Below are 72,089 nucleotides of genomic sequence, written 5' to 3' on the forward strand. Positions count from 1 at the left end.
TCTTCCAAGGGGCATTAAAACCATCTTGTTAAGCTACTGTGACCTCCAAGTCTCTTTCAAGGGGCATTAAAACTGTCTGGTTAAACCGCTCTGAGCTCCACAGCTCTTCCAAGGGGCATTGACAATGTCTTTTTATTCCATTGTAACCTTCTGCACTCTTCCACGTGCATTGATATTGCCTTTTTATTCCTCTGCGACGTTCACGACTCTTCCAAGGGGCATTAAAACCGTCTTGTTAAGCTACTGTGACCTCCAAGTTTAGTACACAGGGCATTGATATTTTTAATCCACTGTAACCTCCACCACTCTTCCAAGGGGGATTGATATTGTCTTTTTATTCCACTGTAACTTCCACCAATCTTCCAAGGGGCATGGATATTGTCTTTTTATTCCACTGCGACCTCCACCACTCTTGTAAGATGCATTGATATTGTCTTTTAAATCCACAACGATCTCCACCACTCTTCCAAGGGGTATTAAAACATTTTTGTTAAGCTACTGTGACCTCCACGTCTATTCTATGGTACATTAAAACTTTCTGGTTAAACCACTGTGAACTCCCCAGCTCTTCCAAGGGGCATTGATATTGTCTTTTTATTCCACTCTAACCTCCACCACTCTTCCGAGGGGCATTAATAATGTTTTTTTATTCCACTGTGACCTCCACGTCTCTTCCAAGGGGTATTGATATTGTATTTTTATTTAATTGGAACCTCCACCACTCTTTCAAGGGGCATTAAAATTGTCTTTTTATTCCACTGTAACCTCCACCATTCTTCCAAGGGACATCGATATTGTCTCTTTATTCCACTGTAACCTCCACCACTCTTCCAAGGGGCATTGATATTGTCTTTTTATTCCACTGTAACCTCCACCACTCTTCCAAGGTCATTGATATTGTCTTTTTAATTAACTGGGACCTCTACCACTCCTCCAAGGGGCTTTAAAACAGTCTCGATAAGTTTCTGTGACCTCCACTTCTCTTCCAAGGGACATTAAAACCACATTGTTAAACCACTCTGAACTACACAGCTCTTCCAAGAGGCATTGATATTGTCTTTTTTTTCAATTGCAACCTTCAACACTCTTCCAAGGGGCATTGATATTGTCTTTTTTTTCCACTGCGACCTCCACCACTCTTCCAAGGGGATTTGATAGTCTTTTTAATCCACTGCGACCTCTACCACTCTTCCAAGGGGCATTAAAATGGTCTTGTTAAGCTACAGTGACCTCCACAACCCTTCCACGGGGCATTGATATTGTCTTTTTATTCCACTGTGACCTCTACCACTCTTCCAAGGGGCATTGATATTGTCTTTTTAATCCACTGCGACCTCCACCACTCTTCTAAGGGAAATTGATATAGTCCTTTTTTTCCACTTTAACCTCCACCACTCTTCTAAGGGGCATTGATATTTTCTTTTTATTCCACTGCGACCTCCACCACTCTTCCAAGGGGCTTTGATAATGACTTTTTAATCCACTGCGACCTCCACCACTCTTCCAAGGGGCATTAACACCGTCTTGCTAAGCTACTGTGACCTCCACGTCTCTTCCAAGTGGCATTAAAACCGTCAATTTAAACCACTCTGAACTCCACAGCTCTTGCAAGAGTCATTGATATTGTCTTTTTATTCCACTGTAACCTCCACCACTCTTCCAAGGGGCATTGATTTTGTCCTTTTAATCCACTGCGACCTCCATCTCTCTACAAAGAAGCATTAAAACAGTCTTGTTAAGCTACTGTGACCTCCTCGTCTCTTCCAAGGGCCATTAAAACCGTCTGGTTAAACACTCTGAACTCCACAGCTCTTACAAGAGCATTGATATTGTCTTTTTATTCGCCCATAACATCCACCACTATTCCAAGCGGCATTGATATTGTCTTTTTATTCCACTGCGACCTCCACCACTCTTCCAAGGGTCATTGATATTGTCTTTTTAGTCAACTGCGACCTCCACCTCTTTTCCAAGGGGTATTAAAACCGTCTTGTGAAACTACTGTGATCTTCACATCCCTTCCACGGGGCATTGATATTGTCTTTTTATAACACTGCGACCTCCACCACTCTTCCAAGGGGCATTGATATTGTCTTTTTAATCCACTGCGACCTCCACCACTCTTCCAAGGAGCATTGATATTGTCTTTTTAATCCACTGTGACCTCCACGTCTCTTCAAAGGGGCATTAAAACCGTCAATTGAAACCACTCTGAGCTCAACAGCTCTTCCAAGGAGCACTGGTATTGTCTTTTTATTCCACTCTAACTTCCACCACTCTTCCAAGGGGCATTGACATTGTCTATTTATTCCACTGCGACCTCCACAACTCTTCCAAGGGGCATTAAGACCATCTTGTTAAGCTACAGTGACCTCCACAACTCTTCCATGGGGCATTGATATTGTCTTTTTATTCCACTGTAACCTCCACCACTCTTCCAAGGGGCATTGATTTTGTCTTTTTTTTCCATTGCGACCTCTACCACTCTTCCAATGGGCATTGATATTGTCTTATTAATCCACTGCAACCTCCACCACTCTTCCAAGGGGCATTAAAACAGTCTTGTTAAGCTACTGTGACCTCCACGTCAATTCCACGGGGCATTGATATTGTCTTTTTATTCCACTGCGACCTCCACCACTCTTCCAAGGGGCATTGATATTGTCTTTTTAATCCACTGCGAACTCCACCACTCTTCCAAGGGGCATTAAAACCGTCTTGTTATGCTACTCTGACGTCGACTTCTCCTCCAAGGGGCATTAAAACCATCTGGTTAAACAACTCTGAACTCCACAGCTCTTCCAAGGGGCATTTGTATTGTCTTTTTATTCCACTCTAGCCTCCACCACTCTTCCAAGGGGCATTAACATTGTCTTTTTATTCCACTGCGACCTCCACCACTCTTCCAAGGGGCATTAAAACCATATTGTTAAGATACAGTGACCTCCACATTTCTTCCACGGGGCATTGATATTGTCTTTTTATTCCACTGTAACCTCCACCAATCTTCCAAGGGGCCTTGATATTGTTTTTTTATTCCACTGCGACCTCCACCACTCTTCCAAGGGGCATTAAAACCGTCTTGCTAAGTTACTGTGACCTCCACGTCTCTTCCAAGCAGCGTTAAAATCGTCTGGTTTTACCACTCTGAACTCTACAGCTCTTCCAAGGGGCACTGTTATTGTCTTTTTATTCCACTGTAACCTCCACCACTCTTCCAAGGGGCATTGATATTGTCTTTTTATTCCACTGCGACCTCCTCCAGTCCTCCAAGAGGCATTAAAACCGTCTTGTTAAGCTACTGTGACCTCCACGTCTCTTCCACGGGGCATTGAAATTGTCTTTTTATTCCACTGTAACCTCCACCACTCGTCCAAGGGGCATTGATATTGTCTTTTTATTCCACTGCGACCTCCACCACTCTTCCAAGGGGCATTGATAATGTATTTTTATTCTACTGCGAGCTCCACCACTCTTCCAAGGCTCATTGATATTGTCTTTTTAATCCACTGTAACCTCCACCACTCTTCTAAGGGGCATTGATATTTTCTTTTTATTCCACTGCGACCTCCACCACTCTTCCATGGGGCATCGATAATGTTTTTTTAATCCACTGCGACCTCCACCACTCTTCCAAGGGGCACTAAAACCGTCTTGTTTAGCTACTGTGACCTCCAAGTTTCTTCCAAGGGGCAATAAAAACGTCTGGTTAAACCGCTCTGAGCTCCACAGCTCTTCCAAGGGGTATTGACAAGGTCTTTTTATTCCATTGTAACCTCCACCACTCTTCCAAGGGGCATTGATATTGTCTTTTTATTCCACTGTGACCTCCACCTCTCTTCCAAGGGGCATTAAAACCATCTTGTTAAGCTACTGTGACCTCCAAGTCTCTTCCACGAGGCATTGATATTGTCTTTTTATTCCACTGCGACCTCCACATCTCTTCCAAGTGGAATTGATATTGTCTTTTTATTCCACTGCGACCTCCACCACTCTTCCAAGGGGCATTAAAACAGTTTTGATAAGCTACTGTGACCTCCACGTCTCTTCCAAGGAGCATTAAAACCGTCTGGTTAAATCACTCTGAACTCCACAGCTCTTGCACGGGGAATTGATATTGTCTTTTTATTCCACTGTAACGTCCACCACTCTTCCAAGGGGCATTTATTTTGTCTTTTTAATCCACTGCGACCTCCATCACTCTTCCAAGGGGCATTAAAACCATCTTGTTAAGCTACTGTGACCTCCAAGTCTCTTTCAAGGGGCATTAAAACTGTCTGGTTAAACCGCTCTGAGCTCCACAGCTCTTCCAAGGGGCATTGACAATGTCTTTTTATTCCATTGTAACCTTCTGCACTCTTCCACGTGCATTGATATTGCCTTTTTATTCCTCTGCGACGTTCACGACTCTTCCAAGGGGCATTAAAACCGTCTTGTTAAGCTACTGTGACCTCCAAGTTTAGTACACAGGGCATTGATATTTTTAATCCACTGTAACCTCCACCACTCTTCCAAGGGGGATTGATATTGTCTTTTTATTCCACTGTAACTTCCACCAATCTTCCAAGGGGCATGGATATTGTCTTTTTATTCCACTGCGACCTCCACCACTCTTGTAAGATGCATTGATATTGTCTTTTAAATCCACAACGATCTCCACCACTCTTCCAAGGGGTATTAAAACATTTTTGTTAAGCTACTGTGACCTCCACGTCTATTCTATGGTACATTAAAACTTTCTGGTTAAACCACTGTGAACTCCCCAGCTCTTCCAAGGGGCATTGATATTGTCTTTTTATTCCACTCTAACCTCCACCACTCTTCCGAGGGGCATTAATAATGTTTTTTTATTCCACTGTGACCTCCACGTCTCTTCCAAGGGGTATTGATATTGTATTTTTATTTAATTGGAACCTCCACCACTCTTTCAAGGGGCATTAAAATTGTCTTTTTATTCCACTGTAACCTCCACCATTCTTCCAAGGGACATTGATATTGTCTCTTTATTCCACTGTAACCTCCACCACTCTTCCAAGGGGCATTGATATTGTCTTTTTATTCCACTGTAACCTCCACCACTCTTCCAAGGTCATTGATATTGTCTTTTTAATTAACTGGGACCTCTACCACTCCTCCAAGGGGCTTTAAAACAGTCTCGATAAGTTTCTGTGACCTCCACTTCTCTTCCAAGGGACATTAAAACCACATTGTTAAACCACTCTGAACTACACAGCTCTTCCAAGAGGCATTGATATTGTCTTTTTTTTCAATTGTAACCTTCAACACTCTTCCAAGGGGCATTGATATTGTCTTTTTTTTCCACTGCGACCTCCACCACTCTTCCAAGGGGATTTGATAGTCTTTTTAATCCACTGCGACCTCTACCACTCTTCCAAGGGGCATTAAAATGGTCTTGTTAAGCTACAGTGACCTCCACAACCCTTCCACGGGGCATTGATATTGTCTTTTTATTCCACTGTGACCTCTACCACTCTTCCAAGGGGCATTGATATTGTCTTTTTAATCCACTGCGACCTCCACCACTCTTCTAAGGGAAATTGATATAGTCCTTTTTTTCCACTTTAACCTCCACCACTCTTCTAAGGGGCATTGATATTTTCTTTTTATTCCACTGCGACCTCCACCACTCTTCCAAGGGGCTTTGATAATGACTTTTTAATCCACTGCGACCTCCACCACTCTTCCAAGGGGCATTAACACCGTCTTGCTAAGCTACTGTGACCTCCACGTCTCTTCCAAGTGGCATTAAAACCGTCAATTTAAACCACTCTGAACTCCACAGCTCTTGCAAGAGTCATTGATATTGTCTTTTTATTCCACTGTAACCTCCACCACTCTTCCAAGGGGCATTGATTTTGTCCTTTTAATCCACTGCGACCTCCATCTCTCTACAAAGAAGCATTAAAACAGTCTTGTTAAGCTACTGTGACCTCCTCGTCTCTTCCAAGGGCCATTAAAACCGTCTGGTTAAACACTCTGAACTCCACAGCTCTTACAAGAGCATTGATATTGTCTTTTTATTCGCCCATAACATCCACCACTATTCCAAGCGGCATTGATATTGTCTTTTTATTCCACTGCGACCTCCACCACTCTTCCAAGGGTCATTGATATTGTCTTTTTAGTCAACTGCGACCTCCACCTCTTTTCCAAGGGGTATTAAAACCGTCTTGTGAAACTACTGTGATCTTCACATCCCTTCCACGGGGCATTGATATTGTCTTTTTATAACACTGCGACCTCCACCACTCTTCCAAGGGGCATTGATATTGTCTTTTTAATCCACTGCGACCTCCACCACTCTTCCAAGGAGCATTGATATTGTCTTTTTAATCCACTGTGACCTCCACGTCTCTTCAAAGGGGCATTAAAACCGTCAATTGAAACCACTCTGAGCTCAACAGCTCTTCCAAGGAGCACTGGTATTGTCTTTTTATTCCACTCTAACTTCCACCACTCTTCCAAGGGGCATTGACATTGTCTATTTATTCCACTGCGACCTCCACAACTCTTCCAAGGGGCATTAAGACCATCTTGTTAAGCTACAGTGACCTCCACAACTCTTCCATGGGGCATTGATATTGTCTTTTTATTCCACTGTAACCTCCACCACTCTTCCAAGGGGCATTGATTTTGTCTTTTTTTTCCATTGCGACCTCTACCACTCTTCCAATGGGCATTGATATTGTCTTATTAATCCACTGCAACCTCCACCACTCTTCCAAGGGGCATTAAAACAGTCTTGTTAAGCTACTGTGACCTCCACGTCAATTCCACGGGGCATTGATATTGTCTTTTTATTCCACTGCGACCTCCACCACTCTTCCAAGGGGCATTGATATTGTCTTTTTAATCCACTGCGAACTCCACCACTCTTCCAAGGGGCATTAAAACCGTCTTGTTATGCTACTCTGACGTCGACTTCTCCTCCAAGGGGCATTAAAACCATCTGGTTAAACAACTCTGAACTCCACAGCTCTTCCAAGGGGCATTTGTATTGTCTTTTTATTCCACTCTAGCCTCCACCACTCTTCCAAGGGGCATTAACATTGTCTTTTTATTCCACTGCGACCTCCACCACTCTTCCAAGGGGCATTAAAACCATATTGTTAAGATACAGTGACCTCAACATTTCTTCCACGGGGCATTGATATTGTCTTTTTATTCCACTGTAACCTCCACAAATCTTCCAAGGGGCCTTGATATTGTTTTTTTATTCCACTGCGACCTCCACCACTCTTCCAAGGGGCATTAAAACCGTCTTGCTAAGTTACTGTGACCTCCACGTCTCTTCCAAGCAGCGTTAAAATCGTCTGGTTTTACCACTCTGAACTCTACAGCTCTTCCAAGGGGCACTGTTATTGTCTTTTTATTCCACTGTAACCTCCACCACTCTTCCAAGGGGCATTGATATTGTCTTTTTATTCCACTGCGACCTCCTCCAGTCCTCCAAGAGGCATTAAAACCGTCTTGTTAAGCTACTGTGACCTCCACGTCTCTTCCACGGGGCATTGAAATTGTCTTTTTATTCCACTGTAACCTCCACCACTCGTCCAAGGGGCATTGATATTGTCTTTTTATTCCACTGCGACCTCCACCACTCTTCCAAGGGGCATTGATAATGTATTTTTATTCTACTGCGAGCTCCACCACTCTTCCAAGGCTCATTGATATTGTCTTTTTAATCCACTGTAACCTCCACCACTCTTCTAAGGGGCATTGATATTTTCTTTTTATTCCACTGCGACCTCCACCACTCTTCCATGGGGCATCGATAATGTTTTTTTAATCCACTGCGACCTCCACCACTCTTCCAAGGGGCATTAAAACCGTCTTGTTTAGCTACTGTGACCTCCAAGTTTCTTCCAAGGGGCAATAAAAACGTCTGGTTAAACCGCTCTGAGCTCCACAGCTCTTCCAAGGGGTATTGACAAGGTCTTTTTATTCCATTGTAACCTCCACCACTCTTCCAAGGGGCATTGATATTGTCTTTTTATTCCACTGTGACCTCCACCTCTCTTCCAAGGGGCATTAAAACCCTCTTGTTAAGCTACTGTGACCTCCAAGTCTCTTCCACGAGGCATTGATATTGTCTTTTTATTCCACTGCGACCTCCACATCTCTTCCAAGTGGAATTGATATTGTCTTTTTATTCCACTGCGACCTCCACCACTCTTCCAAGGGGCATTAAAACAGTTTTGATAAGCTACTGTGACCTCCACGTCTCTTCCAAGGAGCATTAAAACCGTCTGGTTAAATCACTCTGAACTCCACAGCTCTTGCACGGGGAATTGATATTGTCTTTTTATTCCACTGTAACGTCCACCACTCTTCCAAGGGGCATTTATTTTGTCTTTTTAATCCACTGCGACCTCCATCACTCTTCCAAGAAGCATTAAAACTATCTTTTTTAGCTGCTGTGACCTCCACGTCTATTCCAGAAAGAAATGCTTATTAAATGGAAAGAGGGAGGCATATCTAAAGAAGATTATAATGCAGTCTGCAGATCCTGCAGGGCACGTATCAGGTTAGCTAAAGCTGACAATGAATTAAGGCTTGCAAGAGATGTCAAAAGCAATAAAAAAGGATTTTGGGGGTATGTCAAAAGTAAAAGAAAAGTCAAAGATGCTATAGGATTTTTACAGGATGAAAATGGAGAAATGGTAAGAGAGGATGTTGAGAAGGCCGAACTTTTTAATTCCTATTTTGCATCTGTTTTCTCTCAGAAAGAAAATGTAACATCAACTGATCTTCACTGTCCTTTTAAAGGAATAGAGGAATCCAAGTTATCTGTAAACAGAAAGATTGTGAGGGAATATTTAGCTAACATAAATGAGTTCAAGTCACCAGGTCCAGATGAATTACACCCCAGAGTACTGAAGGAGATCGTAGAAGAAATTTTAGAACCACTCTCCATAATCTTTGAAAATTCTTGGAGAACAGGAGAAGTCCCAGAAGACTGGAGAAGAGCAAATGTTGTTCCTATCTTCAAAAAGGGGAAGAAGGTGGACCCAGGGAACTATAGGCCGGTGAGTCTGACTTCTATACCAGGAAAGATCTTTGAACAAATTATTAAACAACATGTATGTAAGTACCTGGATAAGAATGAAGTGATTAACCAGAGTCAGCATGGGTTTGTAACTAACAAGTCATGTCAGACTAACTTAATTTCCTTCTATGACAGAATCACTGACTGGGTGGATCAGGGAAATGCTGTAGATATAGTATATCTTGACTTCAGCAAAGCATTTGACAAAGTATCTCACACCATCCTTATTGAAAAAATGACCAAATATGCAATGGACCAGGCAACTGTTAGGTGGATTCATAACTGGCTTAGTGATCGGTCTCAAAGGGTGGTTGTAAATGGCTTCACATCCAGCTGGATGAATGTCTCAAGTGGGGTACCACAGGGCTCCGTCCTGGGACCTGTATTGTTCAACATCTTTATCAATGATTTAGATGGAGGAATTGAGGGTAAACTGATTAAATTTGCTGATGACACAAAGCTAGGAGGGATAGCTAATACTAGAGAAGAGAGAGAGAGGATTCAAAAAGACCTAAATAAACTGGAGCAGTGGGCAGCAACCAACAGAATGGTTTTTAACAGGGAAAAATGCAAAGTACTACATCTGGGCAATAAAAATGAAAAAAGCATATACAGAATGGGAGGAATAGAGCTAAGCAACAGTACATGTGAAAAAGACTTAGGTATACTAATAGATCATAGACTGAACATGAGTCAACAGTGTGATGCAGCAGCAAAAAAGGCAAATACAATTCTGGGATGTATTAACAGAAGCATACAGTCTAGATCACGTGAAGTCATTATGGGTCTTTACTCCTCTTTGGTCAGACCTCATCTGGAATACTGTGTACAGTTTTGGGCACCACATTTTAAAAAAGACATAGACAAACTGGAGCAAGTTCAGAGAAGAGCGACCAGAATGGTGACTGGTCTGCAAACCATGTCCTATGAGGAACGGTTGCAGGATTTGGGAATGTTTAGCTTGCAAAAAAGAAGACTGAGAGGAGACTTAATAGCTGTCTACAAATATGTCAAGGGCTGTCACATTGTAGAAGGATCATCTTTATTCTCATTTGCACAAGGAAAGACTAGAAGCAATGGGATGAAACTAAATAGGAGGAGACACAGATTAGATATTAGAAAAAACTTTTTGACAGTTAGGGTGATTAATGAGTGGAACAGGCTGCCACGAGAGGTGGTGAGTTCCCCTTCAATGGACGTCTTCAAACAGAGGCTGGACAGACATCTGTCTGAGATGATCTAGTGAATCCTGCTTTGAGCAGGGGGTTGGACTAGATGACCCAGGAGGTCCCTTCCAACTCTACCATTCTATGATTCTATGATTCTATGATTCTATGATTCCACGGTGCCTTAAAACCTTCTAGTTAAACCACTGTGAACTCCACAGGTCTTCCAAGGGACATTGATATTGTCTTTTTATTCCACTGTAACCTCCACCACTCTTCCAAGGGGCATTGATATTGTCTTTTTATTTTACTGCGACCTCCACCACTCTTCCAAGGGGCATTAATATTGTCTTTTTATTCCACTGCGACCTCCACCACTCTTCCAAGGGGCATTGATATTGTATTTTTATTCCACAGCGACCTCCACCTCTCTTCCAAGGGGCATTAAAACCATCTTGTTAAGCTACTGTGACCTCCAAGTCTGTTCCACGAAGCATTGATATTGTGTTTTTATTCCACTGCGACCTCCACATCTCTTCCAAGGGGAATTGATATTGTCTTTTTATTCCACTGCGACCTCCACCACTCTTCGAAGGGGCATTAAAACAGTCTTGATAAGCTACTGTGACCTCCACGTCTCTTCCAAGGGGCATTACACCGTCTGGTTAAACCACTCTGTACTCCACAGCTCTTCCAAGAGGCAATGATATTGTCTTTTTTATCCACTGCGACCTCCACCACTCTTCCAATGGGCATTAAAACCGTCTTGTTATGCTACTGTGACCTCCACGTCCCTTTCACGGGGCACTGATATTGTCTTTTTATTCCATTGCGACCTCCACCACTCTTCCAAGGGGCATTAAACCAGTCTTGTTAAACCGCTCTGAGCTCCACAGCTCTTCCAAGGGGCATTGACAATGTCTTTTTATTCCATTGTAACCTTCTGCACTCTTCCAAGTGCATTGATATTGTCTTTTTATTCCTCTGCGACCTCCACGACTCTTCCAAGGGGCATTAAAACCATCTTGTTAAGCTACTGTGACCTCCAAGTTTCTTACACAGGGCATTGATATTGTCTTTTTATTCCACTGTAGCCTCCACCACTCTTCCAAGGGGCATTGATATTGTTTTTCATTCCACTGTAACCTCCACCAATCTTCCAAGGGGCATTGATATTGTCTTTTTATTCCACTGCGACCTCCACCACTCATCTAAGGTGCTTTGATATTGTCTTTTAAATCCACAACGATCTCCACCACTCTACCAAGGGGCATTAAAACAGTCTTGTTAAGCTACTGTGACCTCCTTGTCTCTACCAAGGGGCATTAAAACCGTCTGGTTAAATACTCTGAACTCCACAGCTCTTACAAGATGCATTGATATTGTCTTTTTATTCCACTGTAACCTCCACCACTCTTCCAAGGGGCATTGATTTTGTCTTTTTATTCCACTGCGAACTCCACCACTCTTCCAATGGGCATTGTTATTGTCTTTTTAATCCCCTGCAACCTCCAATACTCTTCCAAGGGGCATTAAAACCACCTTGTTAAGCTACTGTGGCCTCCACGTCAATTCACGGGGAATTGATATTGTCTTTTTATTCCACTGCGACCTCCACCACTCTTCCAAGGGGCATTGATATTGTCTTTTTAATCCACTGCGAACTCCACCACTCTTCAAAGGGGCATTAAAACCGTCTTGTTATGCTACTGTGACGTCGACTTCTCCTCCAAGGGGCATTAAAACCATCTGGTTAAACAACTCTGATCTCCACAGCTCTTGTCTTTTTATTCCACTCTAACGTCCACCACTCTTCCAAGGGGCATTGACATTGTCTTTTTATTCCACTGCGACCTCCACCACTCTTCCAAGGGGCATTGAAACCATATTGTTAAGCTACAGTGACCTCCACATTGCTTCCACGGGGCATTGATATTGTCTTTTTATTCCACTGTAACCTCCACCAATTTTCCAAGGTGCATTGATATTGTTTTTTTATTCCACTGCGACCTCCACCACTCTTCCAAGGGGCATTAAAACCGTCTTGTTAAGTTAATTTGACCTCCACGTCTCTTCCAAGGAGCATTAAAACCATCTGGTTATACCACTCTGAACTCCACAGTTCTTCCAAGGGGCACTATTATTGTCTTTTTATTCCACTGTAACCTCAACCACTCTTCCAAGGGGCATTGATATTGTCTTTTTATTCCACTGCGACCTCCACCAGTCCTCCAAAATGCATTAAAACAGTCTTGTTAAGCTACTGTGACCTCCACGTCTCTTCCACGGGCATGGAAATTGTCTTTTTATTCCACTGTAACCTCCACCACTCGTCCAAGGGGCATTGATATTGTCTTTTTATTCCACTGCGACCTCCACCACTCTTCCTTGGGGCATTGATAATGTTGTTTTATTCCACTGCGACCTCCACCACTTTGGAAGTGCATTGAGGTGAAGGGTACATTGCTGGAAAAGGAAAAAAAAAAAAAAACTCTTTAAATCTTAGTTTACGATTGTGAACGAGCTGCGTATGTCCGGAGCTTAAGTGCGAACGAAAGTAAGTGTGTGACTTGTTTTTCTGTGAAGAGGTATTGGGAATCCTGCAGAAAATACCTCTGTGAATTGCGGTGAGTGCTGCATTGTGACCTGCTGAGTGCTTTTCTACCTGTTTAGATTTATTGGGCTTTTTAACACCTATTTTCTCACTACAGTTTTAGTTTCTTAGTTTACTACCTGTGTATTTAAGGGTTAACTACATTGCACTAAAATCCTGAGGTGTAGATTTACTCACAAGGGGTTAATTAAGGGGAAGGGGTCATAATTAGGGTTTATAAGGGGCAGCTTGTTGGGCATCAAGTCCTTTGGAAGTGCATTGAGGTGAAGGGTACATTGCTGGAAAAGGAAAAAAAAAAAAAAACTCTTTAAATCTCTTAGTTTGCGAGTGTGAACGAGCTGCGTGTGTCCAGAGCGTAAGTGCGAACGAAAGTAAGTGTGTGACTTGTTTTTCAGTGACTTTGGATTCAGGGAGTTTGGAAGGGAGGACTTAGGACTGAATTGCTGACTTTATTTCATTCTTTCTTTACTTTACTTTTTACTTAATTAATCCACCTGACCTACTTAGCTGATTTCCCCGTCCATACTTGATAATTAATTGATCCCCCGTCCATACTTAACTGATCCCCCGTCGATATCTAATTGATACACTTGCACATCCCTAATTGATCCCCGTCCATACACCTATATATAAATAATTGCGTTTTGTACTTGTATATATATACTGACTGTATCCCCATATTTAGAATGACGTCCATGTTGGCCGGAGCCGTGCAGTGTACATCTTGCGCAATGTATGCATTCTGTGAGCAACCGCTCGAGGATCCATACTGCTGCGAGAGATGTGAGCATACCATGCACTTGGAAGCCCAAATTCTGGATCTAAGTGCTCAGATAGTGATACTGAGGAGCATCGACAACATGGAACGAAGTTTTCTGCTCACCGAGCAGACACTCAATGGGTCAATACTGGGGGTGGAGCATAGAGGGGAAGTGCAGGCTGGACAGGCAGGGAGCTGGATAACAGTTAGGAGGGATAGAGGGAAGAAGTATAGGAAGGCTGGTTCAGAACCGGCATTATTGGAGCACGACAGATCCTCTGACCGCCGGGGGAGTGTATGCTCCAGTAATGAGGGGGAGGGGGGAAGTGTAGGGCAGGCAAGACAGGTTCTGGTAGTGGGTGACTCTATTATTAGGGGGACAGACAGGGCAATCTGTCACAAAGACCGGGATCGCCGAACGGTGTGCTGCCTCCCTGGCGCTCGAGTTCGGCACATCGTGGATCGGGTTGACAGGTTACTGGGTGGGGCTGGCGAAGACCGAGCGGTCATGGTCCACATCGGCACCAATGACAAAGTGAGTGGTAGATGGAGGGTCCTTAAAAATGATTTCAGGGACCTAGGTAGGAAGCTTAGGGCAAGGACCTCCAAGGTAGTTTTCTCAGAAATACTACCAATCCCGCGAGCCACACAGGAGCGCCAATGGGAAGTTAGGGAGGTGAATAAGTGGCTAAAGAGTTGGTGCAAGGCAGAAGGGTTTGGGTTCATGGAGAACTGGGCCGACTTCGCGGTCGGCTACAAGCTCTACCGTAGGGACGGGCTGCACCTCAATGGGGAGGGTGCAGCGGTGCTGGGGAAGAAGATGGCTAATAGGTTGGAGGAGTTTTTAAACTAGAGACGGGGGGGGGAAACCAAGGAAATAGGTGGGATGTGAGGCAAGCAAGGGGGAAGGGGAGAAGTGAATATAATGAGGGTGGAGAGGGGGGTGGGGATAGTACAGTTAGATCGTTAGAGAAGAATAGGATGCTAAATAACCCCAAAGTTTTATCTTGCATGCTGACCAATGCAAGAGGCCTGACCAATAAGGCGGATGAGCTGCGGGCGCTTATATCGGAGGAGAGGTATGACATCGTAGGTATAACAGAGACTTGGCTAGATGATAGCTACGACTGGGCGGTAAATTTATTAGATTATAGTTTATTTAGAAGGGACCGGAAACAGGGGAAAGGCGGAGGAGTCTGCTTATATGTAAAGTCATGTCTAAAACCCAGACTAAGGGAAGATATAGGAGAGGGAGAAGAGGGGGTCGAGTCCATGTGGGTAGAGATAAAGGGGGCAAAAAATAATAATAAAATATTACTGGGGGTCTGCTATAAGCCACCAAATATAACAGAGGAGAATGAGAAACTGCTATTAGGACAAATAGACAAAGTAGCAAAAAATAATGAAGTGATTGTAATGGGGGATTTCAACTACCCGGATATTGACTGGGAAACTGAAACCTGTAGATCTCAGAAAGGAAAAAGGTTCTTGACAAATATTAAGGATAATTATCTCTCCCAACTAGTGCAGGAACCAACGAGAGGGAAGGCCGTGTTGGACTTAATATTGACTAATAGGCCTGATAGAATAACTGAGGTACAGATAGGGGGGCACCTAGGTAATAGCGATCATAATATTATCAATTTCAAAATGCCCTTCAGTAGGGTTATCAATAAGGGAACAACTAAAACATTAAACTTTAGGAGGGCGAAGTTTGATCAGCTGATAGAAAACCTTCAACTTATTGACTGGGACAAAGTACTTAATCAATGGATACGAATAGTAAATGGGAAACCTTCAAAAGAATTCTGAATACTCAGTGCGAGAGGTATATACCGTATGGGAATAAAAGGGCCCGAAATAAGAGGAAACCAATATGGTTGAACAAGAACGTAAAAGGGGCGTTAAATAGCAAAAAAGAGGCATTCAAGAGATTAAAACAGGAAAACAGCAAGGAGGCACTAATGTGTTACAAGGAAAAAACGAGAACCTGTAAAAAACAAATAAAAATAGCGAAGGAGGAAACAGAGAAACGTATTGCTAGGGATAGTAGATCAAATCCCAAACTGTTCTTTACGTATATAAATAGTAAAAGGATTAAATCGGATAATATTGGACCGATAAAAAGTGATGAAGGCAAAATCATAGAGAAAGATGAGGATAAAGCTAATCTATTAAATAATTTTTTTTCGACAACATTCACAAAGGAAATAGAACTAACAGGAGAAATGAGAAGTGACAAGCTTAATCCTCCACTAAGTATGACTAATCTAACCCAAGTTGAGGTACAGAAACGCCTCAGTAACATTAAAATAAACAAATCACCAGGACCTGATGGCATACACCCACGGGTACTAAGGGAACTAAGTAATGTGATAGACAGACCGTTATATCTTATATTTAAGGACTCTGTTGAGACTGGGTCTGTACCACTTGATTGGCGACAGGCGAATGTAGTGCCAATGTTCAAAAAGGGAGCGAAAAGTGACGCCGGAAACTATCGGCCGGTGAGTCTGACGTCCGTTGTGGGCAAAATTTTTGAAAGCTTCATTAAAGAGGCAATTACGGAGCATCTTGATGCTAATAATCTTTTAATCCCGAACCAACATGGATTCATGAGGAATCGCTCCTGCCAAACAAACCTGATTGACTTCTACGAGGAGGTTAGCTCTCGAGTAGATCAGGGGGAACCAGTGGATGTCATGTATCTCGACTTCTCAAAAGCGTTCGATAGCGTGCCACATAATAGGTTGGTATACAAAATGAGAATGATGGGGCTGGGGGAAAATGTCTGCAAGTGGGTAGCTAACTGGCTAAAGGATAGAAGGCAGAGGGTGGTTATAAATGGAATATTCTCAGAATGGGTAAGCGTCACTAGTGGGGTACCACAGGGGTCTGTACTAGGCCCAATGTTATTTAATATCTTTATTAACGACATAGTCAACGGGATAAATAGTAAAATATCAATATTTGCAGATGACACAAAGTTATGTAAAACAATTAATACAAAAGAGGACAGTGCAGACCTACAGAGGGATTTGGATAAGCTGGGTAGGTGGAGCATTAAATGGCAAATGAGGTTTAACGAGGAGAAATGTAAGGTCATACATATGGGAAGGAAAAATGGAAGTCACCAGTACTCACTGAATGGGAAATCATTGGGGAATTCAGAGATGGAGAAGGACTTGGGCATCTTGATTGATAGCAAACTAAATTGGAGTGCCCAAAGTCAGGCCGCTGCTGTAAGGGCAAACAGGGTAATGGGATGTATCAGAAGAGGTATAGCTGCAAAGGATGAGAACATTGTTCTTCCACTGTACAAAGCACTGGTCAGACCACACTTGGAATACTGTGCTCAGTTATGGGCCCCAATATATAGAAAGGATATAAATGAGCTTGAAAAGGTACAAAGGAGGGCAACAAAATTAATAAAGGGAATGGAGGGACTGCAATACCTAGAGAGGTTGGCAAAACTAGGACTATTCAGCCTGGAAAAGAGAAGGTTGAGGGGGGACATAATAAATGTGTACAAATATGTTAGGGGACAGTATAGAGATCTTTCCCGGGATTTGTTCAAAAGGAGGGATATTACGGTAACAAGAGGGCACTCACTAAGACTGGAAGAGAAAAGGTTTCAGCACCAGCATAGGAAGGGGTTCTTTACGGTAAGAGCAGTGAGAATATGGAATTCACTGAGTGAGGAGACGGTAATGTCGGATTCACTACACCAGTTCAAGCGGGGACTGGATGCATTTCTAGATACCAGGCAGATTTCAGCATATACTTATAAATAAAATAAAATAGTAGGTTGATACAGGGATTTATTCTGACTGCTGGTTTCAGAGTCGGGAGGGAATTTTTCCTCAGGTGGAGATTGGCTAAATCATTTGGGGTTTTTGCCCTCCTCTGGATCAACTTTAGCAATTACAGAACTAACAGGTCGAACTTGATGGACGCAAGTCTTTATTCGGCTTTACTAACTATGTAACTATGTAACTATATAAAACCTTCTGGTTCAACCACTGTGAACTCCACAGCTCTTCCAAGGGGCAATGATATTGTCTTTTTATTTTACTGCGACCTCCACCACTCTTCCAAGGGGCATTGATATTGTCTTTTTATTCCATTGCGACCTCTACCACCCTTCCAAGGGGCATGAAAACCGTCTTGCTATGCTACTGTGACGTCGACTTCTCTTCCAATGGGCATTAAAACCATCTGGTTAAACCACTCTGAACTCCACAGCTCTTCCAAGGGGCATTTGTAGTCTTTTTATTCCACTCTAACCTCCACCACTCTTCCAAGGGGCATTGACATTGTCTTTTTATTTCACTGCGACCTCCACCACTCTTCCAAGGGGCATTAAAACCATATTGTTAAGCTACAGTGACCTCCACATCTCTTCCACGGGGCATTGATATTGTCTTTTTATTCCACTGTGACCTCCACCACTCTTCCAAGAGGCATTAAAACCGTCTTGTTAAGTTACTGTGACCTCCACGTCTCTTCCAAGGAGCGTTAAAACCGTCTGGTTATACCACTCTGAACTCCACAGCTCTTCCAAGGGGCATTGTTATTGTCTTATTATTCCACTGTAACCTCCACCACTCTTCCAAGGGGCATTGATATTGTCTTTTTATTCCACAACGACCTCCACCAGTCCTCCAAGAGGCATTAAAAACGTCTTGTTAAGCTACTGTGACCTCCACGTCTCTTCCACGGGGCATTGAAATTGTCTTTTTATTCCACTGTAACATCCACCTCTCGTCCAAGGGGCATTGATATTGTCTTTTTATTCCACTACGACCTCTACCACTCTTCCAAGGTGCATTGATAATATCTTTTTATTCCACTGCTACCTCCACCACTCTTTCAAGGCTCATTGATATTGTCTTTTTAATCCACTGCGACCTCCACCACTCTTCCAAGGGGCATTAAAACCGTCAATTTAAACAACTCTCAACTCCACAGCTCTTGCAAGGGGCTTTGATATTATTTTTTATTCCACTGTAACCTCCAGCACTCTTCCTAGGGGCATTGATAGTACCTTTTTAATCCACTGCGACCTCCACCACTCTTCCAAGGGACATTGATATTGTCTTTTTATTCCACTGCAACCTTCACCCCTCTTCCAAGGATCATTGATATTGTCCTTTTTTTCCACTGTAACCTACACCACTCTTCTAAGGGGCATTGGTATTTTCTTTTTATTCCACTGCGACCTCCAACACTCTTCCATGCGGCATCGATAATGTTTTTTTAATCCACTGCGACCTCCACCACTCTTCCAAGGGGCATTAAAACCGTCTTGTTTAGCTACTGTGACCTCCAAGTTTCTTCCAAGGGGCAATAAAACCGTCTGGTTAAACCGCTCTGAGCTCCACAGCTCTTCCAAGGGGTATTGACAAGGTCTTTTTATTCCACTGCTACCTCCACCACTCTTCCAAGGGTCATTGATATTGTCTTTTTATTCCACTGTAACCTCCACCACTCTTCCAAGTGGCATTGATATTGTCTTTTTATTCCGTTGCGACCTCCACCACTCTTCCAAGGGGCATTAAACCCTCTTGTTATGGTACGGTGACCTCCAAGTCTCTTCCAAGGGGCATTAAAACCATCTGGTTAAACCGCTCTGAGCTCCACAGCTCTTCCAAGGGGCATTGACAATGTCTTTTTTTCCATTGTAACCTTCTGCACTCTTCCAAGTGCATTGATATTGTCTTTTTATTCCTCTGCGATGTCCACGACTCTTCCAAGGGGCATTTAAACCATCTTGTTAAGCTACTGTGACCTCCAAGTTTCTTACACAGGGCATTGATATTGTCTTTTTATTCCACTGTAACCTCCACCACTCTTCCAAGGGGCATTGATATTGTTTTTTCATTCCACTGTAACCTCCACCAATCTTCCAAGGGGCATTGATATTGTCTTTTTATTCCACTGCGACCTCCACCACTCATCTAAGGGGCTTTGATATTGTCTTTTAAATCCACAACGATCTCCACCACTCTTCCAAGGGGCATTAAAACAGTCTTGTTAAGCTACTGTGACCTCCTCGTCTCTACCAAGGGGCATTAAAACCGTCTGGTTAAATACTCTGAACTCCACAGCTCTTACAAGAGGCATTGATATTGTCTTTTTAATCCACTGCGACCTCCACCTCTCTTTCAAGGGCCATTAAAACCATCTTGTGAAGCTACTATGACCTCCACGTCCCTTCCACGGGGCATTCATATTGTCTTTTAATTCCACTGCGACCTCCACCACTCTTCCAAAGGGCATTGATATTGTCTTTTTAATCCACTGCGACATCCACCACTCTTCCAAGGGGCATTGATATTGTCTTTTTAATCCACTATGACCTCCACGTCTCTTCCAAGGGCATTAAAACCGTCAATTTAAACCACTCTGAACTCCACAGCTCTTCCAAGGAGCACTGGTATTGTCTTTTTTTTCCACTCTAACCTCCACCACTCTTCCAAGGGGCATTGACGTTGTCTATTTATTCCACTGCGACCTCCACCACTCTTCCAAAGATCATTAAGACCATCTTGTTAAGCTACAGTGACCTCCACAACTCTTCCATGGGGCACTGATAATGTCTTTTTATTCCACTGTAACCTCCACCACTCTTCCAGGGGGCATTGATTTTGTCCTTTTATTCCACTGCGACCTCTACCACTCTTCCAATGGGCATTGATATTGTCTTTTTAATCCACTGCAACCTCCACCACTCTTCCAAGGGGCATTAAAGCCGTCTTGTTAAGCTACTGTCACGTCCATGTTTATTCCATGGGGCATTGATTTTATCTTTTTATTCTACTGTAACCTCCACCACTCTTCCAAGTGGCATTGACATTGTCTTCTTATTCCACTGCGACTTCCACCTTTCTTCTAAGGGGCATTGATATTGTCTTTTTAATCCACTGCGACCTCCACCATTCTTCAAAGTGGCATTAAAACAGTCTTGTTAAGCTACTGTGACCTCCTTGTCTCTTCCAAGGGGTATTAAAACCGTCTGGTTAAACCACTCCGAACTCCACAGCTCTTCCAAGGGGCATTGATATTGTCTTTTTATTCCATTTTAACCTCCACCACTCTTCCAAGGGGCATAGATTTTGTCTTTTTATTCCACTGCGACCTCCACCACTCTTCCAGTGTGCATTGTTATTGTCTTTTTAATCCCCTGCAACCTCCACCACTCTTCCAAGGGGCATTAAAACCGTCTTGTTAAGCTACTGTTACCTCAACGTCCCTTACACGAGGCATTGATATTGTCTTTTTATTCCACTGCGACCTCCACCACTCTTCCAAGAGGCATTGATATTGTCTTTTTAATCCACTGCGAACTCCACCACTCTTCCAAGGGGCATTAAAACCGTCTTGTTATGCTACTGTGATGTCTACTTCTCTTCCAAGGGGCATTAAAACCATCTGGTTAAACCACTTCTCTTCCAAGGGGCATTTGTATTGTCTTTTTATTCCACTCTAACCTCCACCACACTTCCAAGGGGCATTGACCTTGTCTTTTTATTCCATTGCGACCTCCACCACTCTTCCAAGGGGCATTAAAATCATATTGTTAAGCTACAGTGATCTCCACATCTCTTCCACGGGGCATTGATATTGTCTTTTTATTCCACTGTTACCTCCACCAATCTTCCAAGGGGCATTGATATTGTTTTTTTATTCCACTGTGACCTCCACCACTCTTCCAAGGGGCATTAAAACCGCCTTGTGAAGTTACTGTGACCTCCACGCCTCTTCCAAGAAGCGTTAAAACCATCTGGTTATACCACTCTGAACTCCACAGCTCTTCCAAAGGGCATTATTATTGTCTTTTTATTCCACTCCAACCTCCACCACTCTTCTAAGGGGCATTGATAGTGTCTTTTTATTCCACTGCGACCTCCACCAGTCCTCCAAGAGGCATTAAAACCGTCTTGTTAAGCTACTGTGACCTCCACGTCTCTTCCACGCGGCATTGAAATTGTCTTTTTATTCCACTGTAACCTCCACCACTCGTCCAAGGGGCATTGATATTGTCTTTTTATTCCACTGCGACCTCCACCACTCTTCCAAGGGGCATTGATAATGTCTTTTTATTCCACTGCGACCTTCACCACTCTACCAAGGCTCATTGATATTGTCTTTTTAATCCACTGCGACCTCCACCACTCTTCCAAGGGGCATTAAAACCGTCTTGTTAAGCTATTGTGACCTCCACATCTCTTCCACGGGGCATTGATATTGCCTTTTTATTTAACTATAACCTCCACCACTGTTCCAAGGGGCATTGATATTGTCTTTTTATTCCACTGTAACCTCCATCACTCTTCCAAGGGGCATTAAAACCGTCAATATAAACCACTCTGAACTCCACAGCTCTTGCAAGGGGCATTGATATTGTCTTTTTTTTCCAATGTAACCTCCAGCACTCTTCCAAGGGGCATTGATATTGTCTTTTTATTCCACTGCAACTTCCACCTCTCTTCCAAGGGGCATTAAAACCGTCTTGTTAAGCTATTGTGACCTCCACGTCTATTTCACTGGGCATTGATATTGTCTTTTTATTCCACTGTAACCTCCACCACTCTTCCAAGGGGCATTGATATTGTCTTTTTATTCCACTGGGACCTTCACCACTCTACCAAGTGGCATTGATATTGTCTTTTTAATCCACTGCGACCTCCACCACTCTTCCAAGGGGCATTAAAACCGTATTGTTAAGCTACTGTGACCTCCACGTCTCTTCCAAGGTGCATTAAAACCGTAAATTTAAACCACTCTGAACTCCACAGCTCTTGCAAGAGGCATTGATATTGTCATTTTATTTCACTGTAACCTACAGCACTCTTTCAAGGGGCATTGATATTGTCTTTTTATTCCACTACGACTTCCACCACTCTCCCAAGGTGCATTAAAAGCATCTTGTTTAGCTACTGTAACGTCCATGTCTGTTCCACGGGGTATTGATATTGTCTTTTTATTCCACTGTATCCTCCACCACTCTTCCAAGGGGTATTGATATTGTCTTTTTATTCCAATAAGATTTCCACCTCTCTTCTAAGGGGCATTGATATTGTCTTTTTAATCCACTGCGACCTCCACCACTCTTCCAAGAGGCATTAAAACAGTCTTGTTAAGCTACTGTGACCTCCACATCTCTTCCAAGCGGAATTAAAACCGTCTGGATAAACCACTCTGAACTCCACAGCTCTTCCAAGGAGCATTGATATTGTCTTTTTATTCCACTGTAACCTCCACCATTCTTCCAAGGGGCATTAAAACCATCTGGTTAAACCACTCTGAACTCCATAGCTCTTTCAAGAAGTATTGATATTATGTTTTTATTTCACTGTAACCTCCACCACTCTTTCAAGGGGCATTGATATTGTCTTTTTATTCCACTGAGACCTCCACCACTCTTCTAAGGGGCATTAAAACTGTATTGTTAAGCTACTGTGACCTCCACGTGTCTTCCACCGGTCATTGATAATGTCTTTTTAATCCACTGTGACCTCCACCACTTTTCCAAGGGGCATTAAAACCATCTTGTTAATCTACGGTGACCTCCACGTCTCTTCCAATGGGCAATAAAACCATCTGGTTAAACCACTCTGAACTCCACAGCTCTTCCAAGGGGCATTGCTATTGTCTTTTTATTCCACTCTAACTTCCACCACTCTTCCAAGGGGCATTGACATTGTCTTTTTATTCCACTGCCACCTCCATCCTTCTTCCAGGGGCATTGATATTGTCTTTTTATTCCACTGCCACCTCCACCACTCTTCCAAGCGGCATTGATATTGTCTTTTTTATCCACTGCAACCTCCACCACATTTCCAAGGGGCATTAAAAACATCTTTTTAAGCTACTGTGACCTCCACGTCACTTCCAATGGGCATTAAAACCGTCTGGTGAAACCTCTCTGAACTCCACAGCTCTTCCAAGGGTCATTGGTATTGTCTTTTTATTCCACTCTAACCTCCATCACTCTTCCAAGGGGCATTGACATTGTCTTTTTATTCCACTGCGACCTCCACCATTTTTCCAAGGGGCATTAAAACTGTCTTGTTAAGCTAGAGTGACCTCCACATCTCTTCCACCAGGCATTAATATTGTCTTTAAATTCCACTGTAACCTCCACCACTCTACCAAGGGGCATTGATATTGTATTTTTATTCCACTGCGACCTATACCACTCTTCCAAAGGGCATTAAAACCATCTTGTTAAGCTACTGTGACCTCAACTTCTCTTCCACGGGGCATTGATATTGTCTTTTTAATCCTCTGCAACCTCCACCACTCTTCCATGTGGCAATAAAACCATCTTGTTAAGCTACTGTCACCTCCACGTCTCTTCCAAGGGGCATTAAAACCGTATGGTTAAACCAATCTGAACTCCACAGATCTTCCAAGGGGCATTGATATTGTCTTTTTATTCCACTGTATCCTCCACCACTCTTCCAAGGGGCATTGATATTGTCTTTTTATTCCACTGCGACCTCCACCACTCTTCCATGGTGCATTAAAACCGTCTTGTGAATCTACTGTGACCTCCACTTCTCTTTCAAGGGGCATTGATATTGTCTTTTTATTCCTCTGTAAACTCCACCACTCTTCCAAGGGGCATTGATATTGTCTTTTTATTCCACTGCCACCTCCAATACTGTTCCAAGGGGCATTGATATTGTCTTTTTAATCCACTTCGACCTCCACCACTTTTCCAAGGGGCATTAAAAACGTCTTTTTAAGCTACTGTGACCTCCACGTCACTTCCAGTGGGCATTAAAACCGTCTGGTTTAACTACTCTGAACTCCACTGCTCTTCCAAGGGGGCATTGATATTGTCTTTTTAATCCACTGTTCCCTCCACCACTCTTCCAAGGGGCATTGATATGTTTTTTTTATTCCACTGCGAACTCCACTACTCTTCCAAGCGGCATTGATATTGTCTTTTTAATCAACTGCGACCTCCACCACTCTTTCTTTCAAGGGCCATTAAAACCGTGTTGTTAAGCTACTTTGACCTCCACGTCAATTCCACAGGGCATTAAAAGCGTCAATTTAAAACAATCTGAACTCCACAGCTCTTGCAAGGGGCATTGATATTGTCTTTTTATTCCACTGTAACCTCCAGCACTCTTCCAAGGGGCATTGATATTGTCTTTTTATTCCACTGCAACTTCTACCTCTCTTCCAAGGGGCATTAAAACCATCTTGATAAGCTACTGTGACCTCCACGGCTCTTTCACTGGGCATTGATATTGTCTTTTTATTCCACTGTAACCTCCACCACTCTTCCAAGGGGCATTGATATTGTCTTTTTATTCCACTGGGACCTTCACCACTCTACCAAGTGGCATTGATATTGTCTTTTTAATCCACTGCGACCTCCACCACTATTCCAAGTGGCATTAAAACCGTATTGTTAAGCTACTGTGACCTCCAAGTCTCTTCCAAGGTGCATTAAAACCGTCAATTTAAACCACTCTGAACTCCACAGCTCTTGCAAGAGGCATTGATATTGTCATTTTATTCCACTGTAACCTCCACCACTCTTTCAAGGGGCATTGATATTGTTTATTTATTCCACTGCGACCTCCACCACTCTTCCAAGGTGCATTAAAACTGTCTTGTTAAGCTACTGTGACCTCCACGTGTCTTCCACGTTGCATTGATATTGTCTTTTTAATCCACTGTGACCTCCACCACTTTTCCAAGGGGCATTAAAAACGTCTTGGTAATTTACTGTGACCTTCACGTCTCTTCCAAGGGGCAATAAAACCATCTGGTTAAACCATTCTGAACTCCACAGCTCTTCCAAGGGGCATTGGTATTGTCTTTTTATTCCACTCTAACCTCCACCACTCTTCCAAGGGGCATTGACATTGTCTTTTCATTCCAGTGCGACCTCCATCATTCTTTCAAGGGGCATTGATATTGTCTTTTTATTCCACTGCCACCTCCACCACTCTTCCAAGCGGCATTGATATTGTCTTTTTAATCCACTTCGACCTCCACCACTTTTCCAAGGGGCATTAAAAACGTCTTTTTAAGCTACAGTGACCCCACCTCACTTCCAATTTGCATTAAAACCATCTGGTTAAACCATTTTGAACTCCACAGCTCTTCCAAGGGGCATTGATATTGTCTTTTTATTCCACTCTATCCTCCACCACTCTTCCAAGGGGCATTGACATTGTCTTTTTATTAAACTGCGACCTCCACCATTTTTCCAAGGGGCATTAAAACTGTCTTGTTAAGCTACAGTGATCTCCACATCTCTTCCACGGGGCATTGATATTGTCTTTAAATTCCACTGTAACCTCCACCACTCTACCAAGGGGCATTGATATTGTATTTTTATTCCACTACGACCTCCACCACTCTTCCAAAGGGCATTGATATTGTCTTTTTAATCCACTGCGACCTCTGCCACTCTTCCAAAGGTCATTAAAACCTTCTTGTTAAGCTACTGTGACCTCCTCATCTCTTCCACAGGGCATTGATATTGTCTTTTTATTCCACTGCAACCTCCACCACTCTTCCATGTGGCATTAAAACTGTCTTGTTAAGCTACTGTGACCTCCATGTCTCTTTCACAGGGCATTGATATTGTCTTTTTATTCCACTTGAACCTCCAACATTCTTCCAAGGGGCATTGATATTGTCTTTTTATTCCACTGAGACTTCAACCACTACTTCAAGGAGCATTGACATTGTCGTTTTAATCCACTTCGACCTCCACCACTCTTCCATGGGGCATTAAAACACTCTTGTTAATCTTCTGTGACCTCCACGTCTCTTCCAAGGGGCATTAAAACCGTCAATTTAAACCACTCTCAACCCCACAGCTCTGGCAAGGCGCTTTGATATTGCTTTTTATTCCACTGTAACCTCCAGCACTCTTCCAAGGGGCATTGATATTGTCTTTTTATTCCACTGCGACTTTCACCTCTCTTCCAAGGGACATTAAAACCGTCTTGTTAAGCTACGGTGACATCCACATCTCTTTCACGGTTCATTTATATTGTCTTTTTATTCCACTGTAAACTTCACCACTCTTCCAAGGGGCATAGATATTGTCTTTTTATTCCACTGCCACCTCCACCACTCTTCCAAGGCGCATTGATATTGTCTTTTTAATCCACTGTGACCTCCACCAATTTTCCAAGGGGCATTAAAAACGTCTTTTTAAGCTACTGTGACCTCCACGTCACTTCCAATGGGCATTGATATCGTCTTTTTATTCCACTCTAACCTCCACCACTCTTCCAAGGGGCATTGATATTGTCTTTTTATTTTACGGGGACCTCCACCACTCTTCCAAGGGGCATTAATATTGTCTTTTTATTCCACTGTGACCTCCACGTCTCTTCAAGGGGCATTGATATTGTCTTTTTATTCAACTGTAACCTCCACCACTCTTCCAAGGGGCATTGATATTGTGTTTTTATTTTACTGCGACCTCCACCACTCTTCCAAGGGGCATTAATATTGTCTTTTTATTCCACTGCGACCTCCACCACTCTTCCAAGGGTCATTGATATTGTCTTTTTATTCCACTGTAACCTCCACCTCTCTTCCAAATGGCATTAAAACAGCATGGTTAAACCACTCTGAACTCCACAGCTCTTCCAAGGGGCTTTGATATTGTCTTTTTATTCCACTGTAACCTCCACCACTCTTCCAAGGGGCATTGATATTGTCTTTTTATTTTACTGCGACCTCCACCACTCTTCCAAGGGGCATTAATATTGTCTTTTTACGCCACTGCGACTTCCAAAACTCTTCCAAGGGTCATTGATATTCTCTTTTTATTCCACTGTATCCTCCACCAGTCTTCTAAGGGTCATTGATATTGTCTTTTTAATCCACTGCGACCTCCACCACTTTTCCAAGGGCCATTAAAACCGTCTTGTTAAGCTACTGTGACCTCCACGTCCCTTCCACGGGGCATTGATATCGTCTTTTCATTCCACTGCGACTTCCACCACTTATCCAATGGGCATTGATATTGTCTTTTTAATCCACTGCGACCTCCACAACTCTTCCAAGGGACATTGATATTGTCTTTTTATTCTACTGCGACCTTCACCCCTCTTCCAAGGAACATTGATATTGTCTTTTTTTTCCACTGTAACCTCCACCACTTTTCTAAGGGGCATTGATATTTTCTTTTTATTCCACTGCGACCTCCACCACTCTTCCAAGGGACATCCATAATGTCTTTTTAATCCACTGCGACCTCCGCCATTCTTCCAAGGGGCATTAAAACCATCTTGTTAAGCTACTGTGACCTAGACGTCTCTTCCAAGGGGCATTAAAACCGTCAATTTAAACCACTCTGAACTACACAGCTCTTGCAAGAGGCATTGATATTGTCTTTTTATTCCACTGTGACCTCCACCACTCTTCCAAGGTGCATTAAAACTGTCTTGTTAAGCTACTGTGACCTCCACGTGTCTTCCACGTTGCATTGATATTGTCTTTTTAATCCACTGTGACCTCCACCACTTTTCCAAGGGGCATTAAAAACGTCTTGGTAATTTACTGTGACCTTCACGTCTCTTCCAAGGGGCAATAAAACCATCTGGTTAAACCACTCTGAACTCCACAGCTCTTCCAAGGGGCATTGGTATTGTCTTTTTATTCCACTCTAACCTCCACCACTCTTCCAAGGGGCATTGACATTGTCTTTTCATTCCAGTGCGACCTCCATCATTCTTTCAAGGGGCATTGATATTGTCTTTTTATTCCACTGCCACCTCCACCACTCTTCCAAGCGGCATTGATATTGTCTTTTTAATCCACTTCGACCTCCACCACTTTTCCAAGGGGCATTAAAAACGTCTTTTTAAGCTACAGTGACCCCACCTCACTTCCAATTTGCATTAAAACCATCCGGTTAAACCACTCTGAACTCCACAGCTCTTCCAAGGGGCATTGATATTGTCTTTTTATTCCACTCTATCCTCCACCACTCTTCCAAGGGGCATTGACATTGTCTTTTTATTAAACTGCGACCTCCACCATTTTTCCAAGGGGCATTAAAACTGTCTTGTTAAGCTACAGTGATCTCCACATCTCTTCCACGGGGCATTGATATTGTCTTTAAATTCCACTGTAACCTCCACCACTCTACCAAGGGGCATTGATATTGTATTTTTATTCCACTACGACCTCCACCACTCTTCCAAAGGGCATTGATATTGTCTTTTTAATCCACTGCGACCTCTGCCACTCTTCCAAAGGTCATTAAAACCTTCTTGTTAAGCTACTGTGACCTCCTCATCTCTTCCACAGGGCATTGATATTGTCTTTTTATTCCACTGCAACCTCCACCACTCTTCCATGTGGCATTAAAACTGTCTTGTTAAGCTACTGTGACCTCCATGTCTCTTTCACAGGGCATTGATATTGTCTTTTTATTTCACTTGAACCTCCAACATTCTTCTAAGGGGCATTGATATTGTCTTTTTATTCCACTGAGACTTCAACCACTACTTCAAGGAGCATTGACATTGTCGTTTTAATCCACTTCGACCTCCACCACTCTTCCAAGGGGCATTAAAACACTCTTGTTAATCTTCTGTGACCTCCACGTCTCTTCCAAGGGGCATTAAAACCGTCAATTTAAACCACTCTCAACCCCACAGCTCTGGCAAGGCGCTTTGATATTGCTTTTTATTCCACTGTAACCTCCAGCACTCTTCCAAGGGGCATTGATATTGTCTTTTTATTCCACTGCGACTTTCACCTCTCTTCCAAGGGACATTAAAACCGTCTTGTTAAGCTACGGTGACATCCACATCTCTTTCACGGTTCATTTATATTGTCTTTTTATTCCACTGTAAACTTCACCACTCTTTCAAGGGGCATAGATATTGTCTTTTTATTCCACTGCCACCTCCACCACTCTTCCAAAGGGCATTGATATTGTCTTTTTAATCCACTGCGACCTCCACCAATTTTCCAAGGGGCATTAAAAACGTCTTTTTAAGCTACTGTGACCTCCACGTCACTTCCAATGGGCATTGATATCGTCTTTTTATTCCACTCTAACCTCCACCACTCTTCCAAGGGGCATTGATATTGTCTTTTTATTTTACTGCGACCTCCACCACTCTTCCAAGGGGCATTAATATTGTCTTTTTATTCCACTGTGACCTCCACGTCTCTTCAAGGGGCATTGATATTGTCTTTTTATTCAACTGTAACCTCCACCACTCTTCCAAGGGGCATTGATATTGTGTTTTTATTTTACTGCGACCTCCACCACTCTTCCAAGGGGCATTAATATTGTCTTTTTATTCCACTGCGACCTCCACCACTCTTCCAAGGGTCATTGATATTGTCTTTTTATTCCACTGTAACCTCCACCACTGTTCCAAGGGGCAATGATATTGTCTTTTTAATCCACGGCGACCTCTACCACTCCTCCAAGGGGCTTTAAAACAGTCTTGATAAGCTTCTATGACCTCCACGTCTCTTCCAAATGGCATTAAAACAGCATGGTTAAACCACTCTGAACTCCACAGCTCTTCCAAGTGGCTTTGATATTGTATTTTTATTCCACTGTAACCTCCACCACTCTTCCAAGGGGCATTGATATTGTCTTTTTATTTTACTGCGACCTCCACCACTCTTCCAAGGGGCATTAATATTGTCTTTTTACGCCACTGCAACCTCCACCACTCTTCCAAGGGTCATTGATATTCTCTTTTTATTCCACTGCAACCTCCACCAGTCTTCTAAGGGTCATTGATATTGTCTTTTTAATCCACTGCGATGTCCACCACTCTTCCAAGGGCCATTAAAACCGTCTTGTTAAGCTACTGTGACCTCCACGTCCCTTCCACGGGGCATTGATATTGTCTTTTCATTCCACTGCGACTTCCACCACTTATCCAATGGGCATTGATATTGTCTTTTTAATCCACTGCGACCTCCACAACTCTTCCAAGGGACATTGATATTGTCTTTTTATTCTACTGCGACCTTCACCCCTCTTCCAAGGAACATTGATATTGTCTTTTTTTTCCACTGTAACCTCCACCACTTTTCTAAGGGGCATTGATATTTTCTTTTTATTCCACTGCGACCTCCACCACTCTTCCAAGGGACATCCATAATGTCTTTTTAATCCACTGCGACCTCCGCCACTCTTCCAAGGGGCATTAAAACCATCTTGTTAAGCTACTGTGACCTAGACGTCTCTTCCAAGGGGCATTAAAACCGTCAATTTAAACCACTCTGAACTACACAGCTCTTGCAAGAGGCATTGATATTGTCTTTTTATTCCACTGTGACCTCCACCACTCTTCCAAGGTGCATTAAAACTGTCTTGTTAAGCTACTGTGACCTCCACGTGTCTTCCATGTTGCATTGATATTGTCTTTTTAATCCACTGTGACCTCCACCACTTTTCCAAGGGGCATTAAAAACGTCTTGGTAATTTACTGTGACCTTCACGTCTCTTCCAAGGGGCAATAAAACCATCTGGTTAAACCACTCTGAACTCCACAGCTCTTCCAAGGGGCATTGGTATTGTCTTTTTATTCCACTCTAACCTCCACCACTCTTCCAAGGGGCATTGACATTGTCTTTTCATTCCAGTGCGACCTCCATCATTCTTTCAAGGGGCATTGATATTGTCTTTTTATTCCACTGCCACCTCCACCACTCTTCCAAGCGGCATTGATATTGTCTTTTTAATCCACTTCGACCTCCACCACTTTTCCAAGGAGCATTAAAAGCGTCTTTTTAAGCTACAGTGACCCCACCTCACTTCCAATTTGCATTAAAACCATCTGGTTAAACCACTCTGAACTCCACAGCTCTTCCAAGGGGCATTGATATTGTCTTTTTATTCCACTCTATCCTCCACCACTCTTCCAAGGGGCATTGACATTGTCTTTTTATTAAACTGCGACCTCCACCATTTTTCCAAGGGGCATTAAAACTGTCTTGTTAAGCTACAGTGATCTCCACATCTCTTCCACGGGGCATTGATATTGTCTTTAAATTCCACTGTAACCTCCACCACTCTACCAAGGGGCATTGATATTGTATTTTTATTCCACTACGACCTCCACCACTCTTCCAAAGGGCATTCATATTGTCTTTTTAATCCACTGCGACCTCTGCCACTCTTCCAAAGGTCATTAAAACCTTCTTGTTAAGCTACTGTGACCTCCTCATCTCTTCCACAGGGCATTGATATTGTCTTTTTATTCCACTGCAACCTCCACCACTCTTCCATGTGGCATTAAAACTGTCTTGTTAAGCTACTGTGACCTCCATGTCTCTTTCACAGGGCATTGATATTGTCTTTTTATTCCACTTGAACCTCCACCACTCTTCCAAAGGGCATTGACATTGTCGTTTTAATCCACTTCGACCTCCACCACTCTTCCATGGGGCATTAAAACACTCTTGTTAATCTTCTGTGACCTCCACGTCTCTTCCAAGGGGCATTAAAACCGTCAATTTAAACCACTCTCAACCCCACAGCTCTGGCAAGGCGCTTTGATATTGCTTTTTATTCCACTGTAACCTCCAGCACTCTTCCAAGGGGCATTGATATTGTCTTTTTATTCCACTGCGACTTTCACCTCTCTTCCAAGGGACATTAAAACCGTCTTGATAAGCTACGGTGACATCCACATCTCTTTCACGGTTCATTTATATTGTCTTTTTATTCCACTGTAAACTTCACCACTCTTCCAAGGGGCATTGATATTGTCTTTTTATTCCACTGCCACCTCCACCACTCTTCCAAGGGGCATTGATATTGTCTTTTTAATCCACTGCGACCTCCACCAATTTTCCAAGGGGCATTAAAAACGTCTTTTTAAGCTACTGTGACCTCCACGTCACTTCCAATGGGCATTGATATCGTCTTTTTATTCCACTCTAACCTCCACCACTCTTCCAAGGGGCATTGATATTGTCTTTTTATTTTACTGCGACCTCCACCACTCTTCCAAGGGGCATTAATATTGTCTTTTTATTCCACTGTGACCTCCACGTCTCTTCAAGGGGCATTGATATTGTCTTTTTATTCAACTGTAAACTCCACCACTCTTCCAAGGGGCATTGATATTGTGTTTTTATTTTACTGCGACCTCTACCACTCCTCCAAGGGGCTTTAAAACAGTCTTGATAAGCTTCTGTGACCTCCACGTCTCTTCCAAATGGCATTAAAACAGCATGGTTAAACCACTCTGAACTCCACAGCTCTTCCAAGGGGCTTTGATATTGTCTTTTTATTCCACTGTAACCTCCACCACTCTTCCAAGGGGCATTGATATTGTCTTTTTATTTTACTGCGACCTCCACCACTCTTCCAAGGGGCATTAATATTGTCTTTTTACGCCACTGCGACCTCCACCACTCTTCCAAGGGTCATTGATATTCTCTTTTTATTCCACTGTAACCTCCACCAGTCTTCTAAGGGTCATTGATATTGTCTTTTTAATCCACTGCGACCTCCACCACTCTTCCAAGGGCCATTAAAACCATCTTGTTAAGCTACTGTGACCTCCACGTCCCTTTCACGGGGCATTGATATTGTCTTTTCATTCCACTGCGACTTCCACCACTTATCCAATGGGCATTGATATTGTCTTTTTAATCCACTGCGACCTCCACAACTCTTCCAAGGGACATTGATATTGTCTTTTTATTCTACTGCGACCTTCACCCCTCTTCCAAGGAACATTGATATTGTCTTTTTTTTCCACTGTAACCTCCACCACTTTTCTAAGGGGCATTGATATTTTCTTTTTATTCCACTGCGACCTCCACCACTCTTCCAAGGGACATCCATAATGTCTTTTTAATCCACTGCGACCTCCGCCACTCTTCCAAAGGGCATTAAAACCATCTTGTTAAGCTACTGTGACCTAGACGTCTCTTCCAAGGGGCATTAAAACCGTTAATTTAAACCACTCTGAACTACACAGCTCTTGCAAGAGGCATTGATATTGTCTTTTTATTCCACTGTAACCTCCACCACTCTTGCAAGGGGCATTGATTTTGTCTTTTTAATCCACTGCGACCTCCATCTCTCTTCCAAGAAGCATTAAAACCATCTTGTTTAGCTACTGTGACCTCTACGTCTATTCCACGGTGCCTTAAAACCATCTGGTTAAACCACTGTGAACTCCACAGCTCTTCCAAGGGGCATTGATATTGTCTTTTTATTCCACTCTAACCTCCTCCACTCTTCCAAGGGGCATTGATATTGTCTTTTTATTTTACTGCGACCTCCACCACTCTTCCAAGGGCATTAATATTATCTTTTTATTCCACCGCGACCTCCACCACTCTTCCAAGGGTCATTGATATTGTCTTTTTATTCCACTGTAACCTGCACCACTCTTCCAGGGGCATTGATATTGTCTTTTTATTCCACTGCGACCTCCACCACTCTTCCATGGTGCATTAAAACCGTCTTGTGAATCTACTGTGACCTCCACGTCTCTTTCAAGGGGCATTGATATTGTCTTTTTATTCTTCTGTAAACTCCACCACTCTTCCAAGGGGCATTGATATTGTCTTTTTATTCCACTGCCACCTCCAACACTCTTCCAAGGGACATTAAAACCGTCTTGTTAAGCTACGGTGACATCCACATCTCTTTCACGGTTCATTTATATTGTCTTTTTATTCCACTGTAAACTTCACCACTCTTCCAAGGGGCATTGATATTGTCTTTTTATTCCACTGCCACCTCCACCACTCTTCCAAGGGGCATTGATATTGTCTTTTTAATCCACTGCGACCTCCACCAATTTTCCAAGGGGCATTTAAACCTTCTTTTTAAGCTCCTGCGACTTGATCGTCTCTTTCGATGGGCATTTAAACCATCTTGTTAAGCTACTGTAACCTCCACCACTTTTCCAAGCGGCATTTAAACCATCTTATTAAGCTACTGCAACCTGCACATCTCTTCCAAGGGGAATTTAAACTGTCTTGTTAAGCTACTGCGACCTCCACCTCTCATCCAAGGGGCATTTAAAGCGTCTTGTTAAGCTTCTGCGACCTGCTCGTCTCTTCCAAGGGGCATTTAAACCGTCTTGTTAAGCTTCTGTAACCTCCACCACTTTTCCAAGGGGCATCTAAATCGTCTTGTTAAGCTACTGCGACCTGCATGTCTCTTCCAAGGGGCATTTAAACCATCTTGTTAAGCTACTGCGACCTGCACGTCTCTTCCAAGGGGCATTTAAACTGTCTTGTTAAGCATCTGCGACCTGCTCGTCTCTTCCAATTGGCATTTAAACCGTCTTGTTAAGCTACTGCGACCTGCAAGTCTCTTCCAAGGGGCATTTAAACTGTCTTGTTAAGCTACTGCAACCTCCACCACACTTCCAAGGGGCATTTAAAGCGTCTTGTTAAGCTTCTGCGACCTGCACGTCTCTTCCAAGGGGCATTTAAACCGTCTTGTTAAGCTACTACGACCTGCAAGTCTCTTCCAAGGCGCATTTAAACCGTCTTTTTAAGCTACTGCGACTTGAACGTCTCTTCCAAGGGGCATTTAAACAGTCTTGTTAAGCTACTGTAACCTCCACCACTTTTCCAAGGGGCATCTAATCCGTCTTGTTAAGCTACTGCGACCAGCACGTCTCTTCCAAGGGGCATTTAAACAGACTTGTTAAGCTACTGCGACCTGCATGTCTCTTCCAAGGGGCATTTAAACCGTCTTGTTAAGCTACTGCGACCTGCACTTCTCTTCCAAGGGGCATTTAAACCATCTTGTTAAGCTGCTGCGACCTGCATGTCTCTTCCAAGGGGCATTTAAACCGTCTTGTTAAGCTACTGTGACCTCCACCGCACCTCCAAGGGGCATTTAAACCGTCTAGTTAAGCTACTGCGTCCTGCACGTCTCTTCCAAGGGGCATTTAAACTGTCTTGTTAAGCTACTGCGACCTCCACCTCTCATCCAAGGGGCATTTAAAGCGTCTTGTTAAGCTTCTGCGACCTGCTCGTCTCTTCCAAGGGGCATTTAAACCGTCTTGTTAAACTTCTGTAACCTCCTCCACTTTTCCAAGGGGCATCTAAATCGTCTTGTTAAGCTACTGCGACCTGCATGTCTCTTCCAAGGGGCATTTAAACCATCTTGTTAAGCTACTGCGACCTGCACGTCTCTTCCAAGGGGCATTTAAACTGTCTTGTTAAGCATCTGCGACCTGCTCGTCTCTTCCAATTGGCATTTAAACCGTCTTGTTAAGCTACTGCGACCTGCAAGTCTCTTCCAAGGGGCATTTAAACTGTCTTGTTAAGCTACTGCAACCTCCACCACACTTCCAAGGGGCATTTAAAGCGTCTTGTTAAGCTTCTGCGACCTGCACGTCTCTTCCAAGGGGCATTTAAACCGTCTTGTTAAGCTACTGCGACCTGCAAGTCTCTTCCAAGGCGCATTTAAACCGTCTTTTTAAGCTACTGTGACTTGAACGTCTCTTCCAAGGGGCATTTAAACCGTCTTGTTAAGCTACTGTAACCTCCACCACTATTCCAAGGGGCATCTCAACAATCTTGTTAAGCTACTGCGACCTGCAAGTCTCTTCCAAGGGTCATTTAAACCCTCTTGTTAAGCTCCTGCGACATGCACGTCTCTTGAAAGGGGCTTTTAAACTGTCTTGTTATGCTACTGCGACCTCCACCTCTCTTCCAAGGGGCATTTAAACCGTCTTATTAAGCTACTGCAACCTGCACATCTCTTCCAAGTCGCATTTAAATCATCTTTTTAAGCTACTGTGACTTGAACTTCTCTTCCAAGGGGCATTTAAACTGTCTTGTTAAGCTACTGTAACCTCCACCACTTTTCCAAGGGGAATCTCAACAGTCTTGTTCAGCTACTGCTACCTGCACGTCTCTTCCAAGGGGCATTTCAACAGTCTTGTTAAGCTACTGCGACCTGCATGTCTCTTCCAAGGGGCATTTAAACCCTCTTGTTAAGCTCCTGCGACCTGCACGTCTCTTGAAAGGGGCAATTAAACCCTCTTGTTAAGCTACTGCGACCTGCACGTCTCTTCCAAGGGGCATTTAAACTGTCTGGTTAAGCTACTGCGACCTCCAACTCTATTCCAAGGGGCATTTAAAGCGTCTTGTTAAGCTTCTGCGACCTGCACTTCTCTTCCAAGTCGCATTTAAACCTTCTTTTTAAGCTCCTGCGACTTTATCGTCTCTTCCAAGGGGCATTTAAACCATCTTGTTAAGCTACTGTAACCTCCACCACTTTTCCAAGGGGCATTTAAACCGTCTTTTAAGCTACTGCGACTTGCACTTCTCTTCCAAGGGGCTTTTAAACTGTCTTGTTAAGCTACGGCGACCTGCATGCCTCTTCCAAGGGGCATTTAAACCGTTTTGTTAAGCCTCTGCGACCTGCACGTCTCTTCCAAGGGGCATTTAAACCGTCTTTTTAAGCTGCTGCGACCTGCATGTCTCTTCCAAGGGGCATTTAAACCATCGTGTTAAGCTACTGCGACCTCCACCGCTCTTCTAAGGGGCATTTAAACCATCTTGTTAAGCTACTGCGACCTGCACGTCTCTTCCAAGGGGGATTTAAACCGTCTTGTTAAGCTACTGTGACCTGCACGTCTCTTCCAAGGGCCATTTAAACTGTCTTGTTAAGCTACTGCGACCTGCACGTCTCTTCAGGGGGGCATTTAAACCGTCTAGTTAAGCTACTGCGACCTGCACGTCTCTTCCAAGGCGCATTTAAACCGTCTTTTTAAGCTACTGCAACTTGCACGTCTCTTCCAAGGGGCATTTAAACTGTCTTGTTAAGCTACTGCGACCTGCAAGCCTATTCTAAGGGGCATTTAAACCCTCTTGTTAAGATACTGCGACGTGCACTACTCTTCCAAGGGGGATTTAAACCGTCTTGTTAAGCAACTGCGACCTGCTCGTCTCTTCCAAGGGGCATTTAAACCGTCTTGTTAAGCAACTGTGACCTGCATGTCTCTTACAAGGCCAATTTAAACCGTCTTGTTAAGCTACTGCGACCTGCTCGTCTCTTCCAAGGGGCATGTAAACCTTCTTTTTAAGCTACTGCGACCTGCATGTCTCTTCTAAGGGGGATTTAAACTGTCTTGTTAAGCTACTGCGACCTGCACGTCTCTTCCAAGGGGCATTTAAACCGTCTTGTTAAGCTACTGCTACCTGCACGTCTCTTCCAAGGGGCATTTAAACCGTCTTGTTAAGCTACTGCGACCTGCACGTCTCTTCCAAGGGGCATTTAAACCGTCTTGTTAAGCTACTGCTACCTGCACGTCTCTTCCAAGGGGCATTTAAACCGTCTTGTTAAGCTACTGCGACCTGCAAGTCTCTTCCAAGGGACATTTAAATTGTCTTGTTAAGCTACTGCAACCTCCACCACACTTCCAAGGGGCATTTAAAGTGTCTTGTTAAGCTTCTGCGACCTCCTGGTCTCTTCCAAGGGGCATTTAAACCGTCTTGTTAAGCTACTGCGACCTGCAAGTCTCTTCCAAGGCGCATTTAAACCGTCTTTTTAAGCTACTGTGACTTGAACGTCTCTTCCAAGGGGCATTTAAACCGTCTTGTTAAGCTACTGTAACCTCCACCACTATTCCAAGGGGCATCTCAACAATCTTGTTAAGCTACTGCGACCTGCAAGTCTCTTCCAAGGGTCATTTAAACCCTCTTGTTAAGCTCCTGCGACATGCACGTCTCTTGAAAGGGGCATTTATACCCTCTTGTTAAGCTACTGTGACCTGCACGTCTCTTCCAAGGGGCATTTAAACTGTCTTGTTATGCTACTGCGACCTCCACCTCTCTTCCAAGGGGCATTTAAACCGTCTTATTAAGCTACTGCGACCTGCACATCTCTTCCAAGGCGCATTTAAATCGTCTTTTTAAGCTACTGTGACTTGAACTTCTCTTCCAAGGGGCATTTAAACTGTCTTGTTAAGCTACTGCTACCTGCACGTCTCTTCCAAGGGGCATTTAAACAGTCTTGTTAAGCTACTGCTACCTGCATGTCTCTTCCAAGGGGCATTTAATCCGTCTTGTTAAGCTACTGCGACCTCCACCGCTCTTCCAAGGGGCATTTAAACCATCTTGTTAAGCTATTGCGACCTGCATGTCTCTTCCAAGGGGCATTTAAACCGTCTTGTTAAGCTACTGCGACCTGCACTTCTCTTCCAAGGGGCATTTAAACCATCTTGTTAAGCTGCTGCGACCTGCATGTCTCTTCCAAGGGGCATTTAAACCGTCTTGTTAAGCTACTGTGACCTCCACCGCACCTCCAAGGGGCATTTAAACCGTCTAGTTAAGCTACTGCGTCCTGCACGTCTCTTCCAAGGGGCATTTAAACTGTCTTGTTAAGCTACTGCGACCTCCACCTCTCATCCAAGGGGCATTTAAAGCGTCTTGTTAAGCTTCTGCGACCTGCTCGTCTCTTCCAAGGGGCATTTAAACCGTCTTGTTAAGCTTCTGTAACCTCCACCACTTTTCCAAGTGGCATCTAAATCGTCTTGTTAAGCTACTGTGACTTGAACGTCTCTTCCAAGGGGCATTTAAACCGTCTTGTTAAGCTACTGTAACCTCCACCACTATTCTAAGGGGCATCTCAACAATCTTGTTAAGCTACTGCGACCTGCAAGTCTCTTCCAAGGGTCATTTAAACCCTCTTGTTAAGCTCCTGCGACATGTACGTCTCTTGAAAGGGGCATTTAAACTGTCTTGTTATGCTACTGCGACCTCCACCTCTCTTCCAAGGGGCATGTAAACCGTTTTATTAAGCTACTGCGACCTGCACATCTCTTCCAAGGCGCATTTAAATCATCTTTTTAAGCTACTGTGACTTGAACTTCTCTTCCAAGGGGCATTTAAACTGTCTTGTTAAGCTACTGTAACCTCCACCACTTTTCCAAGGGGAATCTCAACAGTCTTGTTAAGCTACTGCTACCTGCACGTCTCTTCCAAGGGGCATTTAAACAGTCTTGTTAAGCTACTGCGACCTGCATGTCTCTTCCAAGGGGCATGTAAACCGTCTTGTTAAGCTACTGCGACCTCCACCGCTCTTCCAAGGGGCATTTAAACCCTCTTGTTAAGCTCCTGCGACCTGCACGTCTCTTGAAAGGGGCAATTAAACCCTCTTGTTAAGCTACTGCGACCTGCACGTCTCTTCCAAGGGGCATTTAAACTGTCGTGTTAAGCTACTGCGACCTCCAACTCTATTCCAAGGGGCATTTAAAGCGTCTTGTTAAGCTTCTGCGACCTGCACTTCTCTTCCAAGTCGCATTTAAATCTTCTTTTTAAGCTCCTGCGACTTGATCGTCTCTTCCAAGGGGCATTTAAACCATCTTGTTAAGCTACTGTAACCTCCACCACTTTTCCAAGGGGCATTTAAACCGTCTTTTAAGCTACTGCGACTTGCACTTCTCTTCCAAGGGGCTTTTAAACTGTCTTGTTAGGCTACGGCGACCTGCATGCCTCTTCCAAGGGGCATTTAAACCGTTTTGTTAAGCCTTTGCGACCTGCACGTCTCTTCCAAGGGGCATTTAAACCGTCTTTTTAAGCTGCTGCGACCTGCATGTCTCTTCCAAGGGGCATTTAAACCATCGTGTTAAGCTACTGCGACCTCCACTGCTCTTCCAAGGGGCATTTAAACCATCTTGTTAAGCTACTGCGACCTGCACGTCTCTTCCAAGGGGGATTTAAACCGTCTTGTTAAGCTACTGTGACCTGCACGTCTCTTCCAAGGGGCATTTAAACCGTCTTGTTAAGCTACTGCGACCTGCACGTCTCTTCAGAGGGGCATTTAAACCGTCTAGTTAAGCTACTGCGACCTGCACGTCTCTTCGAAGGCGCATTTAAACCGTCTTTTTAAGCTACTGCAACTTGCACGTCTCTTCCAAGGGGCATTTAAACTGTCTTGTTAAGCTACTGCGACCTGCAAGCCTATTCTAAGGGGCATTTAAACCCTCTTGTTAAGATACTGCGACCTGCACTTCTCTTCCAAGGGGGATTTAAACCGTCTTGTTAAGCAACTGCGATCTGCTCGTCTCTTCCAAGGGGCATTTAAACCGTCTAGTTAAGCAACTGTGACCTGCATGTCTCTTCCAAGGACAATTTAAACCGTCTTCTTAAGCTACTGCGACCTGCTCGTCTCTTCCAAGGGGCATGTAAACCTTCTTTTTAAGCTACTGCGACCTGCATATCTCTTCCAAGGGGGATTTAAACCGTCTTGTTAAGCTACTGCGACCTGCACGTCTCTTCCAAGGGGCATTTAAACCGTATTGTTAAGCTACTGCTACCTGCACGTCTCTTCCAAGGGGCATTTAAACAGTCTTGTTAAGCTACTGCTACCTGCACGTCTCTTCCAAGGGGCATTTAAACCGTCTTGTTAAGCTACTGCTACCTGCACGTCTCTTCCAAGGGGCATTTAAACCGTCTTGTTAAGCTACTGCGACCTGCAAGTCTCTTCCAAGGGGCATTTAAACTGTCTTGTTAAGCTACTGCAACCTCCACCACACTTCCAAGGGGCATTTAAAGCGTCTTGTTAAGCTTCTGCGACCTGCTGGTCTCTTCCAAGGGGCATTTAAACCGTCTTGTTAAGCTACTGCGACCTGCAAGTCTCTTCCAAGGCGCATTTAAACCGTCTTTTTAAGCTACTGTGACTTGAACGTCTCTTCCAAGGGGCATTTAAACCGTCTTGTTAAGCTACTGTAACCTCCACCACTATTCCAAGGGGCATCTCAACAATCTTGTTAAGCTACTGCAACCTGCAAGTCTCTTCCAAGGGTCATTTAAACCCTCTTGTTAAGCTCCTGCGACATGCACGTCTCTTGAAAGGGGCATTTATACCCTCTTGTTAAGCTACTGTGACCTGCACGTCTCTTCCAAGGGGCATTTAAACTGTCTTGTTATGCTACTGCGACCTCCACCTCTCTTCCAAGGGGCATTTAAACCGTCTTATTAAGCTACTGCGACCTGCACATCTCTTCCAAGGCGCATTTAAATCGTCTTTTTAAGCTACTGTGACTTGAACTTCTCTTCCAAGGGGCATTTAAACTGTCTTGTTAAGCTACTGTAACCTCCACCACTTTTCCAAGGGGCATCTCAACAGTCTTGTTAAGCTACTGCTACCTGCACGTCTCTTCCAAGGGGCATTTAAACAGTCTTGTTAAGCTACTGCTACCTGCATGTCTCTTCCAAGGGGCATTTAATCCGTCTTGTTAAGCTACTGCGACCTCCACCGCTCTTCCAAGGGGCATTTAAACCATCTTGTTAAGCTATTGCGACCTGCACGTCTCTTCCAAGGGGCATTTAAACCCTCTTGTTAAGCTCCTGCGACCTGCACGTCTCTTGAAAGGGGCAATTAAACCCTCTTGTTAAGCTACTGCGACCTGCACGTCTCTTCCAAGGGGCATTTAAACTGTCTTGTTAAGCTACTGCGACCTCCACCTCTATTCCAAGGGGCATTTAAAGCGTCTTGTTAAGCTTCTGCGACTTGCACTTCTCTTACAAGGCGCATTTAAACCTTCTTTTTAAGCTCCTGCGACTTGATCGTCTCTTTCGATGGGCTTTAAACCATCTTGTTAAGCTACTGTAACCTCCACCACTTTTCCAAGGGGCATTTAAACCGTCTTTTAAGCTACTGCGACTTGCAATTCTCTTCCAAGGGGCTTTTAAACTGTCTTGTTAAGCTACGGCGACCTGCACGTCTCTTCCAAGGGGCATTTAAACTGTCTTTTTAAGCTGCTGCGACCTGCATGTCTCTTCCAAGGGGCATTTAAACCATCGTGTTAAGCAACTGCGACCTCCAACGCTCTTCCAAGGGGCATTTAAACCATCTTGTTAAGCTACTGCGACCTGCACGTCTCTTCCAAGGGGGATTTAAACCGTCTTGTTAAGCTACTGCGACCTGCACGTCTCTTCCAAGGGGCATTTAAACCGTCTTGTTAAGCTACTGCGACCTGCACGTCTCTTCGAAGGCGCATTTAAACCGTCTTGTTAAGCTACTGCGACCTGCACGTCTCTTCCAAGGGGCATTTAAACTGTCTTGTTAAGCTACTGCGACCTGCAAGCCTATTCTAAGGGGCATTTAAACCCTCTTGTTAAGATCCTGCGACCTGCACTTCTCTTCCAAGGGGTATTTAAACCGTCTTGTTAAGCAACTGCGACCTGCTCGTCTCTTCCAAGGGGTATTTAAACCGTCTTGTTAAGCAACTGTGACCTGCATGTCTCTTCCAAGGCCAATTTAAACCGTCTTGTTAAGCTACTGCGACCTGCTCGTCTCTTCCAAGGGGCATTTAAACCTTCTTTTTAAGCTACTGTGACCTGCATGTCTCTTCCAAGGGGGATTTAAACCGTCTTGTTAAGCTACTGCGACCTGCACGTCTCTTCCAAGGGGCATTTAAACCGTCTTGTTAAGCTACTGCTACCTGCATGTCTCTTCCAAGTGGCATTTAAACCGTCTTGTTAAGCTACTGCTACCTGCACGTCTCTTCCAAGGGGCATTTAAATCGTCTTGTTAAGCTACTGCGACCTGCATGTTTCTTCCAAGGGGAATTTAAACAATCTTGTTATGCTCCTGCGACCTGCAGTTCTCTTCCATGGCGCATTTAAACCTTCTTTTTAAGATCCTGCGACTTGATCGTCTCTTCCAAGGGGCATTTAAACCATCTTGTTAAGCTACTGTAACCTCCACCACTTTTCCAAGGGGCATTTAAACCGTCTTGTTAAGCTACTGCGACTTGCACGTCTCTTCCAAGGGGCTTACAAACCGTCTTGTTAAGCTACTGTGACCTGCATGTCTATTCCAAGGGGCATTTAAACCGTCTTGTTAAGCCTCGGCGACCTGCACGTCTCTTCCAAGTGGCATTTAAACCGTCTTTTTAAGCTGCTGCAGCCTGCACGTCTCTTGAAAGGGGCATTTAAACCCTCTTGTTAAGCTACTGCGACCTGCACGTCTCTTCCAAGGGGCTTTTAAACCGTCTTGTTAAGCTACTGCGACCTGCATGTCTCTTCCAAGGTGCATTTAAAGCGTCTTGTTAAGCCTCGGCGACCTGCACGTCTCTTCCAAGTGGCATTTAAACCGTCTTTTTAAGCTGCTGCAACCTGCATGTCTCTTCCAAGGGGCATTTAAACCATCTTGTTAAGCTACTGCGACCTGCACATCTCTTCAAAGGGGCATTTAATCCGTCTTCTTAAGCTACTGTAACTTGAAAGTCTCTGCCAAGGGGTCATTTAAACCATCTTGTTAAGCTAATGTAACCTCCACCACATTTCCACGGCGCATTTAAACCGTCTTGTTAAGCTACTGCGACTTGCACGTCTCTTCCAAGGGGCATTTAAACCGTCTTGTTAAGCTACTGCGACCTGCATGTCTCTTCCAAGGGGCATTTAAACCGTCTTGTTAAGCCTCTGTGACCTGCACGTCTTTTCCTAGGGGCATTTAAACAGTCTTGTTAAGCTGCTTCGACCTGCATATTTCTTCCAAGTGGCATTTAAACTGTCTTGTTAAGCTACTGCGACCTCCACCGCTCTTCCAAGGAGCATTTACACTGTCTTGTTAAGCTACTGCGACCTGCATGTCTCTTCCAAGGGGCATTTAAAACCTCTTGTTAAGCTCCTGCGACCTGCACGTCTCTTGAAAGGGGCATTTAAACCCTCTTGTTAACCTACTGCGACCTGCACGTCTCTTCCAAGGGTCATTTAAATTGTCTTGTTAAGCTACTGCGACCTCCACCTCTCTTCCAAGGGGCATTTAAAGCGTCTTGTTAAGCTTCTGCGACCTGCACGTCTCTTCCAAGGTGCATTTAAACAGTCTTTTTACGCTACTGTGACTTGAACGTCTCTTCCAAGGGGCATTTAACCCTCTTATTAAGCTCCTGCGACCTGCTCGTCTCTTGAAAGGGTCATTTAAACCCTCTTGTTAAGCTACTGCGACCTGCACATCTCTTCCAAGGGGCATTTAAACTGTCTTGTTAAGCTACTGCGACCTCCACCTCTCTTCCAAGGGGCATTTAAACCGTCTTTTTAAGCTACTGCGACCTGCACGTCTCTTCCAAGGGGCATTTAAACTGTCTTGTTAAGCTACTGCGACCTGCATGTCTCTTCCAAGGGGCATTTAAAACCTCTTGTTAAGCTCCTGCGACCTGCACGTCTCTTGAAAGGGGCATTTAAACCCTCTTGTTAAGCTACTGCGACCTGCACGTCTCTTCCAAGGGTCATTTAAATTGTCTTGTTAAGCTACTGCGACCTCCACCTCTCTTCCAAGGGGCATTTAAAGCGTCTTGTTAAGCTTCTGCGACCTGCACGTCTCTTCCAAGGTGCATTTAAACAGTCTTTTTACGCTACTGTGACTTGAACGTCTCTTCCAAGGGGCATTTAAACCCTCTTATTAAGCTCCTGCGACCTGCTCGTCTCTTGAAAGGGTCATTTAAACCCTCTTGTTAAGCTACTGTGACCTGCACATCTCTTCCAAGGGGCATTTAAACTGTCTTGTTAAGCTACTGCGACCTCCACCTCTCTTCCAAGGGGCATTTAAACCGTCTTTTTAAGCTACTGCGACCTGCACGTCTCTTCCAAGGGGCATTTAAACTGTCTTGTTAAGCTACTGCGACCTCCATCTCTCTTCCAAGGGGCATTTAAACCATCTTATTAAGCTACTGCGACCTGCACATCTCTTCCAAAGGGCATTTAAACCGTCTTATTAAGCTACTGCGACCTGCACGTCTCTTCCAAGGGGCATTTAAACTGTCTTGTTAAGCTACTGCGAACTGCACGTCTCTTCCAAGGGGCATTTAAACTGTCTTGTTAAGCCACTGCGACCTCCACCGCTCTTCCTAGGGGCATTTAAACAGTCTTATAAAGCTACTGCGACCTGCAAGCCTATTCCAAGGGGCATTTAAACACTCTTGTTAAGCTACTGCGACCTGCACGTCTCTTCCAAGGGGTATTTAAACTTTCTTGTTAAGCTACTACGACCTGCATGTCTCTTCCAAGGTGCATTTAAACCATCTTGTTAAGCTACTGTGACATACTCGTCTCTTCCAAGGGGCATTTAAACCGTCTTGTTAAGCTACTGTAACCTCCACCACTTTTCCAAGGGGCATTTAAACCGTCTTGTTAAGCTACTGCGACCTGCACGTCTCTTCCAAGGGGCATTTAAACCGTCTTGGTAAGCTACTGCGACCAGCAAACCTATTCCAAGGGGCATTTAAACCCTCTTTTTAAGCTACTGCGACCTCCACCGCACTTCCAAGGGGCATGTAAACCGTCTTGTTAAGCTACTGCGACCTGCACATCTTTGTCAAGGGGCATTTAAACTGTCTTGTTAAGCTACTGCGACCTGCACGTCTCTTCCAAGGTGGATTTAAACCATCTTGTTAAGCTAATGTAACCTCCACCACTTTTCCACGGCGCATTTAAACCGTCTTGTTAAGCTACTGCGACTTGCACGTCTCTTCCAAGGGGCATTTAAACCGTCTTGTTAAGCTACTGCGACCTGCATGTCTCTTCCAAGGGGCATTTAAACCGTCTTGTTAAGCCTCTGTGACCTGCACGTCTTTTCCTAGGGGCATTTAAACAGTCTTGTTAAGCTGCTTCGACCTGCATGTTTCTTCCAAGTGGCATTTAAACTGTCTTGTTAAGCTACTGCGACCTCCACCGCTCTTCCAAGGAGCATTTACACTGTCTTGTTAAGCTACTGCGACCTGCATGTCTCTTCCAAGGGGCATTTAAAACCTCTTGTTAAGCTCCTGCGACCTGCACGTCTCTTGAAAGGGGCATTTAAACCCTCTTGTTAAGCTACTGCGACCTGCACGTCTCTTCCAAGGGTCATTTAAATTGTCTTGTTAAGCTACTGCGACCTCCACCTCTCTTCCAAGGGGCATTTAAAGCGTCTTGTTAAGCTTCTGCGACCTGCACGTCTCTTCCAAGGTGCATTTAAACAGTCTTTTTATGCTACTGTGACTTGAACGTCTCTTCCAAGGGGCATTTAACCCTCTTATTAAGCTCCTGCGACCTGCTCGTCTCTTGAAAGGGTCATTTAAACCCTCTTGTTAAGCTACTGCGACCTGCACATCTCTTCCAAGGGGCATTTAAACTGTCTTGTTAAGCTACTGCGACCTCCACCTCTCTTCCAAGGGGCATTTAAACCGTCTTTTTAAGCTACTGCGACCTGCACGTCTCTTCCAAGGGGCATTTAAACTGTCTTGTTAAGCTACTGCGACCTGCATGTCTCTTCCAAGGGGCATTTAAAACCTCTTGTTAAGCTCCTGCGACCTGCACGTCTCTTGAAAGGGGCATTTAAACTCTCTTGTTAAGCTACTGCGACCTGCACGTCTCTTCCAAGGGTCATTTAAATTGTCTTGTTAAGCTACTGCGACCTCCACCTCTCTTCCAAGGGGCATTTAAAGCGTCTTGTTAAGCTTCTGCGACCTGCACGTCTCTTCCAAGGTGCATTTAAACAGTCTTTTTACGCTACTGTGACTTGAACGTCTCTTCCAAGGGGCATTTAAACCCTCTTATTAAGCTCCTGCGACCTGCTCGTCTCTTGAAAGGGTCATTTAAACCCTCTTGTTAAGCTACTGCGACCTGCACATCTCTTCCAAGGGGCATTTAAACTGTCTTGTTAAGCTACTGCGACCTCCACCTCTCTTCCAAGGGGCATTTAAACCGTCTTTTTAAGCTACTGCGACCTGCACGTCTCTTCCAAGGGGCATTTAAACTGTCTTGTTAAGCTACTGCGACCTCCATCTCTCTTCCAAGGGGCATTTAAACCATCTTATTAAGCTACTGCGACCTGCACATCTCTTCCAAAGGGCATTTAAACCGTCTTATTAAGCTACTGCGACCTGCACGTCTCTTCCAAGGGGCATTTAAACTGTCTTGTTAAGCTACTGCGAACTGCACGTCTCTTCCAAGGGGCATTTAAACTGTCTTGTTAAGCCACTGCGACCTCCACCGCTCTTCCTAGGGGCATTTAAACAGTCTTATAAAGCTACTGCGACCTGCAAGCCTATTCCAAGGGGCATTTAAACACTCTTGTTAAGCTACTGCGACCAGCACGTCTCTTCCAAGGGGTATTTAAACTTTCTTGTTAAGCTACTACGACCTGCATGTCTCTTCCAAGGTGCATTTAAACCATCTTGTTAAGCTACTGTGACATACTCGTCTCTTCCAAGGGGCATTTAAACCGTCTTGTTAAGCTACTGTAACCTCCACCACTTTTCCCAGGGGCATTTAAACCGTCTTGTTAAGCTACTGCGACCTGCACGTCTCTTCCAAGGGGCATTTAAACCGTCTTGGTAAGCTACTGCGACCAGCAAACCTATTCCAAGGGGCATTTAAACCCTCTTTTTAAGCTACTGCGACCTCCACCGCACTTCCAAGGGGCATTTAAACCGTCTTGTTAAGCTACTGCGACCTGCACATCTTTGTCAAGGGGCATTTAAACTGTCTTGTTAAGCTACTGCGACCTGCACGTCTCTTCCAAGGTGGATTTAAACCGTCTTGTTAAGCTACTGCTACCTGCACGTCTCTTCCAAGGGGTATTTAAACCATCGTGTTAAGCTACTGCGACCTCCACCGCTCTTCCAAGGGGCATTTAAACCATCTTGTTAAGCTACTGCGACCTGCACATCTCTTCCAAGGGGCATTTAAACCATCTTGATAAGATACTGTAACTTGCACGTCTCTTCCAAGGGGCATTTAAACTGTCTTGTTAAGCTACTGTATCCTCCACCACTATTCCACGGGGAATTTAAACCGTCTTGTTAAGCTACTGCGACCTGCACGTCTCTTACAAGGTGCATTTAAACCGTCTTGTTAAGCTACTGCAACCTGCATGTCTCTTCCAAGGGGCATTTAAACCGTCTTGTTAAGCCTCTGCGACCTGCACTTCTTTTCCTAGGGGCATTTAAACAGTCTTCTTAAGCTGCTTCGACCTGCATGTTTCTTCCAAGTGGCATTTAAACTGTCTTGTTAAGCTACTGCTACCTCCAGCGCTCTTCCAAGGGGCATTTAAACTGTCTGGTTAATCTACTGCGACCTGCACGTCTTTTCCAAGGGGCATTTAAACCGTCTTGGTAAGCTACTGCGACCAGCAAGCCTATTCCAAGGGGCATTTAAACCCTCTTGTTAAGCTACTGCGACCTGCACACCTCTTCCAAGGGGGATTTAAACCGTATTGTTAAGCTACTGCGACCTGCTCGTCTCTTCCAAGGGGCATTTAAACCGTCTTATTAAGCTACTGCGACCTGCACGTCTCTTCCACGGGGCATTTAAACTGTATTGTTAAGCTACTGCGACCTGCAAACCTATTCTAAGGGGCATTTAAACCCTCTTGTTAAGATCCTGCGACCTGCATGTCTCTTCCAAGGGGGATTTAAACCGTCTTGTTAAGCTACTGCTACCTGCACGTCTCTTCCAAGGGGCATTTAAACCTTCTTGTTAAGATCCTGCGACCTGCATGTCTCTTCCAAGGGGGATTTAAACCGTCTTGTTAAGCTACTGTTACCTGCTCGTCTCTTCCAAGGGGCATTTAAACCGTCTTGTTAAGCTACTGCGACCTGCTCGTCTCTTCCATGGGCATTTAAACCTTCTTTTTAAGCTCCTGCGACTTGATCGTCTCTTCCAAGGGGCATTTAAACCATCTTGTTAAGCTACTGTAACCTCCACCACTTTTCCAAGGGGCATTTAAACCGCCTTGTTAAGCTACTGCGACTTGCACGTCTCTTCCAACGGCTTTTAAACCGTCTTGTTAAGCTACTGCGACCTGCATGTCTCTTCCAGGGGGCATTTAAACCGTCTTGTTAAGCCTCTGCGACCTACACGTCTCTTCCAAGGGTCATTTAAACCGTCTTTTTAAGCTGCTGCGACCTGCATGTCTCTTCCAAGGTGCATTTAAACCATCGTGATAAGCTACTGCGACCTCCACCGTTCTTCCAAGGGGCATTTAAACCATCTTGTTAAGCTACGGTGACCTGCACATCTCTTCCAAGGGGCATTTAAACCGTCTTGTTAAGCTACTGTAACTTGCCCTTCTCTTCCAAGGTGCATTTAAACCATCGTGATAAGCTACTGCGACCTCCACCGTTCTTCCAAGGGGCATTTAAACCGTCTTGTTAAGCTACTGCGACCTGCATGTCTCTTCCAAGGGGCATTTAAACTGTCTTGTTAAGCTACTGCGACCTGCAAGCCTATTCTAAGGGGCATTTAAACCCTATAGTTAAGATCCTGCGACCTGCATGTCTCTTCCAAGGGGGATTTAAACCGTCTTGTTAAGCTACTGTAACCTCCACCACTTTTCCAAGGGGCTTTTAAACCGTCTTGTTAAGCTACTGCGACTTGCACTTCTCTTCCAAGGGGCTTTTAAACTGTCTTGTTAAGCTACTGCGACCTGCAAGTCTCTTCCAAGGGGCATTTAAACAGTCTTGTTAAGCCTCTACGACATGCACGTCTCTTCCAAGGGGCATTTAAACTGTCTTTTTAAGCTGCTGCGACCTGCATGTCTCTTCCAAGGGGCATTTAAACCATCTTGTTAAGCTACTGCGACCTCCACCGCTCTTCCAAGGGGCATTTAAACCATCTTGTTAAGCTACTGCGACCTGCACATCTCTTCCAAGGGGCATTTAAACCATCTTGTTAAGCTACTGTAACTTGCACGTCTCTTCAAAGGGGCATTTAAACCGTCTTGTTAAGCTACTGCGACCTGCACGTCTCTTCCAAGGTGCATTTAAAAAGTCTTGTTAAGCTAATGCGACCTGCATGTCTCTTCCAATGGGCATTTAAACCATCTTGTTAAGCCTCTGCGACCTGCACGTCTTTTACTAGGGGCATTTAAACTGTCTTGTTAAGCTACTGCGACCTCCACCGCTCCTCCAAGGGGCATTTAAACTGTCTTGTTAAGCTACTGCGACCTGCACGTCTCTTCCAAGGGGCATTTAAACCGTCTTGGTAAGCTACTGCGACCAACAAGCCTATTCCAAGGGGCATTTAAACCCTCTTGTTAAGATACTGCGACCTGCACATCTCTTCCAAGGGGGATTTAAACCGTCTTGTTAAGCTACTGCGACCTGCACGTCTCTTCCAAGGGGCATTTAAACCGTCTTGTTAAGCTACTGCGACCTGGTCGTCTCTTCCAAGGGGCATTTAAACCGTTTTGTTAAGCTACTGCGACCTGCACTTCTCTTCCAAGGTGCATTTAAACCGTCTTTTTAAGCTACTGCGACCTGCACGTCTTTGCCAAGGTGCATTTAAACCGTCTTGTTAATCTACTGCGACCTGCACGTCTCTTCCAAGGGGCATTTAAACCCTCTTGTTAAGCCACTGCGACCTGCACGTCTCTTCCAAGGGGCATTTAAACCGTCTTGTTAAGCTGCTGCGACCTGCATGTCTCTACCAAGGGGCAATTAAACCATCTTGTTAAGCTACTGCGACCTCCACCGCACTCCCAAGGGCCATTTAAACCATCTTTTTAAGCTACTGCGACCTCCACCGCTCTTCCAAGGGGCATTTAAACCATCTTATTAAGCTACTGCGACCTGCACGTCTCTTCCACGGGGCATTTAAACTGTATTGTTAAGCTACTGCAACCTGCAAGCCTATTCTAAGGGGCATTTAAATCCTCTTGTTAAGACACTGCGACCTGCATGTCTCTTCCAAGGGGTATGTAAACCGTCTTGTTAAGCTACTGCTACCTGCACGTCTCTTCCAAGGGGTCATTTAAACCGTCTTGTTAAGCTACTGTGACTTGCACGTCTCTTCCATGGGGCATTTAAACCGTCTTCTTAAGCTACTGTAACCTCCACCACTTTTCCAAGGGGCATTTAAACCGTCTTGTTAAGATACTGCGACCTCCACAGCACTTCCAAGGGGCATTTAAAACGATTTGTTAAGCTACTGCGACCTGCATGTCTCTTCCAAGGGGCATTTAAACCGTCTTGTTAAGCTACTGCGACCTCCACGTTTCTTCCAAGTGGCATTTATACCGTCTTGTTAAGGTGCTGTGACCTGCATGTCTCTTCCAAGGGGCATTTAAACCGTCTTGTTAAGCTACTGCGATCTCCACCGCACTTCCAAGGGGCATTTAAACCGTCTTGTTTAGCTACTGCTACCTGCTCGTCTCTTTTAAGGGGCATTTAAACCTTCTTTTTAAGCTACTGCGACCTGCATGTCTCTTCCAAGGGGGATTTAAACCGTCTTGTTTAGCCATTGCGACCTGCACGTCTGTTCCAAAGGGCATTTAAACCGTCTTATTTAGCTGCTGCGACCTGCATGTCTCTTCCAAGGGGTATTTAAGCCATCTTGTTAAGCTACTGCGACCTGCATGTCTCTTCCAAGGGGCATTTAAAGTGTCTTGTTAATCTACTGCTACCTGCACGTCTCTTCCAAGCGGAATTTAAAGTGTCTTGTTAAGCTACTGCTACCTGCACTTCTCTTCCAAGGGGCATTTAAACCTTCTTTTTAAGCTACTGCGACCTGCACGTCTCTTCCAAGGGGCATTTAAACCATCTTGTTAAGCTACTGTAACCTCCTCCACTTTTCCAAGGGGCATTTAAACCATCTTTAAAGCTACTGCGACTTGCACTTCTCTTCCAAGGGGCTTTTAAACCGTCTTGTTAAGCTACTGCGACCTGCATGCCTCTTCGAAGGGGCATTTAAACCGTCTTGTTAAGCCTCTGCGACCTGCACGTCTCTTCCAAGGGGCATTTAAACCGTCTTTTTAAGCTGCTGCGACCTGCATGTCTCTTCCAAGGGGCATTTAAACCATCGTGTTAAGCTACTGCGACCTCCACCGCTCTTCCAAGGGGCATTTAAACCATCTTGTTAAGCTACTGCGACCTGCACGTCTCTTCCAAGGGGGATTTAAAACGCCTGGTTAAGCTACTGTGACCTGCACGTCTCTTCCAAGGACCATTTAAACCGTCTTGTTAAGCTACTGCGACCTACTCGTCTCTTCCAAGGGGCATTTAAACCGTCTTGTTAAGCTACTGCGACCTGCACGTCTCTTCCAAGGGGCATTTAAACCGTCTTTTTAAGCTACTGCGACTTGCACGTCTCTTCCAAGGGGCATTTAAACTGTCTTGTTAAGCTACTACGACCTGCAAGCCTATTCTAAGGGGCATTTAAACTCTCTTGTTAAGATCCTGCGACCTGCATGTCTTTTCCAAGGGGCTTTTAATCCATCTTGTTAAGCTACTGCTACCTGCACGTCTCTTCCAAGGGGAATTTAAACCGTCTTGTTAAGCTACTGCGACCTGCTCGTCTCTTCCAAGGGGCATTTAAACCTTCTTTTTAAGCTACTGCGACCTGCATGTCTCTTCCAAGGGGGATTTAAACCGCCTTGTTAAGCTACTGCTACCTGCACGTCTCTTCCAAGGGGCATTTAAACCGTCTTTTTAAGTTACTGCGACCTGCACGTCTCTTCCAAGGGGCATTTAAACCATCTTGTTAAGCTGCTGCGACCAGCAAGCCTATTCCAAGGGGCATTTAAACCATCTTGTTAAGCTACTGCGAACTGCACATCTCTTCCAAGAGGGATTTAAACCGTCTTGTTAAGCTACTGTGACCTGCACGTCTCTTCCAAGGGGTATTTAAACCGTCTTGTTAATCTACTGCGACCTGCACGTCTCTTCCAAGGTGCATTAAAACTGTCTTTTTAAGCTACTGCGACCTGCACGTCTCTTCCAAGGTGCATTTAAACCGTCTTGTTAATCTACTGAAACCTCCACCACTTTACCAAGGGGCATTTAAACCGTCTTTTTAAGCTGCTGCGACCTGCATGTCTCTTCCAAGGGGCATTTAAACCATCGTGTTAAGCTACTGCGACCTCCACCGCTCTTCCAAGGGGTATTTAAACCATCTTGTTAAGCTACTGAGACCTGTATGTCTCTTCCAAGGGGCATTTAAACCGTCTTGTTAAGCTACTGCGACCTCCACCACTTTTCCACGGGGCATTTAAACCGTCTTGATAAGCTACTGCGACCTACACGTCTCTTCCAAGGGGCATTTAAACTGTCTTGTTAAGCTACTGCGACCTGCAAGCCTATTCTAAGGGGCATTTAAACCCTCTTGTTAAGATCCTGTGACCTGCATGTCTCTTCCAAGGGGGATTTAAACCGTCTTGTTAAACTACTGCTACCTTCACGTCTCTTCCAAGGGGCATTTAAACCGTCTTGTTAAGCTACTGCGACCTGCTCGTCTCTTCCAAGGGGCATTTAAACCGTCTTGTTATGCTACTGCGACCTGCACTTCTCTTCCAAGGCGCATTTAAACCTTCTTTTTAAGCTCCTGATACTTGATCGTCTCTTCCAAGGGGCATTTAAACCATCTTGTTAAGCTACTGTAACCTCCACCACTTTTCCAAGGGGCATTTAAAACGTCTTGTTAAGCTACTGCGACTTGCATGTCTCTTCCAAGGGGCATTTAAACCGTTTTTTTAAGCTACTGCGACCTGCACGTCTCTTCCAAGGGGCATTTAAACCATCGTGTTAAGCTACTGTAACCTCCACCACTTTTCCAAGGGGCATTTAAACCGTCTTTTAAGCTACTGCGACTTGCACTTCTCTTCCAAGGGGCTTTTAAACCGTCTTGTTAAGCTACTGCGACCTGCATGCCTCTTCCAAGGGGCATTTAAATCGTCTTTTTAAGCTGCTGCGACCTGCATGTCTCTTCCAAGGGGCATTATATCATCGTGTTAAGCTACTGCGACCTTCACCGCTCTTCCAACGGGCATTTAAACCATCTTGTTAAGCTACTGCGACCTGCACGTCTCTTCCAAGGGGGATTTAAACCGTCTTGTTAAGCTACTGTGATCTGCACGTCTCTACCAAGGGCCATTTAAACCGTCTTGTTAAGCTACTGTGACCTGCTCGTCTATTCCAAGGGGCATTTAAACCGTCTTGTTAAGCTACTGCGACCTGCACGTCTCTTCCAAGGCGCATTTAAACCGTCTTTTTAAGATACTGCGACTTGCACGTCTCTTCCAAGGGGCATTTAAACTGTCTTGTTAAGCTACTGCGACCTGCATGTCTCTTCCAAGGGGCATTTAAACCGTCTTGTTAAGCTACTGCGACCTCCACGTCTGTTCCAAGGGGCATTTAAACCGTCTTGTTAAGCAACTGTGACCTGCATGTCTCTTCCAAGGCCAATTTAAACCGTCTTGTTAAGCTACTGCGACCTGCTCGTCTCTTCCAAGGGGCATTTAAACCTTCTTTTTAAGCTACTGCGACCTGCATGTCTCTTCCAAGGGGGATTTAAACCGTCTTGTTAAGCTACTGCTACCTGCACGTCTCTTCCAAGGGGCATTTAAAACGTCTTGTTAAGCTACTGCGACCTGCATGTCTCTTCCAAGATGCATTTAAACCGTCTTGTTAATCTACTGAAACCTCCACCACTTTTCCAAGGGGCATTTAAACCGTCTTTTTAAGCTACTGCGACTTGCACGTCTCTTCCAAGGGGCATTTAAACTGTCTTGTTAAGCTACTGCGACCTGCAAGCCTATTCTAAGGGGCATTTAAACTCTCTTGTTAAGATCCTGCGACCTGCATGTCTTTTCCAAGGGGCTTTTAAACCATCTTGTTAAGCTACTGCTACCTGCACGTCTCTTCCAAGGGGAATTTAAACCGTCTTGTTAAGCTACTGCGACCTGCTCGTCTCTTCCAAGGGGCATTTAAACCTTCTTTTTAAGCTACTGCGACCTGCATGTCTCTTCCAAGGGGGATTTAAACCGCCTTGTTAAGCTACTGCTACCTGCACGTCTCTTCCAAGGGGCATTTAAACCGTCTTTTTAAGTTACTGCGACCTGCACGTCTCTTCCAAGGGGCATTTAAACCATCTTGTTAAGCTGCTGCGACCAGCAAGCCTATTCCAAGGGGCATTTAAACCATCTTGTTAAGCTACTGCGAACTGCACATCTCTTCCAAGAGGGATTTAAACCGTCTTGTTAAGCTACTGTGACCTGCACGTCTCTTCCAAGGGGTATTTAAACCTTCTTGTTAATCTACTGCGACCTGCACGTCTCTTCCAAGGTGCATTAAAACTGTCTTTTTAAGCTACTGCGACCTGCACGTCTCTTCCAAGGTGCATTTAAACCGTCTTGTTAATCTACTGAAACCTCCACCACTTTTCCAAGGGGCATTTAAACCATCTTTTTAAGCTGCTGCGACCTGCATGTCTCTTCCAAGGGGCATTTAAACCATCGTGTTAAGCTACTGCGACCTCCACCGCTCTTCCAAGGGGTATTTAAACCATCTTGTTAAGCTACTGAGACCTGTATGTCTCTTCCAAGGGGCATTTAAACCGTCTTGTTAAGCTACTGCGACCTCCACCACTTTTCCACGGGGCATTTAAACCGTCTTGATAAGCTACTGCTACCTAAACGTCTCTTCCAAGGGGCATTTAAACTGTCTTGTTAAGCTACTGCGACCTGCAAGCCTATTCTAAGGGGCATTTAAACCCTCTTGTTAAGATCCTGTGACCTGCATGTCTCTTCCAAGGGGGATTTAAACCGTCTTGTTAAACTACTGCTACCTTCACGTCTCTTCCAAGGGGCATTTAAACCGTCTTGTTAAGCTACTGCGACCTGCTCGTCTCTTCCAAGGGGCATTTAAACCGTCTTGTTATGCTACTGCGACCTGCACTTCTCTTCCAAGGCGCATTTAAACCTTCTTTTTAAGCTCCTGATACTTGATTGTCTCTTCCAAGGGGCATTTAAACCATCTTGTTAAGCTACTGTAACCTCCACCACTTTTCCAAGGGGCATTTAAAACGTCTTGTTAAGCTACTGCGACTTGCATGTCTCTTCCAAGGGGCATTTAAACCGTTTTTTTAAGCTACTGCGACCTGCACGTCTCTTCCAAGGGGCATTTAAACCATCGTGTTAAGCTACTGTAACCTCCACCACTTTTCCAAGGGGCATTTAAACCGTCTTTTAAGCTACTGCGACTTGCACTTCTCTTCCAAGGGGCTTTTAAACCATCTTGTTAAGCTACTGCGACCTGCATGCCTCTTCCAAGGGGCATTTAAATCGTCTTTTTAAGCTGCTGCGACCTGCATGTCTCTTCCAAGGGGCATTATATCATCGTGTTAAGCTACTGCGACCTTCACCGCTCTTCCAACGGGCATTTAAACCATCTTGTTAAGCTACTGCGACCTGCACGTCTCTTCCAAGGGGGATTTAAACCGTCTTGTTAAGCTACTGTGATCTGCACGTCTCTACCAAGGGCCATTTAAACCGTCTTGTTAAGCTACTGTGACCTGCTCGTCTATTCCAAGGGGCATTTAAACCGTCTTGTTAAGCTACTGCGACCTGCACGTCTCTTCCAAGGCGCATTTAAACCGTCTTTTTAAGATACTGCGACTTGCACGTCTCTTCCAAGGGGCATTTAAACTGTCTTGTTAAGCTACTGCGACCTGCATGTCTCTTCCAAGGGGCATTTAAACCGTCTTGTTAAGCTACTGCGACCTCCACGTCTGTTCCAAGGGGCATTTAAACCGTCTTGTTAAGCAACTGTGACCTGCATGTCTCTTCCAAGGCCAATTTAAACCGTCTTGTTAAGCTACTGCGACCTGCTCGTCTCTTCCAAGGGGCATTTAAACCTTCTTTTTAAGCTACTGCGACCTGCATGTCTCTTCCAAGGGGGATTTAAACCGTCTTGTTAAGCTACTGCTACCTGCACGTCTCTTCCAAGGGGCATTTAAAACGTCTTGTTAAGCTACTGCGACCTGCATGTCTCTTCCAAGGGGAATTTAAACCGTCTTGTTATGCTACTGCGACCTGCAGTTCTCTTCCATGGCGCATTTAAACCTTCTTTTTAAGCTCCTGCGACTTGATCGTCTCTTCCAAGGGGCATTTAAACCATCTTGTTAAGCTACTGTAACCTCCACCACTTTTCCAAGGGGCCTTTAAACCGTCTTGTTAAGCTACTGCGACTTGCACGTCTCTTCCAAGGGGCATTTAATCCGTCTTGTTAAGCTACTGTAATTTGCAAGTCTCTGCCAAGGGGCATTTAAACCATCTTGTTAAGCTACTGTAACCTCCACCACTTTTCCACGGGGCATTTAAACCGTCTTGTTAAGCTACTGCGACCTGCACGTCTCTTCCAAGTGGCATTTAAACCGTCTTTTTAAGCTGCTGCAACCTGCATGTCTCTTCCAAGGGGCATTTAAACCATCGTGGTAAGCTTCTGCGACCTCCACCGCTCTTCCAAGGGGCATTTAAACCAACTTGTTAAGCTACTGCGACCTGCACATCTCTTCCAAGGGGCATTTAATCCATCTTGTTAAGCTACTGTAACTTGCAAGTCTCTGCCAAGGGGCATTTAAACCATCTGGTTAAGCTACTGTAACCTCCACCACTTTTCCACGGGGCATTTAATACGTCTTGTTAAGCTACTGCGACCTGCACGTCTCTTCCAAGGGGCATTTAAACCGTCTTGTTAAGCTACTGCGACCTGCATGTCTCTTCCAAGGGGCATTTAAACCGTCTTGTTAAGCCTCTGCGACCTGCACGTCTTTTCCTAGGGGCATTTAAACAGTCTTGTTAAGCGGCTTCGACCTGCATGTTTCTGCCAAGTGGGATTTAAACTATCTTGTTAAGCTACTGCGACCTCCACCGCTCTTCCCAGGAGCATTTATACTGTCTTGTTAAGCTACTGCGACCTGCACGTCTCTTCCAAGGGGCATTTAAAACCTCTTGTTAAGCTCCTGCGACCTGCACGTCTCTTGAAAGGGGCATTTAAACCGTCTTGTTAAGCTACTGCGACCTGCACGTCTCTTCCAAGGGGCATTTAAATTGTCTTGTTAAGCTATTGCGACCTCCACCTCTCTTCCAAGGGGCATTTAAAGCGTCTTGTTAAGCTTCTGCGACCTGCACGTCTCTTCCAAGGCGCATTTAAACAGTCTTTTTACGCTACTGTGACTTGAACGTCTCTTCCAAGGGGCATTTAAACCCTCTTATTAAGCTCCTGCGACCTGCATGTCTCTTCCAAGGGGCATTTAAACAGTCTCGTTAAGCTACTGCGACCTGCATGTCTCTTCCAAGGGGCATTTAAACAGTCTTGTAAAGCTACTGCGACCTCCACCGCTCTTCCAAGGGGCATTTAAACCATCTTGTTAAGCTACTGCGACCTGCACGTCTCTTCCAAGGGGCATTTAAACCGTCTTATTAAGCTACTGCGACCTGCACGTCTCTTCCAAGGGGCATTTAAACCGTCTTATTAAGCTACTGCAACCTGCACGTCTCTTCCACGGGGCATTTAAACTGTATTGTTAAGCTACTGCGACCTGCAAGCCTATTCTAAGGGGCATTTAAACACTCTTTTTAAGCTCCTGCGATTTGATCGTCTCTTCCAAGGGGCATTTAAACTGTCTTGTTAAGCTACTGTAACCTCCACCACTTTTCCAAGGGGCATTTAAACCGTCTTGTTAAGCTACTGCGACTTGCACGTCTCTTCCAAGGGGCTTTTAAACCGTCTTGTTAAGCTACTGCGACCTGCATGTCTCTTCCAAGAGGCATTTAAACCATCTTGTTAAGCCTCTGCGACATGCACGTCTCTTCCAAGGGTCATTTAAACCGTGTTTTTAAGCTGCTGCGACCTGCATGTCTCTTCCAAGGGGCATTTAAACCATCTTGTTAAGCTACTGCGACCTGCACATCTCTTCCAAGGGGCATTTAAACCGTCTTGTTAAGCTACTGCGACCTGCACGTCTCTTCCAAAGGGCATTTAAATTGTCTTGTTAAGCTATTGCGACCTCCACCTCTCTTCCAAGGGGAATTTAAAGCGTCTTGTTAAGCTTCTGCGACCTGCACGTCTCTTCCAAGGTGCATTTAAACAGTCTTTTTACGCTACTGTGACTTGAACGTCTCTTCCAAGGGGCATTTAAACCCTCTTATTAAGCTCCTGCGACCTGCACGTCTCTTCCAAGGGGCATTTAAACAGTCTCGTTAAGCTACTGCGACCTGCATGTCTCTTCCAAGGGGCATTTAAACAGTCTTGTTAAGCTACTGCGACCTCCACCACTTTTCCACGGGGCATTTAAACCGTCTTGATAAGCTACTGCGACCTACACGTCTCTTCCAAGGGGCATTTAAACTGTCTTGTTAAGCTACTGCGACCTGCAAGCCTATTCTAAGGGGCATTTAAACCCTCTTGTTAAGATCCTGTGACCTGCATGTCTCTTCCAAGGGGGATTTAAACCGTCTTGTTAAGCTACTGCTACCTGCACGTCTCTTCTAAGGGGCATTTAAACCATCTTGTTAAGCTACTGCGACCTGCTCGTCTCTTCCAAGGGGCATTTAAACCGTCTTGTTATGCTACTGCTACCTGCACTTCTCTTCCAAGGCGCATTTAAACCTTCTTTTTAAGCTCCTGATACTTGATCGTCTCTTCCAAGGGGCATTTAAACCGTCTTGTTAAGCTACTGCGACCTGCACGTCTCTTCCAAGTGGCATTTAAACCATCGTGTTAAGCTACTGTAACCTCCACCCCTTTTCCAAGGGGCATTTAAACCGTCTTTTAAGCTACTGCGACTTACACTTCTCTTCCAAGGGGCTTTTAAACCGTCTTGTTAAGCTACTGCGACCTGCATGCCTCTTCCAAGGGGCATTTAAATCGTTTTGTTAAGCCTCTACGACCTGCACGTCTCTTCCAAGGGGCATTTAAACCATCGTGTTAAGCTACTGCGACCTCCACCGCTCTTCCAAGGGGCATTTATACCATCTTGTTAAGCTACTGCGACCTGCACGTCTCTTCCAAGGGGGATTTAAACCGTCTTGTTAAGCTACTGTGATCTGCACGTCTCTTCCAAGGGCCATTTAAACCGTCTTGTTAAGCTACTGCGACCTGCTCGTCTCTTCCAAGGGGCATTTAAACCGTCTTGTGAAGCTACTGCGACCTGCACGTCTCTTCCAAGGCGCATTTAAACCGTCTTTTTAAGCTATTGCGACTTGCACGTCTCTTCCAAGGGGCATTTAAACTGTCTTGTTAAGCTACTGCGACCTGCAAGCCTATTTTAAGGGGCATTTAAACCCTCTTGTAAAGATCCTGCGACCTGCACTTCTCTTCCAAGGGGGATTTAAACCGTCTTGTTAAGCAATTGCGACCTGCTCGTCTCTTCCAAGGGGCATTTAAACCTTCTTTTTAAGCTACTGCGACCTGCATGTCTCTTCCAAGGGGGATTTAAACCGTCTTGTTAAGCTACTGCTACCTGCACGTCTCTTCCAAGGGGCATTTAAACCGTCTTGTTAAGCTACTGCTACCTGCAGGTCTCTTCCAAGGGGCATTTAAACCGTCTTGTTAAGCTACTGCGACTTGCACATCTCTTCCAAGGGGCATTTAAACTGTCTTGTTAAGCTACTGTAACTTGCACTTCTCTTCCAAGTGGCATTTAAACCGTCTTGTTACGCTACTGCGACCTGCACTTCTCTTCCAAGGCGCATTTAAACCTTCTTTTTAAGCTCCTGATACTTGATCGTCTCTTCCAAGGGGCATTTAAACCATCTTTTTAAGCTACTGCGACCTGCATGTCTCTTCCAAGGGGCATTTAAACCGTCTTGTTAAGCTACTGCGACCTGCACGTCTCTTCCAAGGGGCATTTAAACCATCGTGTTAAGCTACTGTAACCTCCACCACTTTTCCAAGGGGCATTTAAACCGTCTTTTAAGCTACTGCGACTTGCACTTCTCTTCCAAGGGGCTTTTAAACCGTCTTGTTAAGCTACTGCGATCTGTATGCCTCTTTCAAGGGGCATTTAAATCGTTTTGTTAAGCCTCTACGACCTGCACGTCTCTTCCAAGGGGCATTTAAACCGTCTTTTTAAGCTGCTGCGACCTGCATGTCTCTTCCAAGGGGCATTTAAACCATCTTGTTAAGCTACTGCGACCTCCACCGCTCTTCCAAGGGGCATTTAAACCATCTTGTTAAGCTACTGCGACCTGCACGTCTCTTCCAAGGGGGATTTAAACCGTCTTGTTAAGCTACTGTGATCTGCACGTCTCTTCCAAGGGCCATTTAAACCGTCTTGTTAAGCTACTGCGACCTGCTCGTCTCTTCCAAGGTGCATTTAAACCGTCTTGTTAAGCTACTGCGACCTGCACGTCTCTTCCAAGGCGCATTTAAACCGTCTTTTTAAGCTACTGCGACTTGCACGTCTCTTCCAAGGGGCATTTAAACTGTCTTGTTAAGCTACTGCGACCTGCAAGCCTATTCTAAGGGGCATTTAAACCCTCTTGTTAAGATCCTGCGACCTGCACTTCTCTTCCAAGAGGGATTTAAACCGTCTTGATAAGCAACGGCGACCTGCTCGTCTCTTCCAAGGGGCATTTAAACCGTCTTGTTAAGCAACTGTGACCTGCATGTCTCTTCCAAGGCCAATTTAAACCGTCTTTTTAAGCTACTGCGACCTGCTCGTCTCTTCCAAGGGGCATTTAAACCTTCTTTTTAAGCTACTGCGACCTGCATGTCTCTTCCAAGGGGGATTTAAACCGTCTTGTTAAGCTACTGCTACCTGCACGTCTCTTCCAAGGGGCATTTAAACCGTCTTGTTAAGCTACTGCTACCTGCAGGTCTCTTCCAAGGGGCATTTAAACCGTCTTGTTAAGCTACTGCTACCTGCACGTCTCTTCCAAGGGCCATTTAAACCGTCTTGTTAAGCTACTGCGACCTGCATGTCTCTTCCAAGGGGAATTTAAACCGTCTTGTTATGCTACTGCGACCTGCAGTTCTCTTCCATGGCGCATTGAAACCTTCTTTTTAAGCTCCTGCGACTTGATCTTCTCTTCCAAGGGGCATTTAAACCATCTTGTTAAGCTACTGTAACCTCCACCACTTTTCCAAGGGGCATTTAAACCGTCTTGTTAAGCTACTGCGACTTGCACGTCTCTTCCAAGGGGCATTTAATCCGTATTGTTAAGCTACTGTAATTTGCAAGTCTCTGCCAAGGGGCATTTAAACCATCTTGTTAAGCTACTGTAACCTCCACCACTTTTCCACGGGGCATTTAAACCATCTTGTTAAGCTACTGCGACCTGCACGTCTCTTCCAAGTGGCATTTAAACCGTCTTTTTAAGCTGCTGCAACCTGCATGTCTCTTCCAAGGGGCATTTAAACCATCGTGTTAAGCTTCTGCGACCTCCACCGCTCTTCCAAGGGGCATTTAAACCATCTTTTTAAGCTACTGCGACCTGCACATCTCTTCCAAGGGGCATTTAATCCGTCTTGTTAAGCTACTGTAACTTGCAAGTCTCTGCCAAGGGGCATTTAAAACATCTTGTTAAGCTACTGTAACCTCCACCACTTTTCCACGGGGCATTTAATCCGTCTTGTTAAGCTACTGCGACCTGCACGTCTCTTCCAAGGGGCATTTAAACCGTCTTGTTAAGCTACTGCGACCTGCATGTCTCTTCCAAGGGGTATTTAAACCGTCTTGTTAAGCCTCTCCGACCTGCATGTCTTTTCCTAGGGGCATTTAAACAGTCTTGTTAAGCTGCTTCGACCTGCATGTTTCTTCCAAGTGGCATTTAAACTGTCTTGTTAAGCTACTGCGACCTCCACCGATCTTCCAAGGAGCCTTTAAACTGTCTTGTTAAGCTACTGCGACCTGCACGTCTCTTCCAAGGGGCATTTAAAACCTCTTGTTAAGCTACTGCGACCTGCACGTCTCTTCCAAGGGGCATTTAAATGGTCTTGTTAAGCTACTGCGACCTCCACCTCTCTTCCAAGGGGCATTTAAAGCGTCTTGTTAAGCTTCTGCGACCTGCACGTCTCTTCCAAGGCGCATTTAAACAGTCTTTTTACGCTACTGTGACTTGAACGTCTCTTCCAAGGGGCATTTAAACCCTCTTATTAAGCTCCTGCGACCTGCTCGTCTCTTAAAAGGGGCATTTAAACCCTCTTGTTAAGCTACTGCGACTTGCACGTCTCTTCCAAGGGGCATTTAATCCGTATTGTTAAGCTACTGTAATTTGCAAGTCTCTGCCAAGGGGCATTTAAACCATCTTGTTAAGCTACTGTAACCTCCACCACTTTTCCACGGGGCATTTAAACCGTCTTGTTAAGCTACTGCGACCTGCACGTCTCTTCCAAGTGGCATTTAAACCGTCTTTTTAAGCTGCTGCAACCTGCATGTCTCTTCCAAGGGGCATTTAAACCATCGTGTTAAGCTTCTGCGACCCCCACCGCTCTTCCAAGGGGCATTTAAACCATCTTTTTAAGCTACTGCGACCTGCACATCTCTTCCAAGGGGCATTTAATCCGCCTTGTTAAGCTACTGTAACTTGCAAGTCTCTGCCAAGGGGCATTTAAAACATCTTGTTAAGCTACTGTAACCTCCACCACTTTTCCACGGGGCATTTAATCCGTCTTGTTAAGCTACTGCGACCTGCACGTCTCTTCCAAGGGGCATTTAAACCGTCTTGTTAAGCTACTGCGACCTGCATGTCTCTTCCAAGGGGTATTTAAACCGTCTTGTTAAGCCTCTGCGACCTGCACGTCTTTTCCTAGGGGCATTTAAACAGTCTTGTTAAGCTGCTTCGACCTGCATGTTTCTTCCAAGTGGCATTTAAACTGTCTTGTTAAGCTACTGCGACCTCCACCGATCTTCCAAGGAGCCTTTAAACTGTCTTGTTAAGCTACTGCGACCTGCACGTCTCTTCCAAGGGGCATTTAAAACCTCTTGTTAAGCTACTGCGACCTGCACGTCTCTTCCAAGGGGCATTTAAATGGTCTTGTTAAGCTACTGCGACCTCCACCTCTCTTCCAAGGGGCATTTAAAGCGTCTTGTTAAGCTTCTGCGACCTGCACGTCTCTTCCAAGGCGCATTTAAACAGTCTTTTTACGCTACTGTGACTTGAACGTCTCTTCCAAGGGGCATTTAAACCCTCTTATTAAGCTCCTGCGACCTGCTCGTCTCTTAAAAGGGGCATTTAAACCCTCTTGTTAAGCTACTGCGACCTGCACGTCTCTTCCAAGTTGCATTTAAACAGTCTTGTTAAGCTACTGCAACCTGCATGTCTCTTCCAAGGGGCATTTAAACAGTCTTGTTAAGCTACTGCGACCTCCACCGCTCTTCCAAGGGGCATTTAAACCATCTTGTTAAGCTACTGCGACCTGCACGTCTCTTCCAAGGGGCATTTAAACCCTCTTGTTAAGCTCCTGCGACCTGCATGTTTCTTCCAAGGGGCATTTATCATGTCTTGTTAAGCTACTGCAACCTGCACTTCTCTTCCAAGGGGCATTTAAACCCTCTTGTTAAGATCCTGTGACCTGCATGTCTCTTCCAAGGGGGATTTAAACAGTCTTGTTAAGCTACTGCTACCTGCACGTCTCTTCCAAGGTGCATTTAACCGTCTTGTTAAGCTACTGCGACCTGCTCGTCTCTTCCAAGGGGCATTTAAACCGTCTTGTTATGCTACTGCGACCTGCACTTCTCTTCCAAGGGGGATGTAAACCTTCTTTTTAAGCTCCTGATACTTGATCGTCTCTTCCAAGGGGCATTTAAACCATCGTGTTAAGCTACTGCGACCTCAACCGCTCTTCCAAGGGGCATTTAAACCATCTTGTTAAGCTACTGCGACCTGCACATCTCTTCCAAGGGGCATTTAAACCATCATTGTTAAGCTACTGTAACCTCCACCACTTTTCCACGAGGCATTTAAACCGTCTTGTTAAGCTACTGCGACCTGCATGTCTCTTCCAAGGGGCATTTAAACTGTCTTGTTAACCTACTGCGACCTCCACCGCTCTTCCAAGGGGCATTTAAACTGTCTTGTTAATCTACTGCGACCTGCACGTCTCTTCCAAGGGGCATTTAAATCGTCTTGGTAAGCTACTGCGACCAGCAAGCCTATTTCAAGGGGCATTTAAACCCTCTTGTTAAGCTACTGCGACCTGCACATCTCTTCCAAGGGGATTTAAACTGTCTTGTTAAGCTACTGCGACCTGCACGTCTCTTCCAAGGGGCATTTAAACCGTCCTGTTAAGCTACTGCGACATGCTCGCCTCTTCCAAGGGGCATTTAAACCATCTTATTAAGCTACTGCGACCTGCACGTCTCTTCCAAGGGGCATTTAAACTGTATTGTTAAGCTACTGCGACCTGCAAGCCTATTCTAAGGGGCATTTAAACCCTCTTGTTAAGATCCTGCGACCTGCATGTCTCTTCCAAGGGGCATTTAAACCATCGTGATAAGCTTCTGCGACCTCCACCGCTCTTCCAAGGGGCATTTAAACCATCTTGTTAAGCTACTGCGACCTGCACATCTCTTCCAAGGTGCATTTAAACCGTCTTGTTAAGCTACTGTAACTTGCACTTCTCTTCCAAGGGGCATTTAAACCGTCTTGATAATCTACTGTAACCTCCACCACTTTTCCACGGGGCATTTAAACCGTCTTGTTAAGCTACTGCGACCTACACGTCTCTTCCAAGGGGCATTTAAACTGTCTTGTTAAGCTACTGCGACTTGCAAGCCTATTCTAAGGGGCATTTAAAACCTCTTGTTAAGAACCTGCGACCTGCATGTCTCTTCCAAGGGGGATTTAAACCGTCTTGTTAAGCTACTGCTACCTGCACATCTCTTCCAAGGGGCATTTAAACCGTCTTGTTAAGCTACTGCGACCTGCTCGTCTCTTCCAAGGGGCATTTAAACCGTCTTGTTATGCTACTGCGTCCTGCAGTTCTCTTCCAAGGCGCATTTAAACCTTCTTTTTAAGCTTCTGATACTTGATCGTCTCTTCCAAGGGGCATTTAAACCATCTTGTTAAGCTACTGTAACCTCCACCACTTTTCCAAGGGGCTTTTAAACCATCTTGTTAAACTACTGCGACCTGAAAGTCTCTTCCAAGGGGCATTTAAACCGTCTTGTTAAGCCTCTACGACATGCACGTCTCTTCCAAGGGGCATTTAAACCGTCTTTTTAAGCTGTTGCGACCTGCATGTCTCTTCCAAGGGGCATTTAAATCATCGTTTTAAGCTACTGCGACCTGCACATCTCTTCCAAGGGGCATTTAAACCATCTTGCTAAGCTACTGCGACCTGCACATCTCTTCCAAGGGGCATTTAAACCATCTTGTTAAGCTACAGTAACTTGCACGTCTCTTCCAAGGGGCATTTAAACCGTCTGGTTAAGCTACTGTAACCTCCACCACTTTTCCACGGGGCATTTAAACCGTCTTGTTAAGCTACTGCGACCTGCACTTCTCTTCCAAGGTGCATTTAAACCGTCTTGTTAAGCTACTGCGACCTGCATGTCTCTTCAGAGGGGCATTTAAAGCGTCTTGTTAAGCCTCTACGACCTGCACGTCTTTTCCTAGGGGCATTTAAACAGTCTTGTTAAGCTGCTTCGACCTGCATGTTTCTTCCAAGTGGCATTTAAACTGTCTTGTTAAGCTACTGCAACCTCCACCGCTCTTCCAAGGTTCATTTAAACTGTCTTGTTAAGCTACTGCGACCTGCACGTCTCTTCCAAGGGGCATTTAAACCGTCTTGTTAAGCTACTGCGACCAGCAAGCCTATTTCAAGGGGCATTTAAACCCTCTTGTTAACCTACTGCGACCTGCACATCTCTTCCAAGGGGGATTTAAACCGTCTTGTTAAGCTACTGCGACCTGCACGTCTCTTCCAAGGGGCATTTAAACCGTCTTGTTAAGCTACTGCGACCTGCTCGTCTCTTCCAAGGGGCATTTAAACCGTCTTGTTAAGCTACTGCGACCTGCACGTCTCTTCCAAGGTGCATTTAAACCGTCTTTTTAAGCTACTGCGACCTGCACGTCTAGTCCAAGGTGCATTAAAACCGTCTTGTTAATCTACTGCGACCTGCACGTCTCTTCCAAGGGGCATTTAAACCCTCTTGTTAAGCCACTGCGACCTGCACGTTTCTTCCAAGGGGCATTTAAACCGTCTTGTTAAGCAGCTGCGACCTGCATGTCTCTTCCAAGGGGTATTTAAACCATCTTGTTAAGCTACTGCGACCTCCACCGCACTTCCAAGGGGCATTTAAATCGTCTTGTTAAGCTACTGCGACCTCCACCTCTCTTCCAAGGGGCATTTAAACCGTCTTATTAAGCTACTGCGACCTGCACGTCTCTTCCACGGGGCATTTAAACTGTATTGTTAAGCTACTGCGACCTGCAAGACTATTCTAAGGGGCATTTAAACCCTCTTGTTAAGATACTGCGACCTGCATGTCTCTTCCAATGGGGATTTAAACCGTCTTGTTAAGCTACTGCTACCTGCACTTCTCTTCCAAGGGGCATTTAAACCGTCTTGTTAAGCTACTGCGACCTGCTCGTCTCTTCCAAGGGGCATTTAAACTGTCTTGTTAAGCTACTGCGACCTGCACTTCTCTTCCAAGGCGCATTTAACGCTTCTTTTTAAGCTCCTGCGACTTGATCGTCTCTTCCAAGGGGCATTTAAACCATCTTGTTAACCTACTGTAACCTCCACCACTTTTCCAAGGGGCATTTAAACCGTCTTGTTAAGCTACTGCGACTTGCACGTCTCTTCCACGGGGCTTTTAAACCGTCTTGTTAAGCTACTGCGACCTGCATGTCTCTTCAAAGGGGCATTTAAACCGTCTTGTTAAGCCTCTGCGACCTGCACGTCTCTTCCAAGGGTCATTTAAACCATCGTGATAAGCTACTGCGACCTCCACCGCTCTTCCAAGGGGCATTTAAACCATCTTGTTAAGCTACTGCGACCTGCACATCTCTTCCAAGGGGCATTTAAACAGTCTTGTTAAGCTACAGTAACTTGCACTTCTCTTCCAAGGGGCATTTAAACCGTCTTTTTAAGCTACTGTAACCTCCACCACTTTTCCATGGGGCATTTAAACCATCTTGTTAAGCTACTGCGACCTGCAAGCCTATTCTAAGGGGCATTTAAACCCTCTTGTTAAGATCCTGCGACCTGCTCGTCTCTTCCAAGGGGCATTTAAACCGTCTTGTTATGCTACTGCGACCTGCAAGCCTATTCTAAGGGACATTTAAACCCTCTTGTTAAGATCCTGCGACCTGCTCGTCTCTACCAAGGGGGATTTAAACCGTCTTGTTAAGCTACTGCTACCTGCAGGTCTCTTCCAAGGGGCATTTAAACGATCTTGTTAAGCTACTGCGACCTGCTCGTCTCTTCCAAGGGGCATTTAAACCGTCTTGTTATGCTACTGCGACCTGCATTTCTCTTCCAAGGCGCATTTAAACCTTCTTTTTTAACTCCTGATACTTGATCGTCTCTTCCAAGGGGCATTTAAACCATCATGTTAATCTACTGTAACCTCCACCACTTTTCCAAGGGCATTTAAAACGTCTTGTTAAGCTACTGCGACTTGCATGTCTCTTCCAAGAGGCATTTAAACCGTCTTGTTAAGCCTCTACGACATGCACTTCTCTTCCAAGGGGCATTTAAACCATCTTTTTATGCTGCTGCGAACTGCATGTCTCTTCCAAGTGGCATTTAAACCATCGTGTTAAGCGACTGCGACCTCCACCGCTCTTCCAATGGGCATTTAAACCATCTTGTTAAGCTACTGCGACCTGCACATCTCTTCCAAGGGTCATTTAAACTGTCTTGTTAAGCTACTGTAACTTGCACGTCTCTTCCAAGGGGCATTTAAACCGTCTTGCTAAGCTACTGTAACCTCCACCACTTTTCCACGGGGCATTTAAACCGTCTTGTTAAGCTACTGCAACCTGCACTTCTCTTCGAAGGTGCATTTAAACCTTCTTGTTAAGCTACTGCGACCTGCATGTCTCTTCCAAGGGGCATTTAAACTGTCTTGTTAAGCCTTTGCGACCTGCACGTCTTTTACTAGGGGCATTTAAACAGTCTTGTTAAGCTGCTTCGACCTGCATGTTTCTTCCAAGTGGCATTTAAACTGTCTTGTTAAGCTACTGCGACCTCCACCGCTCTTCCAAGGGGCATTTAAACTGTCTTGTTAAGCTACTGCGACCTGCACGTCTCTTCCAAGGGTCATTTAAATCGTCTTGGTAAGCTACTGCGACCTGCGAGCCTCTTCCAAGGGGCATTTAAACTGTCTTCTTTAGCTACTGCGACCTCCACCGCTCTTCCAAGGGGCATTTAAACCATCTTGTTAAGCTACTGCGACCTGCACGTCTCTTCCAAGGGGCATTTAAACTGTCTTGTTTAGCTTCTGCGACCTGCATGTCTCTTCCAAGGGGCATTTAAACCATCTTGTTAAGTTACTGCGACCTCCACGTCTCTTCCAAGGGGCATTTAAACTGTCTTGTTAAGCTGATGTGACCTGCATGTCTCTTCCAAGGGGCATTTCAACCGTCTTGTTAAGCTACTGCGACCTCCACCACACTTCTATGGGGCATTTAAACAGTTTTGTTAAGCTACTGCAACTTGCACATCTCTTCCATGGGGCATTTAAACCGTCTTCTTAAGCTACTGTAACCTCCACCACTTTTCCAAGGGGCATTTAAACCGTCTTGTTAAGCTACTGCGACCTGCATGTCTCTTTCAAGAGGGCATTTAAACCGTCTTGTTAAGCTACTGCGACCTCCACGTCTCTTCCAAGGGGCATTTAAACCGTCTTGTTAAGCTGCTGTGACCTGCATGTCTATTACAAGGGGCATTTAAACCGTCTTGTTAAACTACTGCGACCTCCACCGCACTTCCAAGGGGCATTTAAACCGTCTTGTTAAGCTACTGCGACCTGCACGTCTCTTCCAAGGGGGATTTAAACCGTCTTGTTAAGCTACTGTGATCTGCACGTCTCTTCCAAGGGCCATTTAAACCGTCTTGTTAAGCTACTGCGACCTGCTCGTCTCTTCCAAGGGGCATTTAAACCGTCTTGTTAAGCTACTGCGACCTGCAGGTCTCTTCCAAGGCGCATTTAAACCGTCTTTTTAAGCTACTGCGACTTGCACGTCTCTTCCAAGGGGCATTTAAACTGTCTTGTTAAGCTACTGCGACCTGCAAGCCTATTCTAAGGGCTATTTAAACCCTCTTGTTAAGATTCTGAGACCTGCACTTCTCTTCCAAGAGGGATTTAAACCGTCTTGATAAGCAACGGCGACCTGCTTGTCTCTTCGAAGGGGCATTTAAACCGTCTTGTTAAGCAACTGTGACCTGCATGTCTCTTCCAAGGCCAATTTAAACCGTCTTGTTAAGCTACTGCGACCTGCTCGTCTCTTCCAAGGGGCATTTAAACCTTCTTTCTAAGCTACTGCGACCTGCATGTCTCTTCCAAGGGGGATTTAAAACGTCTTGTTAAGCTAATTCTACCTGCATGTCTCTTCCAAGGGGCATTTAAACCGTCTTGTTAAGCTACTGCTACCTGCAGGTCTCTTCCAAGGGGCATTTAAACCGTCTTGTTAAGCTACTGATACCTGCACGTCTCTTCCAAGGGCCATTTAAACCGTGTTGTTAAGCTACTGCCACCTGCATGTCTCTTCCAAGAGGAATTTAAACCGTCTTGTTATGCTACTGCGACCTGCAGTTCTCTTCCATGGCGCATTTAAACCTTCTTTTTAAGCTCCTGCGACTTGATCGTCTCTTCCAAGGGGCATTTAAACCATCTTGTTAAGCTACTGTAACCTCCACCACTTTTCCAAGGGGCATTTAACCGTCTTGTTAAGCTACTGCGACTTGAACGTCTCTTCCAAGGGGCATTTAATCCGTATTGTTAAGCTACTGTAATTTGCAAGTCTCTGCCAAGAGGCATTTAAACCATCTTGTTAAGCTACTGTAACCTCCACCACTTTTCCACGGGGCATTCAAACCGTCTTGTTAAGCTACAGCGACCTGCACGTCTCTTCCAAGTGGCATTTAAACCGTTTTTTTAAGCTGCTGCAACCTGCATGTCTCTTCCAAGGGGCATTTAAACCATCGTGTTAAGCTTCTGCGACCTCCACCGCTCTTCCAAGGGGCATTTAAACCATCTTGTTAAGCTACTGCGACCTGCACATCTCTTCCAAGGGGCATTTAATCCGTCTTGTTAAGCTACTGTAACTTGCAAGTCTCTGCCAAGGGGCATTTAAACCATCTTGTTAAGCTACTGTAACCTCCACCACTTTTCCACGGGGCATTTAATTCGTCTTGTTAAGCTACTGCGACCTGCACAACTCTTCCAAGGGGCATTTAAACCGTCTTGTTAAGCTCCTGCGACCTGCATGTCTCTTCCAAGGGGTATATAAACCGTCTCGTTAAGCCTCTGCGACCTGCACGTCTTTTCCTAGGGGCATTTAAACAGTCTTGTTAAGCTGCTTCGACCTGCATGTTTCTTCCAAGTGGCATTTAAACTGTCTTGTTAAGCTACTGCGACCTCCACCGATCTTCCAAGGAGCCTTTAAACTGTCTTGTTAAGCTACTGCGACCTGCTCGTCTCTTCCAAGGGGCATTTAAAACCTCTTGTTAAGCTCCTGCGACCTGCACATCTCTTGAAAGGGACATTTAAATCCTCTTTTTAAGCTACTGCGACCTGCACGTCTCTTCCAAGGGGCATTTAAATTGTCTTGTTAAGCTACTG

This window comes from Phyllobates terribilis, unplaced genomic scaffold (genome assembly GCF_046119375.1).
Source record: "Phyllobates terribilis strain yellow unplaced genomic scaffold, ASM4611937v1 Scaffold_68__1_contigs__length_7421828, whole genome shotgun sequence".
NCBI classification, from domain to species: Eukaryota; Metazoa; Chordata; class Amphibia; order Anura; family Dendrobatidae; genus Phyllobates; species Phyllobates terribilis.